The 72,089-nt window shown below is 37.9% G+C and overlaps 5 protein-coding genes across 6 annotated transcripts in view; 2 read left to right on the plus strand and 3 right to left on the minus strand.

Annotated features, from left to right (window-relative positions):
* The window catches only part of LOC126593163 (alanine--glyoxylate aminotransferase 2 homolog 2, mitochondrial-like), a 5,086-nt gene extending 3,459 nt beyond the window's left edge, over nt 1-1,627 (minus strand). Inside the window, exons 1-3 of the mRNA XM_050259076.1 lie at nt 1,196-1,627; nt 874-1,104; nt 80-250 (exon numbers count right to left, since the gene is read on the minus strand). Coding sequence (XP_050115033.1) covers nt 80-250; nt 874-1,104; nt 1,196-1,444 — 651 coding nt within the window. The 5' untranslated portion in view covers nt 1,445-1,627. The remainder of the gene's footprint in view (nt 1-79; nt 251-873; nt 1,105-1,195) is intronic.
* Nucleotides 1,628-23,869: 22,242 nt separating this feature from the next.
* LOC126594369 (uncharacterized) lies at nt 23,870-27,357 on the minus strand. The gene is made up of 4 exons (XM_050260670.1): nt 26,881-27,357; nt 25,277-25,972; nt 24,612-24,956; nt 23,870-24,366 (listed from the first exon to the last, which is right to left on the minus strand). Exons 1-4 carry the CDS (start codon nt 27,079-27,081, stop codon nt 24,091-24,093), a joined length of 1,518 nt encoding a protein of 505 aa, XP_050116627.1. The 5' UTR covers nt 27,082-27,357; the 3' UTR covers nt 23,870-24,090.
* Nucleotides 27,358-27,655: 298 nt separating this feature from the next.
* Nucleotides 27,656-30,056, plus strand: LOC126592461 (G-type lectin S-receptor-like serine/threonine-protein kinase SD2-5). Its single transcript, XM_050258135.1, has 2 exons — nt 27,656-28,356; nt 28,758-30,056. Exons 1-2 carry the CDS (start codon nt 27,979-27,981, stop codon nt 29,775-29,777), a joined length of 1,398 nt encoding a protein of 465 aa, XP_050114092.1. The 5' UTR covers nt 27,656-27,978; the 3' UTR covers nt 29,778-30,056.
* An 8,390-nt stretch (nt 30,057-38,446) lies between these two features.
* On the plus strand, nt 38,447-40,308 carry LOC126592536 (transcription factor SCREAM2-like). 2 transcript variants are annotated; one of them, XM_050258238.1, is made up of 4 exons: nt 38,447-38,677; nt 38,824-38,949; nt 39,066-39,233; nt 40,076-40,308. In XM_050258238.1, exons 1-4 carry the CDS (start codon nt 38,600-38,602, stop codon nt 40,163-40,165), a joined length of 462 nt encoding a protein of 153 aa, XP_050114195.1. In that variant the 5' UTR covers nt 38,447-38,599; the 3' UTR covers nt 40,166-40,308. The 2 variants fall into 2 exon arrangements, with proteins under 2 accessions (XP_050114195.1, XP_050114194.1); XM_050258237.1 differs by having other exon boundaries at nt 38,450-38,677; nt 39,063-39,233.
* A 4,629-nt stretch (nt 40,309-44,937) lies between these two features.
* On the minus strand, nt 44,938-45,766 carry LOC126594427 (uncharacterized). Its single transcript, XM_050260730.1, has 3 exons — nt 45,449-45,766; nt 45,140-45,323; nt 44,938-44,966 (listed from the first exon to the last, which is right to left on the minus strand). Exons 1-3 carry the CDS (start codon nt 45,764-45,766, stop codon nt 44,938-44,940), a joined length of 531 nt encoding a protein of 176 aa, XP_050116687.1.
* Between the last annotated feature and the right edge of the window lie 26,323 nt (nt 45,767-72,089).

Below are 72,089 nucleotides of genomic sequence, written 5' to 3' on the forward strand. Positions count from 1 at the left end.
TATATATCAGAAGTACTCGATATTCTGAAGCATCTAAAATTTTTTGAAGTAAAAAGTAGAAAATAGTAGAGAAAATGACCTGGATGACGTTGAATTTCCAGTTGCCCTGGGCGGTGGCACCCATGGTACCAGCAGCATTGCCATGATATGCGTTCCTTAGCGAGATTATGTCGTGACATCCAGTGTACAACCGCGCTATCAACATCGCCAACTCGTTTGCCTCCGTCCCCGAGTTTGTAAAAAACACCACCTACCAACAAATTTACCACAAATGAATAAGAAATACACATAAAATCCCAAAGATTACGAATGGGTTTTTTGTCATTTTAATAACTAGGAGAACAATATCATGATGAACTAGGCATTGATTCTATTATGGGTGTGATTGTGACTCCTACCAACAAAAATTATCACAATCACTCGTCGTCGGTGATAATAATGACAATTATTCACAGAAAAAACAGACACAGTCAGATCAATTATGCTTGATTAATTATATAATTAAATTTTGTGACGATATCTCAACTCAATATCACTATACAAATACGTTGAAGTGAAATTGAGATATTGCAACGATATCCCAACTTAGTATCACTCCATTAATACGTTGAGATAAATATGTTGAGATGAGTAAATATTATCTCATAGGTAAGTTTTTTCACTAAAAATTGTGACAGTTGAATATACTAAGATGAATTAATTGTCACAGTATAATTCTTGATGCAAGTAAGTTTATTTATAAAAAAATGTAGACCGTCAAATTACTCATGATAAATTAATTATGTAATAGTGACTGTATTTCAATTTAATAAAAATGCATCACCAGTTGAGATATCGTCACCGTGATATTAAAGTTTATTTCGTCCAACCAACCTTGAGATTGCCGGGCAACTTGTTAGCGAGCGCCTGAGCATAGTCGCCGATGGCGTGGTTGAGGTAGAGGATGGTGGAGTGTTGTATGCGTTTGGTCTGGTTGACTATGGCCTCCACCACGTCCGGGTGGCAGTGCCCGCAGCTCACCGTCGCAATCCCCCCGAATCCGTCCAAATACCTCCGCCCGTTCTCGTCGAACAAGTACTGCCTCTTCCCGTCCACTATGTTCAGCTGCACAAAACAAAGAAAATAAATCATACATATGAAACACGTGATTAGATAGGGAGGGAAAGGAGGAGGAATCGGGTGCGGCGGGGCTCACGGGTTTGTTGTAAAAGTAGAACATGGAGGGGCTGAGATACTCCTTGCGCTGGGCGAGGATCTCGTCAGCGGTAGGGCCGGTGTACGGCGGAGGGGAGTAGTCGAACGGGGGCATTTTGGGAACATCGACGCCATTGTCTTGGAGAAGGGCTTCCTCCCTCTGAGCCACCTGAGAGAAGCAGCGTTGTTGTTGCCACCGCAGGGATTTTGCAGTTCTCGATAAAACCCTTCTCCCTATTAATCCCTGCATCTTTTTTTTTTTTTTTCTTTTCTGTTTTTTTCCTCAAACTTTCTTCCCTTCGCTGCCTCTCTCCGAAAATACAGGAGTTTTTGGTTTCGTTTTGTGGTTACGTGAGAGAGTATAAATGGAGAGAGAGAGGAGAGAGAGAGGAGAGAGGAGAGAGAGCGGTGGAGGGAGGTGGAGATAATGGAGGGGAAGGCGGAGAGGGAAAATATATAGGGAGATTTTGAAGACGTGTTGGATTTTTGTTGTTAATTAGCTTTTAATTGGTTAGTTTTTTAAGCAGGATTAATTAGCTTAATTGGTTTGTGGTAAGCAGGATTAATTAGCTTAATCTGTCTGTATTTGGTTATTGATGGTAAAGATGAATCTATCCGGTGAAATGCAAAATATGGGGGATTTGATTTCCCTCTCGATCTGATTGCAATGGCTTAAATTCATGATCTATTCGCATTGAATGTCAAATGTCTTTCGTCTAGTTCAACACGAGGCGTTGTCAAATTGTTAGTTTTAAGTGGTGGTAGAGTCTTACTAACAAAAATATAAGTGTGAGTAGAGTTTACGTGTCTTAAAAAACATGTCTAGAAAAATAATAGAACAAGTGTAAGGGTTACATGGGTGACGATAGTAAAATAACTCGTACTTAGTCACTAGTTTGATTTGTAATTCGACAACATAACATATTAAGCTACAACGATACCAATTTGTTTCACAAAGCTTGTCTTTAAAAGATGTGTGTGCACCACAGGCTTGTTAAAACTGAAAGTCTAAAAGAGCAATTGAATAATGGTATGGCAAGTTGCCACATTTTTCATCAACAAAACGTGGTGAACCATGTGATAAATGTTGACTGAAAAAACTATTTGTCCTTTTTTATATTTAGCTTATTAGTCGAAATATTCTGAAACTCCATCCAATCTCAATTTACTCATTGAAACTGATTTTGTCTTACTTTACTTTTTGAAACTGACATTTCAACTCTTTTATCTCATTTTACCCGCTTCCATTAATGGACGGTTAAATTTAAAGGTATTTTAGACATTTCAGGTTTTACACATTTATTTACCTTTAACCTACACACTAAACAAGTCTCAATTTTATTTCTGACAACTCTAATCCAAATGCATAGATTTTAGGCATTTTTTTAAAATAAATTATTCAATCAATAGAAAATTTTCGAGCAACCAAATTATTATATCAACCAAAATAACAGTTACATTTGGTTGTATAGTCATTTCACTTGCAAGACATCCATATATTTGCTCGAAACATTGCAATTGAAAAATATTCGTGACAACAAAATCATTATACCATTAAACTACCCTATCCAAAATACTTCTCAAACCAAAAAAATCATTTAAAGCAAATGTGCATAATTTGAACAAGCTTATGCCTAGTGGAATCAGTACTCAACAATGCGAAATTTTTTGTTTCAAAATGTGCACGTTTGCTTTAAATGTTTTTTTTGGTTTGGGAAGTATTTTGGATAGGATAGCTTAATGGTATAATGATTTTGTTGTAATGAATATTTTTCAGCTGCAAAGTTTTGACCCAATACATGGATGTCTTGCAAGTGAAATGACTATACGGGCAAATTTAACCTTTATTTTGGTTGATACAATAATTTAGTTGCTCGGATTTTTTGTGACGATCCGTCCCAAATTATATATATATTTATCCCTGAGAGTGTAAAGTGAGGATAATGCCCTTGAGGCTTAGTGACGTGGATATACGTATATAGTTTTAAATTATTTTTCTCGTTGACGTAATTAAATTGTACGCGTCGTGTTGACGCGAGTTAGGGCCGAATCGGGTTCGTAATGGAAACGTTACAAATGAATAAGTGGAATTGGGGTTGGTTTTATTTCCATTTGGACTCAATTTCTTAAGCCCTAAATTCTATAGCCCAATTAGGGCCTGAGATCTGTTCTTCTTTTGGCCAACCCGTGACCACACACACACACACACACACACACACATGCAACCCTCATCTCTCATTCCTTCTTGAACTCTTTTTCTCGTTCGTACGACCCGAGCCCACCAATCTTCAAACACCATCAAAACCTCACAGATCGAACTTCTAAGGACCACATTCGAGTTCCTTGCAAGCCTGCCAGCCTAACCATACCCTTTGTTTGAAGAAAAGACATCGGAATCGTGAAGAACCATAAGCTTCGGTGAGGTACTCGGTTACTCCGATGTGATCGTGGACATTTCACGAGATTTTAAGGCTAAAAAAGGGTCCTAATTGACTCTATAAGGATCCTAGGCTAGTTTTGGAGTGATTTGAACATCGTATACTCAGGTTTGTCGAGTTCCAATTTTGGCCGGTTGTGTTGAGCTATTTTCCGACCAGTTCCTGAAGGTTTTAGGTCCCCAAATAGGTAAGATTATGTTCTCCTTGTTGAGAGCTTCAAATCTATATAAGATTTGTGAAATTTGGTTGAAAAACGAAGTAGAAACTAATGTTTTAAGATTTTCCATAATCTGGCGGTCGGCGGCTGCTCCGACGAAACTACCGGAGAAGACAGAGAATATTCCGTCAACTTTGAAGAAATATACTGACGACGTTAGGTAACTCCGTTAGTTTATAAACAGAATATTCTCTAACGCCGTTAAGGATTTCATTAGTGTGCCAGGCACGTACCTGCGTGTGGCCGTGCCTTAGCAGGCGCGTGAGGGCGCGCGAGACATCAGAATTTTTTTCTAAAAATATGGGGATACTTGCAGTGTTGAGTAGGCCACGATGGTATATTCGAACACCCAAATTGAGCAATGTATGAAAAGTTATTACACGGTTTTGGTTATGTGTTTAAAATTAACGTTAAATTAGTTGTTTCGCATATATGTGAGATGTTTCCAGAGGACGAGCGTAACCAGGCGAGACTCAGAGGTTACGACCCTGTTACATACCAATGAGTCGGCTTTTGGTTTTCTATATATACGTATATGTGTTTTCCATTTTCCCAGAAATTGTTTTAAATGGATTTACGTTTTTAAATGCCCTGTCAATTGTATTACATTTTAGTATATGCATTAGTATAGATATGCCTATTATTGCATGACGTTGCGGTCGCCCATGTATGCTTTAGGTGAGTGCATATTGATGATAGTGATTGCAGTGTGTATGGTTATGTTTTGATGCATTTAGTGCTTATTATCTTGCACCCCGGTGTTAGTGCTCCGCCCGAGGCCAGGGCCTAGCCTTCACGTGATCATTCACCTCCCACACCACACACTCACCTTAAATCCAAGACAGGTGCCAGTCTGTCGTACAGACCACATTAGGTGGTTCCGACTCGAAGGTGACTTGCGATACTTCGTACAGCCTTCACGTGATCGTAGCACTTGAGCGTATTTATTTACACACAACCTGTCATACAAACCACATTAGGTGGTTCCGACTCGTGTACAAGAATTGGTAGATGAGCTATAGGCTCAACCGTACATGTCACGTTAGATGACTCTAGCTAACAAATCAGTTTACATTGATTTATTTCACCTGGCTTACTCATTTCATTGTTAAGATACTTGACATGGCATATACTTGGTTTTCACTACTCTCGAGCATAATTTCTACATACGTATGCATTACTATTTTTTGGGAAATTATACGGGTTTAACGGTGAGGGGTTATTATTTTTGGAAAGAGAAATGGTTTTAAAAAGCTTTGTTTTTGCCCACTCACGTTTTTTGTTTTGCGCCACTCCAAGTTCTAATTAGATGTTCGTGTTGGTGGCTTACGAGGACTCTACGGTGGTTCTGACAATCTTCAATTAATGTAGGAATTTCTTTCATGTCTTGTATAATTAACACTTAGCCTGCTGGACTGCATCTAGGTTACCTATACTCTGAATATGTGTATCTACACCTTAAGTACCTCCACTCGCACTTATATATATTTATCTAGTGTAAGTTAGCTAGTTGGTTTTTATTTACTCACATTTTCATATCACTATCACTTTCACTATGCGCTCATGGTTACGTCACCCTCACGTGACGGCCAGCATGCGTCGATTCTGGTCAGGGTGTGTCAGTTGGGTATCAGAGCCTAGGTTTGGCAGTCCTGTATATTTTGTGAGTATTCTAATCATTTTGGATGTCTTATGTCAGAACCATGCTTCCTCGTACAGAGCCACGTACTTCTTCTGAGTCTAATTTTCCAGATATTGCCCAACTTGGTGAAGCCATTGCTAATGCCATTCAGTCATCACTTCGCCATTCCCAGAGAACTCCCTTGGAGACTGTATATAACTTAAAGTTGAATAATTTTGTTGGTACTGAGGGGCCTGAAAAAGCTGAGCGTTGGCTCAATCATGTTGAGAAAACCTATCAAGTGATGTAACGACATGAGAATTTCCCTGAGGATAGATGGGTTAAGACGACTACTTGGTTTTTGGGTGAGGAGGCTGCATCCGGGTGGAGGCAAGAATCTTTTCAGTTGTCACCGAAAAAAGCTGCAAATTTGGAAGTCTTTAAGCATCTATTCTAGAAGAGATTTTTACCTCCAGAGTATTTGGATCGTAAGAAGGAAGATTTCTCACATTTGAAATAGGGGGAAATGTCAGCTAATGAGTACTATAGAAAGTTTAGTGATTTGTCCCAATATTGTCCAGAGATTGCTGAAAATCCTGCTGAAATGCTTTGACGATTTAAATGGGGTACTCGAAAGAAGTGGTGTTCTGTGGCGACTACGACTCCCTGCTCTACATATCAAGAGTTTTATGAATTTCTACTTCGGGTTGAGGATTTTGAGAATGCTCCATATGACAGTGAAGAGGAAGAAGAAAAAGATAATAACCAGAAGAAAAATAATAAAAAAGATAAAGGCCAGTCATCATAGGGACTTCGCAAGACGCAGAGTTTTAAAAGAAGTGGTACTAGTTCTGGTTCTTCTAGTGGGGGCTCAAGTTCCATTGCGCTGCAGAGGGGCGGCCGTTTAAAAGGTTCTCACTTTCAGAAACAGAGAGATTTTAGTGGTTATGGTGGTCCATTTTACCCTAGATGTAATAGTCGACAGTTTGGGGAATGTAGACAGGGTAGCACAGGATGTTTTGTTTGTGGTCAGATAGGACACTGGGCTAATCAATGCCCACAAAGCCAGCAGAAACCTCAGCCACCTACCTTGCCACCACCAGTTCCTATTCAGCAAGTCCTATGGCCTAGTGGTTATCCCCCGACAGGTTATGGGGGTGAATATCATTATCAGAGAGATATAGCTCCATATTCTGGAGAATCGTATCAGTACCCACATGATCCGTATCATCAGAGTGGTTACGCCCAGTACCCAGGAGGTTACACGCCATATCCACCATATCCAGGCGGTGGATCACAGTGGTATCCTGGAGGGCAGTCCCAGAATGTTGAGGTTGCTTCTAGCAGTGCCGGATCATCGAGGCAGCCTAATCAACCTGGTTAGGGACATGGTTTGCAGGGACGTGGAAACCAAGGTAACAAGGGTCATGGAGGACGGCAGCAGCCACATGGCCGTGTTCATCACATTACTCCGCAGGATACTCAGAGTAATTCTGATCTTATTATGGGTATGTTGAATATTCTTGGCCATTTTGCTAGAGTATTAATTGATTTTAGTGCCACACACTCTGTTATTTCTTATACATTTTCTCAGAAGACACAACCATATCCTACACCTTTTGGTTATGAATTAGAATTTTCTATGCCTAGGGGTGAAACATGTTATGTTAGCTGGGCATATTAAGGATGTCATATTCTGGTGAAAGACATCGTTATGCCAGCTAATCTTGTTCCATTAGATATTGTTGATTTCGATATTATTCTAGGCATGGATTGGTTACTTTCCATCGGCCGGGCTTGCCTGTGGTTACCTTTGTGGGTGTGCGTAGTGGACTGAAACACAGCGTTGCCGTGAGGGCTAAACGGCTACTGAGGAAAGGTTGTTAGGGTTATTTGGTTCACGTGGTATTAAATGAAGATACTTCTATCCGTGTGGAGGATGTACAAGTAGTTAGGCACTTCCCTGATGTTTTCCTTGACAATTTACCTGGATTACCACCAGATAGAGAAATAGAGTTCACTATTGATTTACTTCCAGGTATAGATCCTATTTCTTTAACTCCTTATCGAATGGCTCCTGCTGAGTTGAAGGAATTGAAAACCCAGTTGTAGGAATTGGTTGATAAGGGTTTCATTTAGCCTAGTACTTCACCTTGGGGAGCTCTAGTTTTATTTGTACGGAAGAAAGACGGAACTTTGAGGCTGTGTATCAATTATCGACAGTTGAATCGGGTAACGATTAGAAACCGTTATCCGTTGCCACATATAGATGATTTATTTGACCAGCTTCAAGGTGCCTGCGTGTTCTCCAAGATTGATTTGAGATATGGGAATTATCAGTTGAAGATCAGGCGTAAGGATGTCCTGAAGATAGCGTTTCGAACTCGTTATGGTCATTATGAGTTCCTCGTGATGCCATTCGGGTTAACGAATACTCCAGCAGCCTTTATGGATTTGATGAATCGAGTATTTTGACCGTATCTCAATAGGTTCATGATTGTTTTCATTGATGATATTTTGGTATATTCTAAATCTAAGGCAAAGCATACTAGACATCTCATTCTGGTTTTGAAGAAATTGAGGGAGCATCAGTTGCATGCTAAGTTTAGTAAATGTCAATTTTGGCTGAATCAAAGGGTATTCTTGTGGATCCTCATAAGGTAGTTGCAGTAGAGAATTGGGAGCAGTCATGAATTGTCATCGAGGTACGGAGTTTTCTCGGCTTGGCAGGTTATTACCGACAGTTTGTTAAAGATTTTTCAACCATAGCTTTACCATTGATGAGGTTAACTAGAAAATATGTTAAATTTGAGTGGGATGATGATTGTGAGCGGAGCTTCCACCAACTAAAGTATTGCCTCACTTAGTGGTAATTTTGAGATTTACAGTGATGCTTCCTTAAATGGCTTAGGTTGCGTATTAATGCAGCATGGTAAAGTGATTGCTTATGCTTCGCGACAATTGAAGCCTCACGAGATGAATTATCCTACGCATGACCTTGAATTAGCGGTCATTATTTTTGCTTTGAAGATTTGGAGGCATTATCTTTATGGGGGGAAAGTGTAAGATTTACAAGGATCATAAAAGCCTCAAATATTTTTTCACCCAGAAAGATCTTAACCTTCGACAGTGGAGGTGGATATAATTGCTCAGCGACTATGATTACACGGTTGAGTTTCATCCTGGATGTGCGAACGCAGTGGCAGACACACTTAGTAAGAAATCACATGGCCGACTTAATGCTCTACATGCTTGCCGTATCCCTCTTCTCACATAATTGAGATCTACTAGAGTTGATTTGGGAGTGATATATCTAGAAGAAGCCTTACTTGCAAGTTTTCAGGTCAGTCCAATCTTGATAGATCGTGTGCTCGAGGCTCAAATGAACGATGAGGAATCTCAAGAGGTAATTTAGGCAGTTTCAGAGGGGAAAAAGAAAGATCTTGGGATTAGGGAATCTGATGGCATGCTTATGCAGGGAAGTCGGATGTACGTGCCGAATATTACAGAATTAAAGAAAGATATACTCGATGAGGCGCATATAGCGGCCTATGCGATGCATCATGGGAATACCAAGATGTATCGCATTATTTAACCTTTCTACTACTGGCCTGGCATGAAAAGAGAGATTGATGAATATGTGAGTCGATGTGCCATTTGTCAGCAAGTCAAAGCTGAGAAGAAGAAGCCTTTTGGATTAATGCAGTCACTTCCTATTCCCCAGTGGAAATGGGAAAATATTACCATGAATTTCGTGTACAAGCTTCCTCGTACGCGAAATTGTTACGATTGCATCCAGGTGATAATGGATCGGCTTACTAAGTCAACACACTTTATACCAGTTCAAGAGAACTATTCTTTAAGCCGATTAGCTGAGCTATTTATATCAAAGATCGTTAAATACCACGGGGTTCCGGTTAGTATTATTTCTAATAGAGATCCTAGGTTCACTTCTAAGTTTTGGGTGGCTTTCCAGGAAATTCTTGGTTCGAGATTACTTTATAGTACGGCGTATCATCCATAGACAGACGGGCAATCTGAGAGAACTATCCAGACACTAGAAGATATGCTGAGATCTTTGGTACTGTAGTTTGGCGACGTTTGGCATAAGCGTTTAGATTTGATGGAGTTTGCCTACAATAACAGCTGCCATTCTAGTATCAGTATATCACATTTCGAGGTACTTTATGGTAAGTCTTGTTGTACTCCTCTATGTTGGTCAAAAGTTGGTGAGAGGGTGTTAGTAGGCCCTAAGATTGTTAATGAGACTACCCAAAATATTCAGGTAATTAAGGCTAACCTAAAAGCGGCCCAAGATCAACAGAAGAGCCTTGTCGATAAACACGCCACTGATAGAGTGTAGAAAGTTGGAGATTGGGTATTTCTGAAGCTATCTCTGTGGAAGGGCGTAGTACGGTTTGGTAAGAAAGGTAAGTTAAGTCCTGGATACATTGGACCGTATCAAATCACCGAGCGAATCGGTTAAGTTGCCTATAGGCTTGAGTTACCCCCAGAACTATCAAAGGTGCATGATGCCCCAGAACTATCAAAGGTGCATGATGTTTTTCATGTGCTTATGATATGTCATTATGTCTCTGATCCATCGCATGTGACCCCTCCTTAGCCATTAGAAATTAATCCAGACTTGACATATGACGAGGAGCCAGTGACGATCTTAGATTGGAAGGATAAGGTTCTTAGGAACAAAATTGTGCGCATGGTTAAAGTTTTGTGGAGCAACCATTCAATGGAGGAGGCTACTTAGGAGACAGAGGATTGTATGCGAGAATTATATCCACGTATGTTTTATGATTATTAATATGTTTTGTGCTAGTGCACAGAAACTTCAGGGAGGAAATTTTCTTAAGAGGGTAAGTTGTGACGACCCGTCCCAAATTATATATATATTTATCCTCGAGAGTGTAAGTTGATGATAATGCCCTCAAGGCTTAATGATGTGGATGTACGTATATAGTTTTAAATTATTTTTCTCGTTGACGTAATAAAATTGTACGCGTTGTCACAAGTGTGTTGACACGAGTTAGGGTCGAATCGGGTTCATAACGGAAATGTTACGAATGAATAAGTGGAATTGGGGTTGGTTTTATTTCCATTTGGACTCAATTTCTTAAGCCCTAAATTTTATAACCCAATTAGGGCCTGAGATTTGTTCTTCTTTTGGCAAACCCGTGACCATACACACACACACACACATGCAACCCTCATCTCTCCTTCCTTCTTGAACTCTCTTTCTCGTCCATATGACCCGAGCCCACCAATATTTAAACACCATCAAAATCTCACAGATCGAACTTCTTGCAAGCTTGCAAGCCTAACCATACCCTTTGTTCGAAGAAAGGACGTCGGAATCGTGAATAACCATAAGCTTCGGTGAGGTACTCTGTTACTCCAACGTGACCGTAGACATTTCACGAGATTTTAAGGCATAAAAGGGTCCTAATCGACTCTATAAGGATCTTAGGCTAGTTTTGGAATGGTTCGAATGTCAGTACACTTAGGTTTGTCGAGTTCCAATTTTGGCCGGTTGTGTTGAGCTATTTTTCGACCAGTTCCTGAAGGTTTTAGGTCCCCAAATGGGTAAGATTATGTTCTCCTTGTTGAGAGCTTCAAATCTATATAAGATTTGTGAAATTTGGTTGAAAAATGAAGTAGAAACTAAGGTTTTAAGATTTTCTAGAATCCAGCATTGTAGATGGCGGCCGGTGGTGGCTCCAGCAAAACCATCGGAAAAGACAGAGAATATTCCGTCAACTTTGACAGAATATATTGATGGCGTTAGGTAACTACGTTAGTTTTTAAACGGAATATTCCCTAACGCTGTTAGGGATTTTGTCAGTGTGCTAGGCACGTGCCTGTGCGTGGCGGATGCATATGGCCTTGCCTTGGCTGGCGCGTTAGGGCGCATGAGACATCAGAAATTTTTTCTAAAAATATGGGGATGCTCGTGGTGTTGAGTAGGCCACAATGGTATATTTAAACACCCAAATTGAGCAACATATGAAAAGTTATTATACAGTTTTGGTTATGTGCTTAAACTTAACGTTAAATTAGTTGTTTCACATATATGTGAGATGTTTCCGGAGGACGAGCGTAACTAGGCAAGACGCAGGGGTTATGACCCTGGTACATACCAGTGAGTGGGCTTTTGGTTTTCTTTATATATGTATATGTGTTTTCCATTTTCCCAGAAATTGTTTTAAATGGATTTACGTTTTTAAATGCCATGTCAATTGCATTACATTTTAGTATATGCATTAGTATAGATATGCCTATTATTGCATGACGTTGCGGACGCCCAAGTAAGCTTCAGGTGAGTACATATTGATGATAGTGATTGCAGTGTTTATGGTTATGTTTAGATGCATTTAGTGCTTATTATCTTGCACCTCGGTGTTAGTGCTCCGCCCGAGGCCAAGGCCTAGCCTTCGCGTGATCGTTCATCTCCCACACCACACGCTCACCTTGGATCCAAGACAGGTGCCAGTCTATCGTACAGACCACATTAAGTGGTTCCGACTCGTAGGTGACTTGCGATACTTCGCATAGCCTTCACGTGATCGTAGCACTTGAGCATATTTATTTGCACACAGCCTGTCGCACAGACCATATTAGGTGGTTCCGACTCGTGTGCAGGAATTGGTAGATGAGTTATAGGCTCAGCCGTACAGGTCACGTTAGGTGACTCTGGCTGACATATCAGTTTACATTGATTTATTTCACCTGGCTTACTCATTTCATTGCTGAGATACTTGACATGGCATATAGTTGTTTTCACTACTCTTGAGCATGATTTCTACATATGTATGTATTACTATTTTCTGGGAAATTATACAGGTTTTACGGTGAAGGGTTATTATTTTTGGAAAGAGAAATGGTTTTAAAAAGCTTTGCTTTTACCCACTCACGTTTTTTTGTTTTGCGCCCCTCCAGGTTCTAGTTAGATGTTCGTGTTGGTGGGACTTTACGGCGGTTCTAATAGACTTCAATTAATGTAGGAATTTCTTTCATGTCTTGTATAATTCATACTTAGCTTGTTGGACTGCATCTAGGTTACCTATGCTCTGAATATGTGTATCTACACCTTAAGTACCTCCACTTGCACTTATATATATTTACCTAGTGTAAGTTAGCTAGTTGGTTTTTATTTACTCACATTTTCATATCACTATCACTTCCGCTCTGCGTTCATGGTTATGTCACCCTCACGTGACCGCCAGCATGCCTTGATTCCGGTCGGGGTGTGTCAATTTTTCTATTGATTGAATAATTTGATTTTAAAAATGCCCAAAATTTATGCGTTTGAATTAGAGTTGTCAAAAATAAAATCAAGACTTGTTTAGTTTGGGGGTTAGAGGTAAATAAATATGCAAAAACTGAAATATCTAAAATACCCTTGAATTTAACAATCCATTAACGGAAGTGGGTAAAGTGTGATAAAAGAGTTAAAAATGTCAGTTTCGGGGGGGGGGGGGGGAAAGTGAAACAAAACTAGTTTTAGGGGGTAAACAAACTCAATGACAGTTTCAATGGGCATTTCGACTAATAAGCCTTTATATTTTGTGCCTATTACTTATCATTATCCCCATAAGAGCCTTGTCAGATTTATTTTAATTATTTATTGATATCCATTGAAGTATGAATCCCATCTCGAAGAAAGAAGAGATATTGCATGTGCTTGGAAGTAATTGGATAATTTCCCATATTATCCATTTGTTTTATGGTGGAACCTCAACTTTCTTCATGGTATTAGGTTGTCTTGCATGTGAGGTCCAAGGGTCACTCACGCTCCACGTCACCCGATTTTGTATTGTCCACGTGTTAGGCCTGAAATTCGCCACACGTGATGTGCGTGTTGAGATTATGAATCACACATCAGGGAAAGAAGGGAACTTGCATGTGATGAATCTCACATTGGAGAAAGAAGTGACATTGCGTGTGCTTATACGTAATTGAATAACTCTCTATGCTAATTGGTTTTATGGTGAAACCTCAACTTTCTCAATAGTATAATAGTTTATTTATGCTAAAACAATTTAAACTAATCTAAATTGTGAAAAACAAGATTTGAACTCGAGCACAAAAAAAACCATATTCGTTCTAATTAATGCAACTACGCTTAAGTCTATTGTTGCGATACTTGGTCATAAATACTTTCTTGTGATGATCTCACCGATTCTATTATATTTTGGCTGGGGTAAGGGGTACATGTAATATGGGAGTGGTTCTTTCAAATTTCGACAATGATGGGAAATATAAAAACAGACATTGGAAAGTTGTTTGTCCAAAACATATTAGTGAATGAAATCATGAAAATGTGGTAAACCATCTTCGGGGAGTTGCGCACCCACCAAGTAGGCCCTTATTAGCTATAGAAAAGGAATCTTTTTCTAGGTGCTTCCTTAGTAGTACTATATAATTAGTAGGTCCATGTGTTTATCATTGTACTCGACCCATACCATGTTAAAATTCATGTTAAGAACCTAAAAGATGTGAGTCTGCCACTGTTACATTATTTTGTTGTATAACCATGGAAGAAAATGCCGATAATATCGGCGATATATCGCCGATATTATCGGTTTTTCACCGGACCGATATTTTAATAGGTATCCAAAGGATTTTCGTCAAAATATCGATAATATCTTAGGAATCGACGGTGAGCGTGCCGCAGCTAACGCCGAAAAGCAGCGAAACGACGACGCTGGGATGTCCTCGGTGCGATCGCGCAGGCTTCTGAGCGGGGCGGAGCCGACTGATTTCGGTGACGAAGCCGGAGGGGGGAAGAGGAGGAGGGGAGACGGCGGAGGGAGAAGGAGTAGGAGGAAACGAAGAGGGTTTTGCGGGGCCTTGATGCGGTGGCGGAGATGGCGAAGAGGGAGAAGGTGAGGAGAGCGATGAGGTGGTGTCGCCGTTGATGTGGAAGTGAGGGTGTGGGTTGGTTCACGGGGAGAAGGAGAGAGTGCAGAGAGAGAGAGCACGGGTAGAGATGAGAGAGTGAGGGAAAAGAGAGATCGCCTTCGTTGATGTGGTGTGGAAGTAAGGGTGTAGGTTGATTCACGGGGAGAAGGAGAGAGTGCAGAGAGTGCAGAGAGAGAAAGCACGGGTAGAGATGAGAGAGTTAGGGAAAAGAGAGAACTGAGAGAAAAGAGAGACCGGGGACACAAAAGCAAGGTGGGCCCCCTGGGCACACCTATTAAGATCCAAAAATAATTTTAAAAGTAAGATAAACTCAAACTTAGTGAAAATACAATTTAAATTGGGGGTGGGTGTAACAATCTACCCCTCTTAAAAGAATTTTGTCTCTGAAATTTAAAATCACTTACTAAACTGAAATACTTGAAAATAGGAAGAATAATATATGTATAAAGAGAAATCAAGTCCAAATAATTACATCATATTAAAGTTTGATTAATTTTTTTTCAGTTACATATATTATATATGATAAATTTCTATTTTAAATCAGTCCAAATAATTACATCATATTAAAATTTGATTATTTTTTTTTCAGTTACATATATTATATATGATAAATTTGTATTTTAAATCAAGTCCAAATAATTACATCATATTGAAATTTGATTAATTTGGAAGAAGAATATATGTATAAAGAGAAATCAAGTCCAAATAATTACATCATATTAAAATTTGATTAATTTTTTTTCAGTTACATATATTATATATGATAAATTTCTATTTTAAATCAAGTCCAAATAATTACATCATATTAAAATTTGATTAATTTCTTTTCAAGTATCTACTTTTGAACTACTCACCACGTTCACTCTATGTGATACTAAGTCACTCATGTATCTTACCATACAATGTATAAAGTGTAAAATATTGTACTAATTCATTATATATAAATGATTATGGTGTGTTTAAACTTCTTTCATTAATTACTACATATTTTCTACACTCACAATGTTTGTCAGCTCGCTATATAATCAACTTAAATCAGTTAAATCCATCATGCAATGCATTTCCTTCCAATTTTTTGTGATAAACTAATAGATAATTGACTAAATAAACATCCTGCAAAGTTTCATTAAAAATTTCCAAGTTTTTCTTACAATTTCCGTGGTTTCCATGTAATTTTTATCGATATCGATATTATCCCAATATTTCCATCGATATTTCCGTGTTTTCGGACTACCGATATTTCCGATATTACCGATATTTTCTTCCTTGTGTATAACTACTGTTATTTGTGCCTGAAAACGCATTTAAAATGCATAACTCAACCTAAGAATCGATTGCCTAACGAGCATGTGAAGCAAACACTATACGCATAATAAACTCAAATGGCATTTGGAATACCGAATACCACGCAACAAAAGTCAAGAAAAAGAACCATGGATTATGATGCAAAGGAAAGTTAGACATCCCTATTCATAATAATATAATCAAATAGACAACTGAGGTGAAGGTGAAAGTCATTTTCAAAGATGTTTCAATTCCAAGGACTCTGATATAAGTCCAAACCTACGTCTACTTCATTGGTATTTGTTAGGCCCTAAAACACGTTAAAATTTCAATAGGTCAATCTGATTCCGTGGTTGGTTAGACACTCTTTTAGAGAAGGGGACTTCCTGCATTGAGGATTGCACCCATGCTGGGCCCAACAATACACAAATACAAAATAACCGTTACTTTATAAGAATAACTTGATTAATCACATGATTAGATTGTCCTATTACCTCCTTAAAAAAAAACCTAATGTTTATATAGTTTTATGAATCGCGTACTCAAAGCCATAAACAGGTGTTTACTTTAGCAATGTCTCCCAACAAAACATCCATAACTTAAGTTGACCTAGGCCAGAAGCAGGCCTATATCACGATAACCCTTCTTGCCCCCTTAAAACAACTATTGTTTATGTAATTTTGTGAATCACGCACTCAAAACCATAAATGTGTGTTTGCTTGAGCAGTGCATCCCAACAAAGCATCCATAAACCTAACCTCAATGGAGTATGCAAAAAAACGGATCCATGTCTATCAAGCAAAAATGCACTTAGACCGTATGATAAGGATTGTTAAGCAAAGTACTAACATGCGTCTCTATACCATTTCCAAAGAAGTGGTTAGCCAAGTCACGCCCCGATCCCGACATACGTCTAGGATCGACACGTGATGTCACCAAGTATCTGTATATCCAACAGTCCTTGGCTCCGGGATATGTACAAAGCATAATTCAATATTCGAATTGCTTAGTAATTTCCGTATACTTTATGAATGCATCTAACCTCCTCGTTAAACTACCTACGTACCCTAAATAGAGATCAAGTCATTCGTAGTTCACCATTCACTACACTTCGACATTTATCACAGTACGTTCAAGCAGAAAAGCATAGCATTCCTCAATCATTTATTAGAACTTGCCAAGCATGAAATTACTAGGTCCAGAGCTACATAACAAACCCACTTGATATTCAAGATTTTCATTCCATCCATCATATAAATCACTATGTTTTCATCATGATACCTCAATCCACAACATGTAACATATCAAAGAACCAACAAAGCACAATATTATTCTCAAGCCACACTGATCTACTGATCTATTCATAGTAATAACAATCATATCCAACAACACTCCACAATCACGTCAATTAATCAAATCCATGAATCAAAGATGCATGATATTAACATCTAACTATGTTAATCAATCAATGAAATAATATATCATTTGATGATTTTTATTAAAGAACTCTACATAAATCGTCACTTGGATTATAAGTAATAACATGGTGAATTTCATTTATATTCACAAGGTCTACTGTGGTTACTCCCCATTCACTCGAATCTAGGGTCGAACTAACCTTATGAAAATGAGTAAGAGCAAGGATTCCGGACCACTCAACAGAATCCAACTAAAATATGGCACCTATCGAAATGTTCCAAGTACAACCAATCCTCATCACCCCTAGTATGTGTATGGTCCCCCATATATACCAAGCAAAACCATATGCATAATCTAAGTGTGCAAACAATGATCACCTATCGCAGATATACCAAGCATGATCACCTCTGAAATACGTATGGTCCCCCTATCGTGGATATACCATGCAGGACCACATCCTAACTCTAGATAGTGATCAGCCATAGCGGATATACCAAGCATGATCATTCCTAGAATGCGTATGGTCCCCCATCGTGAATATACCAAGCAGAACCATATGCATAGTCTAATAACGTAGGCAGTGATCGCCCATCGTGGATATACCAAGCATGATCACCCCTAATGTCTCTCATCATGGATATACCAAGTAGGACTGTATCCTATAGCTCTAGGTAGTGATCACCCATCGTAGATAAACCAAGCATGATCACCCCTAATGTCTCTCATCACGGATATACCAAGTAGGACTGTATCATATAGCTCTAGGTAGTGATCACCCATCGCAAATAAACTAAGCATGATCACTCCTAGAATGCGTATGGTCCCCCATCGCGGATATACCAAGCAGAACCATATGCATAGTCTAATAACGTAGACAGCGATCACCCATCGCAGATATACCAAGCATGATCACCCCTAACAGTCCCCCATCGCGGATATACCAAGTAGTGATCACCCATCGTGGATATACCAAGCATGATCACTCCTAAAATGAGTATAGTCCCTCATCGCGAATATACCAAGCAGAACCATAAGCAAAGTCTAATCGTGCATGCGGTGATCACCCATCATGGATATACCAAGCATGATTACCCTTGAAATACGTATGGTCCTCCATTGCAGAAATACCAAGCAGGACCATCCATGTACCACTGCTACATGATGCAGTAAATTCAACACACAACCTACCTATATCTCAACCCCTATGTGTTACAACGTAGTCACCTGCACCGTTAACTTCTCATGGCCACCAACTAATATGTCAACAAGCATATAAGTTCTACCGAATACATCTAATAGGATTATAGGATCACATTGTCATAACATTTATCATACTTATCATTCACATTATTAAGAAGATAACTAAACACACACACACACACACACACACACACACACACACACACACACACACACACACACACACACACACACACACACACACACACACACACACACATATATATATCACAATATGACATCCCATACACACACACACACACATATATATATATATATATATATATATCACAATATGACGTCCCATACACGTAAACCGATGTATATATTGTCTGGGGTAACTCACTAACCAATATAGGCCCACTAAACCCTACATAGTCTCTAGTAATGCTGATTTTAATATTTAAGATCAATTCGTAGCATATTGACCAAAAGTCAAGCCTCTCTCAAAGGTGGGGTCCACAAACCTATACAAGTCAATCTAGAACATCTGCCCATGGATTTCTGATCCATAACTTCCTAAGGATCTCATTTATCTTCTAGAACAATATTATAAAATTTCGGAACGATCCAACGGTTGGATTTCCGCCAATTACTAGAATTATGTTGCTATCAACGTTTGGTTTTACAAATTTAGAAATTCAAATCCGTCAATTCCTATGGTCCTCAAATATTATGTACTATAATGTGTTAAGGTTTGGTGACGATCTAACGGTTTGATCGTTAATTCATAAAATGATCAAGTGGCGTAGTATTTTATACTATGGTCAAACTATCGAACTATATCAAACAATTAACAAATTTGAAATCAGAACATCAAATTTAACTTAAAAAGGCAGCGTCAGCCCATTGAGCACGCACCGCTACGGGTGGCGGTTTCCGACGAACGGAAACCCCAAATTCTGACCCACACTAAAATTCACCAAAATTTGCAGAAATGTACAACACAAGGAGATGAACATTTTTCATACCTGGGCCGAAGATTAGTTCGGTCAAGAAGTGGCTGGAAAATCCCTCGAAGCGTCGGAAACCCTAAAAAGGGTGAGCTTCGATTCGTCACCAAAACAAACTCCAACGCCTTATCCAATACTTAGGCCTTGCTCCTGGGGTTGAGAGGAGTCGATTGATGGTGGTGGTCAATGGTGATATTTGTAGAAATGGCGAATCACCGTTGTGCACCCATTAATGCAGACGAGTTCCGTTCTTCATGAAATTAGGGCCAAACTTCTTCGATTATGGGTGCAAATGGGAGAGGGAAGATCAAGGAAGGTTTTCCAGGTGGTTGCTCGAAGAATTCATCGAAAATTTGACTGAAAACCATCGTAAAATTACATTATTCCCCTCCTAGCTTTCTCATCTCATTGGTCCGCCTTTTCTCTCGATTGGGCAGTTCTACACCCCTTTCTCTTCTCTTCTCTCCATCACAGCCACACACGTGGCTTCATCCCAGCCATTCCTGCTCCAACAAATTTGGAGCCTTCCAAATTTAATAATTATATGGCCATTTTGCCCTTGACTTTGTTAGTTAATAACTCCAAATTACATTCCGTTTGCGCCCACGCGTTCGTATCAATACGTACTATCCAAATATGTAAAGAAATCTGAAAAATTATGAAAGGATCAAATATGTCCACAAAGAATCTTGTTTAACACAACAGGGGCAATTTCATCTTTTTACTTATCGAATAAAAATTGTATACGCCGTAAATATGAACGCGTCGAAACTACGAATATGAATACGAAATGTGAGATACGTAATTTTAAATAGTGAAATCCAAGAATGAGATTTCACATGAGCCCAAAATAGGATTAATTAGTAAACCATCCTCCGATGAACATAGTCGAAAATCAAAGCCAAAGGAGAGCTAATTACGTACATTACGTAATATCGGTTTATCTAAGGGGAGTCACGACACCATGGATATCTTGAATACAATCACTAATAAGGTGGGAAGTTTATGTAAGTTCTAAGTTTGGAGATTAGTGCTAATCATATTCAAGAACTATTAAACAACGTACATGTTAAAATTTAATAAAAGAAGGTTTGAAGTTGTGGCTGTGGTTTGAGTATTTGGAGGGCAATAATGCAATTTAAACTGTTAAACTATGAAGATTCAATTAAATAATTATTAACACAATGACCCAAGTGCAAACGAAATCTTCATCTCTATTAATTAATGAAATTCTTTTTATCAACCAAAAGAGGGTGAAAAGACAACTTAGTCTTCTATCACAAAAAAAAAAAATGATGGGCAATAATGTAATTTTACAAGTTCAAATTTTACTGTTTTTATTGAAGCATCACCTATAGGTGATGTTAAAATATCTCTAATATTTAAAATTAAAAAAAAAAAAAAAAACCTCTCACTCCCCTCACGTTCTTTCTCTCTCTCTCTCTCTCTCTCTCTCTCTCTCTCTCTCTCCTTCTCATTTTCTAAAAAAATGTGTTCATACACACAAAGTGTGTAGGCAAATGCTAATTACAAGTTACAAGTAACAAAATGGATTTTGACATGCAAGTTGATTAGATGCCACCATTACGTGTTTTCTGCGTAGGATTTCCACATCCATATCAGTAAAGGGGGAGTTGAGGGGGAACGAAAGATGTGGTCACGCAGGGCTCCAAATTTATAAGAACTCTAAAAAATTTTGTCATCTAATATTATGTAATAATGTTTTATATTAAAAAAAAAACAATTGCTTTTGTTAGTACTTCAAAATCTCTTTGTGCACCTCTTATAAGAGTAATTATTTCCTTTCTAATATAAAAATTTGGAGTACAATGAGATATTTTGTGTGCCAGTAATAACACTCAAAAAATGATATATATAATAATATTATATGTTCAAGTGAAACTTCAAAGTTAAAAGTTTTGAAGTTTTTTGTTTTTCATGTTTGGTTATTTAAGAATGAACTGCTTTTGATTATTTAGTGAAGGTTATGTCTGTAACTCTTTTTACTTATAATTAATGACATTTGTAATCTTGCATTCAGTGAGTATTAAAATTTGTTTTGATTTAAGTGACTTTTTTCTAGCATCAGTACATTTAAAAAATAAAAATAAAAAAATAAAAAACTATCTTAAGGAAGGGCCCTCTTTCAAATTTCGCACATGGCCTCCGAAATCTCAAAGACATCCCTGCCTATCATTGTTATTTTATATGTCACCGTTGTTGCTTTGATTCCAAACATCTTTCCTCAATAAACAATTCGTTAAAAAAAAAGCGGTAAGTTAATAATTTATGTTGTCAGACCGTTAATTTGAATTTTAAATGCGTATTTTGAACAAAATACATATATGTAAATTTTTTAAATTGACAGTTTAGTAATATAACATGCATGCCTAACAACAAAATACATATCACATTAACTTGATACAATCATCTATTGTTATCAAGGATGGAATAGCATAATTGATGCCCAAGCTAATTGACGGGAGAATCTTTAATTGGGGAGCCTGAGCAACTTACAAATTAAGATTGGGACGTGTCCATCTAGAATTGTACCTACGTAAGGTTAGATGGTACCTTAATATAATGCATAGTGTGAAGAAAGTTCAAGCTCCACAAATAAAATGAATTGTCAATAAGAATCAACTCAACTAACTATATTTTTTTTTTAACAAACGATATATCTACACTAAGGGAGTGGGGTAGTGAGCTAATCCTCACACTAGGTTAGCAAAAATGTGATTCAAATTCTCATTTGGAGAAAATCGAACCTAAAACTTCTCACTTACAAGTGAAGAAAAATACCACTAGACCATAGTACTAAGTGATAGCTCAACTAACTATAAATAGATGCAAGGTTCATCCCTTCCTTATGTGGGATTCGATCCTTAACACATCCCCTCACGTGTCGCAAATTCTCAAGTTTAACATGGGAACACACAAAAAGGATGACAAGGAACGCCTGTGGCTGTTGGGCTTCACACGTTTAGCCTAACACATGAACAACACAAATAGGATGATGTGGAACGCATATAGCCGTTGAGCTTCACATGTGGAACAAGTTGCTCTGGGATAATGAGCTAATCCTCACACTGGGCTACCAAAAATGTGATTCAAATTCACTTTTGGCGAAAATTGAACCTAAAACCTCTTACTTACAAGTGAAGAGAAATATCACTAGACCATAATACTAAGTGACAGCTCAACTAACTATAAACAGATGCAAGGTTCATCCTTTCCTTTATGTGGGATTCGATCCTTAACACATCCCTTCACGTGTTGCAAATTCTCAAGTCTAACATGAGAACAACACAAAAATGGTGATGAGGAACATCTGTGGCTGTTGGGCTTCACACGTTTTGGCCAACACATGAACAACACAAATAGGATGATGTGAAGTGCACATAGCCGTTGAGCTTTACACATGGAACAAGTTGCTCTGGGATAGTGAGCTAAGCCTCACACTAGGCTAGCAACAATGTGATTCAAATTCTCCTTTGACGAAAATCGAACCTAAAATCTCTCACTTACAAGTGAAGAAAAATACCACTAGACCATAGTACTAAGTGACAGCTCAACTAACTATAAATAGATGCAAGGTTCATCCTTTCCTTTATGTGGGATTCGATCCTTAACACATCCTCCCCTCGTGTGTCGCGAATTCTCAAGTCTAACATGCGAACAACACTAAAAGGGTGACGGGGAACGATTGTGGCTGTTGGGCTTCACATGTTTTGCCTAACACATAAACAATACGAATATGATGATATGGAGCGCATATAGCTGTTGAGCTTCACATGTGGAACAAGTTGTTCTAATACTACAAAAAAAGTTGAGATCCCGTCATAAAACAAATTAATACTATAGGGCGTAGCTTAACTAACTATAAGCACAAGCAAAGTTCATTATTTTCTATAACTGTGATGTACAATGAACAAACACGATTTACGAATCTTCAAAATCCTCATAAAAAAGATCCGGAGAGAACCTGTTATCCTGTTGAATTTTTGGGAGAGTGTCTAACCATTAAGTTAGTTGCGTCAGATCAAAGCCACATATTTATGTGAAAGTGTCTAACCATCATTCCTTATTTTTATCGATCAACAAAAGACAAGGGCCGACGTCAGATCAAAGCCAAATGTTGTGTCCTTGAGGCAAATATCTTATCTTGACAACTCCAATTAGATTCCTTGCACAAGTAGCATAATATTTTTATTGATAAGCCCACAGATTAACACAGATTTTTGACAAGTTCAAGAATATAAAAATCATAAGATAATTGCATCATCTAACAGGACAGTGATGATGCAGTGCACGCATCAAAAGCAGCGGCTGAGAAGTAGAATGTTGCTAATTCTATCACTTAACTCATAATTAAATAATGAGCCACTGGATCAACATCACATTATGTTTAATTGGAATATTAAGCTCATAACTAAACCAATCAAACAGCCTCACAGCCAAAAATGACCTTCTAGGTGTACACATCAAACCTAATATACAAACAGGGAACTAATAAATAGGCTTCATAAGCATTTAGTTAATCGATTTATGTTCGAATGTTACGCGATTGAATGAAGCCTCGAATCTTGATATCTCGAAGAAGCTTAATACCATACAAAATTTGAATATGTTTATAGCAGCAATTGTTTTTAGATCAGTGAATGCACCAAGTTGCAGTCACAGCGTAAATCGCATAGTCGATTAATTGTATTGGGGGATAATGACGAAAACTAAACAAGGTGTGTAAGTAGAATGCCAGACCTGTGGTAACATATGAAAGGTGTTTAATTAATACTGTCTGAAGGTAAGATTGAGACGTCCAGGACGAAGGCTGGTTGCTTCCAACAAACTCCTTGGGGCTGAGTCCGGTAGGATGGATGTCACGCTATGAAAAATATGCCTCGAAGGTCCTCCAAATATCAGCACGTCACCTGATTCCAAAACAACATTCTCTGCCTTTGCAATATCTCTCTGATCTCCATAGAGGAAGTCTGCTGAATCACCTATAGAGATGGAGACCACAGGCAATCCGTCATGGAGAGACTTTGTGCTTTCATCGCGATCCTGCAAATCAATGCTTGTCTGATCACCAAAAAAGTATAAAAAAATAATTGTTGCTTTCAGGAACAATTGGGGCTCGTGGAAAGTGACACAAATTTAAGAATAAGATTAACCAAATTAACAGCATTGAAGAGTAATCTTGATGTGTAAATGTAAATTTATAATTCTACTTACATCGATTCAAGATCCTGCAATGCATATATACGTTTGGTTTTATTGAAAGTGTATTTGAGACTTTGAGTAAATACCTGATGAAGACCAAGTCGGCCAGTTGTTGTATAAAAGTTGGCAATGCATATATCAGGAGTCATTGAAGGGAGTATTTCTTCAGCTCTGCTAACTCTGAGTTCCTCCTTAATGTGGGCATGTGCCTCATGAATCGCTCTTTTTACCAGCAAACTAAATTCCTTAGGAATACCAGGAGGCCGAGTACCATCTACTGTTCGCCTATCTCCGTACTTTCTTGTCTGAGGATCCCAGTCCCAGCCAAGGCACATCATCTGTAGACGAAGTTTTGCTCCATCATGGTAACCTGGCTGATAAAAGCCTCCAGGACTTAAACCGAGCTCCCGGCATTTTTTCACTATTTCAACCTATAAATTTAAGTGTTACCAAGGTATCAGTAACAAGTTTGCAGTGTACAAAATCTAAAACAATCAATTTTCAAAAAACTGTAAAATGTGTCACCACAGACCAGAATCATCAGAAGATCTTGAACTGTTAACTAAGGATTCAGTTAATGGCACTAATATCCAAAACCTAATTATCAGTAATGATTTTGGAAACCAAAATACACTACTAATACTATACCGCTGATCAAATGCTCATCATGACTGGAAATTGATGCTATATGAGACTACTTCTCCGGTTTAGAATTGCTAATCTATGATCTAGAAGGGAAAGAACGCAAAACCTGTTCACTGAGGGTGACAAAATGTTTCAACAATACCATCCCAGACCTCAGTAGTACTATTGAACTTGTGAGTTCCGTGTGTGCTGGATTTTCGAATTCCACCATGTCCTCCTCTTCATTCAGGTTTTCTATCTTTCTTGCATGCCAAGAATCTTTAGGTGCAGAACTTCTGGTCAGAGACATGCATATATCAAACGGTTCCTGCGAACCCTTAGACCAATATGAGTTCTTGCTAACAGGTACATATTTCATATTTCTTGGTGCGGACTGAGATTTTTCTGGGAGGCCATGCTTTCTTTTTTTCCCAAATTCTGTAGGTAAAGATGAATATATATCGTTATCTCTTTGACAATCTGACATATTTGAGCTTTCATGTGGAAGTTTACTTATATTCTTAGAGCTTGAACTTGTAGCAGCATCTTCCATATTAACTAGCTTTGATCTTAAATCGATTCGATACTTCCTTTTATTGAAATGAATAAACGAACTGAGAGAGTAGCAGTGTGCCTTATCAGTAGGATCTAATGCAGACTTGGGAACAAGTTGCGTTGATCTAATACCAGATGGGACATCAAAAATCTTGTAATCAATTGAAAAACTTCCAACCCTTATCATCTGCCAGTTTTCGTTTGAGTTTCCGACATTTCCACTCACAAAACCATCGTAAGTATTTGAAGAAGAGCCACAACTGGTCACCTGTGAGTTTAAAGAACAGGAAACAGAACTTAATTAAGAAAATGATATCCAAATACGTAATAATTAAAAGAATCCAATGATTGGGCTGCTATTAATCTGATAGATAAAAGTTTAATGTAGTACTAACTACCAAACCTTAAATCTGTACATTTACAACAAGAAGCAGCTACAGCACAACACGAACACATGTTAGGCTTAAAAATTGATTAGTAACTTGATCAGTAAATTTGGTACAAATAAAATCTCGCAAAAACTCTAAACCAAAATGTGTTCCATTGGTTTCATTTTTACAAGAGATAGTCCCCTTTTTTTAGTTTTGCTTAAAATTCAAAAGAAGTAAGGGGTGGCGGGAATAAACTAAATACTGCGAATTCAAAAAACCACCTCTGGAAATTTGAACAACATTTTAGTGAACTTCTTAGCTTACTTCTAGTATCAAACACTTTCTTAAATAGGGTTCTTCCCAATTTGAAAAACCTTAGAAGCACCATTTTCGCTATGTGCGTTTTTTTTATTCTTTCTAAAGTTTTGTTCTTGGAGTGTTTTTAAATAACATTAACAACAATTTAGGGAGACACAAGAAGCACAAGGAAATGAAAAGAACATCAAAGATAACATATACCATACACATATATAATTTGAATACCAAACAAAATTTCTAAACTCTAATTTTTCAACGTGTCGAGAACACAGCCTGTATATCGAGTTTCATAACACAAATGGCCGGAGACTTAAAAAATATGCTATGACAGTTGGTGTTCCCGGCGTACTGAACAACTTATCCTCTATGGAAAGTAAAGTAATAATGTAGTAAATAAATTCTTTAATTTTATAGCGCACATTCAGCGGTAAATTTATACAGAGTCTATTTTTCTGAAAATAGAAAAACAGAATTACGAAAAACTCACGGAATCAGATCGAATTACGGAATTGCCACCGGGAGTGACGGGAGAACCCGGCGCTTCAGAGCTCGTCGTACGACCGTCGTTCCTCCAATTCTTCATCCACTTCCGCGGCGGAAGAACTTGGCGGAGAAGGAACAGCGGCGATAGTGAACGATGAAGAGGCGGTGAGGAATTAGAGGTCGTACGCTGGAAGAAGAGCCGCATATCCGATCTCCATTAATATCCCGAAACGACGAAGCCGGACCGACACCGAAATATACGAACCGTCGGCTGCAAGAATTCAGATGAACCTGGATTTGTCTCGGGTCGGGTCGCTCAATGAAGCCCAAAATCGCCCAATTGGTTCGGTCCTTTGGGAACCCTACACGTCAATGTGGCGCGAGAACTATGTCAGCATGGAAATGTGGAGGACATAATGATCGTACACGTGGCAGGAGGCTCCATGCTTTTTCATCATGCAACTTGGCCTGCTGCCCCCACTACGAGGACTGGCACTCATTTGACACCAAACGCATTATAAAAGAATCATAGATGGGCGGTCTTAGTAACCGAGAAATTTTCAGTGTGTTTGAAATACGATATTAAATAGTATACATTTTTATTTAATTCGAAGGACATTTAAATAATTTTTTTTAATCATATAATAATATATGTTGTTTCGTTCCGTATTTTAGATACTTCAAAATTCTCATCACATCACTCTCATTCTATGGGCTCCACACTAGCTTTAAAAGGCACTAACACACCTCAGAGTGAACAAAAACTTGGAGAATGTTATGATGTTATTGGTATTCCTCGTGACCAAAAACGACCTCACGTGGACACCCAGTAGAGAATCATCACCTTATATTTATTTACTTTTTAAAACCCTAACAAGAATATTCACACTCACAAGCCATTCCAGCGTGCGAATGAGCAACCCCACTACATCCCCCGCATTTGTATACATTTAACGCAGCTAAAAAACAAAGCAAAATGAAAGCACAAACCCTTTTTGCAAAAGCTCCACAATTCGTGCCTACCTTCCCCCCACTCTGTCTCTCATCAAATTCCTGCCATAAAAAGGCCTTCATGCTTGAAACTTGAGCCTGCGATTCACTCATGCAGCTATACTTCTTCATCTCCCTCACCATTTGCTTCACTTACGGCTACTCGAAAACTGATGCTCCTCTCGGATACCAATTCAGGTTGCCAGTGCCTTTTGAGAACAGTGTGGGATCCAGCGCTTTTTTGATTGAGAACAATGAAACCAAACCAAGTTTTAAAGTTGGAATGAGTGTGGAACCTGTGAGTGCGAAGTACTCATGCTCCTTGCAAGTCTTTCTTGGAGATGTCAAGGTGTGGTGTTCTGGCCATTACTCAAAGTTTTATACTTCAAAAATATGTGTTCTTGAGCTCTCCCGTGACGGAGATTTGAGATTGAAGGGCCCAAAAGGTAGAGTGGGATGGAGAAGTGGGACTTCTGGACAAGGTGTGCAGGTAAATTTATACCGATAAAGTTATTTTAACGCTCATCCTTTAGCCTCTACACTCCATTTGTAAGTGTGCATATGGTTAAAGTGTAAAGTGGTACCGTAAAAATGGTTATTTTTCTGCAAATGATAATTTTAACGCTCATCTTTTATCCTCATGCACTTTCACACTCTATTTTTCTCCCCTGCACTTCTCTTTTATCTTTTTAGCAGTTGTATTGATAAATCAAACGAGAATTAAGGAAAAGAAAAAGAAAATGAGAATTGGAGTAGAAAAAAGGAATTAGAAAACCATTTCTCAAAAATCGTATTATTCAATTTGGAGTGCAGATGGTTAACATTGGAGTGTGAAAATCGCTACCTTTATATTCCTTTTTTTTAATTTTTAGTCTTGTCAATTTGGTGCAGAAATTACAGATATTGAGGACAGGCAATCTAGTTCTAGTTGATGCATTAGGCAGAATAAAGTGGCAGAGTTTTAATTTTCCAACTGATGTAATGCTTTGGGGACAGAGACTAAGCGTGGCTTCTAGGTTGACTTCATTCCCAAGCAACTCCACTTCATACTATTCTCTCGAAATTGAACCCAGCAGGATTGCTCTCTACTTGAATTCTGGTAAGTGGAACTATTCCTATTGGGAATTCAAGCCCACCGAGAACAGAAACATTGCTTATATTCAATTGGGTCCAAAGGGGTTAGAGTTATTCAGTTATAATCAAAAGAAAATTGCACAGATTCATCCATCTGATGAAAATTTTCAGTTTCAGCCTATGAGGTTTTTAGCATTGGGGAACCAAACAGGAAATTTGAGGCTCTATTTTTACTCACCTGGTATGTCGAAATTTGATGCTTCTTTTCAAGCGCTCAACGCCACATGTGATCTTCCATTGGCGTGTAAGCCCTACGGAGTTTGTACATTGTCCGGAGCTTGTTCATGCATTCCACTCTTGCCCACCGAAAATGAGACGGGTACTGGTACTAGTACTACTGCTTCTGACTGCGGACGAGGAATTTCATCAGGAGGGTTTTGCAAAAAAGGGAAGAAAACGAAGGTGGAGATGCGTGAATTGAAGGGTGTTACTAGTGTTTTGAGAGGAGGTGCTAAGATTGTTAATGTGAGCAAAGAAGAATGTGGTAATTTGTGCTTCGAGGACTGTAATTGTACAGCAGCATTGTATTCTTCTGCAAAAGAGTGCTTTACATATGGAATGGTAGTTGGTGTTAAACAGGTTGAGAATAGGGGAAGTGGATTATTGAGTTATATGGTGAAGGTTCCAAAGGGAGGTCATGGGGGTCATGGGAAGTCAAATTTGAAGAAATGGGTTTTGATCTTGGTAGGAGTGGTTGATGGGTTGATTATTCTTCTTGTTTTTGGAGGGCTTGGATATTACTTGGTAAGGAAGAGAAGAAGACACTCATTTGCCTAATGGCCATAGCAACTGACTGCATTGTTTTTTTGGCTTCGATTTCGATTTATAAAGGAAAAGGAAACAGAATTTTTGGTTGTTTTTGACACGTTCATAAGAGAAGAAGCAATGTGATTAAGTTCAAAGAGTACATTTACAAAGCAACAGCTGAATCGAATCCAATTGTTTGTTTGTTTTTTCAGTATTTGGGTTAGGCAATTTTTTAAATATTATTCTTTAAATGGGTTAACTTTGTTAAGAGACCACATTGCTTATGCTAAGCTAAATTCAGTTTTTCAATGGTTTATGAGCAACTATGCAACTATGTGTTGAACTGATCACAAATATATAACTTCATCGCTACCATGCGAGTTAAAATCTGATACATTCTCCAATCAAATGAATACAAATACTATCAGACTAAAGACTAGGTCGTTATGGGACACACATTTTAATTACGGTTACTTTTTTTTTTTTTTTGAGCAAGTGATATTATCTACACTAAGTGGGGTGGCGAATTGGACTAAATCTTACAATAGGTTAGCAATAATAGTAAAGAGAAATACCGCTAGACAGTAGTTTAAGTGGCTTTTATTATGGTTCCTTGATCATGTAACAAATGATGAAATTAGAGTGATGGGTGATCTGCTAATTCTACTGTCCCTTTACTTAGAGGTGAATGTGACTTCGGGGAAGCCCACTTATAAAGGACCACAATCCCGACTCATACACGAGACCAGCAGTTAGTAGTTTCATATGAAGCCCAACTATCCAAGCTAGGGTCCAATGGTCAAACCTAGATGTCCACCCCAATCATACAAGTACTGTTTGTTGTTCACTGGGTTGATTACCATTCTCCCATTTGAGGATGGGATTTAGGGCGGGGCCCCCAATTCCAAGATTGACAACCACCAAGAACCTTACTATTTGATCCAAAAAACAAAGAACCCTAATACGCAAAACCATGAACCCTAATACGCTTCCACATTCAAGTCAAGAACTAGACAGAACTCATGCGGCGTCTGGGCGCTGGTTTTGACACTTTGCTCCCTCACATTGCTTAAGGATAAATCTCCCTCCCTCTCTCTCTCTCTCTCTCTCTCTCTCTCTCTCTCTCTCTCTCTCTCTCTCTCTCTACATATACATACGTCTGATTTGATTGTGTTGCATTACAAGAAAATTGAGAACAATCCTAAACATTATAGAAGAGAAACAAAGTATCGTACATGAGGGATTTGGATCCTCTCCTGAGCCCAAGGAGGGATTTGGATCCTCTCTTGAGCCCAAGGAGAGGATCCTCTTGATCAAGAAGTGTGGGCCGTTAGATTTTTATCCAACAGCTATAATTATTATAACTTTAAATGGACCCCCCTGTTTATAGTCGTTGGATGAAAATCCAGCGGTCCACACTCCTTGGTCAGGAGGGTCCTCTATTTGGGCTCAGGAGAGGATCCAAATCCGTACAGGAGCTCACCCTCTAGAAGAGAACAAACAGTGATCATCCTCTCGTTCTTGTAAATTGGAAACATTCAATTATTTTGGGCAAACACTCAATTAATTGATAATTGTTAGGTTATGTAACTTTTGTATGGGTATAGGTACAACTTTCAATGGCCAAATCTTGTAAACCACTTGGGGTTTAAAGATATGTGAAGGATAATCTAATCCACTCACTATCTAGGGTTTGTATGAAAAATATAGGATAACTGACATGAATGGGGTCCCTTGGTCTAGATCAGGAGAACAACTAATTAATTATATGGTACGGGTGCACCACCATGTATTGACACAAGAAGTCACCGTAACTGCGTACCCACTCCATGGAAGTTCTTCTCCGAGATCAGCTAGGTACGTAGGTTTTGTTGGGCTTCAGCCCTTCCTTCCTTGTACCGATATATATGATTGATGGGAACAGAGGACCCTTTTCAACAACACACCTTATCCTCAAATCTTAGGGTCAAGAACCATCATTAAGTTTTGATAAGAATTGTACCTTATACATTTCTGATCAAGATGACCATTAATGTTCATGCATATGATTTCTGAAACCATAAGCTCATAGAATAACCCCAAATTAGAAGTTCCAAATTGCTGCCAATATGTTTGGAGTTGGTGGCCTCTCGTCTCACCTAGCTAATATTAATTTGATAAACTATTAATCATACACTGCGATGAATGTCTCGAAGGAGTTGCTGTCACTTTTTCTTTAATAATAAATTAGAAAAAGTACTCCAATAATTATAGCTTTTAGATTGCACATTTAGCTCAATTAGAAAAGAAGAAAATCTCTCATCTATCAACTTGTATATGTTCTAATTGACTGAAATGGTTTTCCAATTATCAAGGCAGTTAGGTTTTTGTTTGAAATGGTGTTTTGTATGAAATGGTGCTTTGTTTTCCTTAAAAGGTATATTAATGTTGTCAAAGTCTTGTTGAAGAGACATTGGTATTGGCTGGGCTCCTATTTTATGGGGATCAAACAATATCATAGCTGTCCACGGCCCCAAGTCAAGAATTTATCTTTCAAAAGTCTGAAGATGTTTTATCGATCGTTGTGCTATCATATGCATTTGGTTTGTTCTCTGATATGTTGCAGGCTATCCCACACGTGAGGAAAAGGGACAAAAAATGCCTAATTAGTACTAGATTATATTTATTCCATGAGTTCTAAAATTCAATGGAGATGGAAATTATATTTTAAAGCTTTTTTGTCCCTTTTTATAGATATTAGTTGTCCCAACCTACCAAATTTTCTTTATCTAGCTAGGGACATATCTAGTTTTATGACATGATATATTAAATTTATGTTAATCTTTTTTCCTGACTAGAACCTTGCCCGTGAACTCAAATGTCCCCCGAGTTGTTCATCACACAGATTCACAATAGAAATGCAAGTCAGTGTTTCCGAGTTCTACTTGGAAGCAGCCTCAAACCAATTTTGATGTGGAACAAAAATTGTGGCTGTCCTAAATTAAAGGGCGTTTTAGTCTTTAATTTAATATTTATGGTTTTAATCTTTTGATTTCCTACTTATAGGGATTAACATTCTTTCTAGTTTGATTATGAGGGTTAGATTTAGTTTTCTATTCTATTTTGAATAAGGATTTCGTTCTTGTAATAAGTTTACTTTTCTGTGCGTTCATTAGGTTTAAGGTTTCATAATTCATTAGGTTTAAGGCTTTATAAACATCCCTTGTAATTCATATAAACAAATGGTGAAGAGTTAATAAATAGAAAAGCGTTGTTTTTAAGAGATTGGAATTTTAATCCTGCGATGGGATGATTCTGGTGAGCTGCCAAAATTCTTGTTGAGATGCCAACAAGGGGTGTGATGCCCTGGAGTGATCCTAGTTATCCTTTATTATTGTTTAACTTAAACTTTCTGTGTTTTCGCAACTGCTAAATTATCTAATGTCCGTTGCCATACTTTGTCCTACAATAAATTCTTCTTGTGATCTTATGATTATATAGCCTTAATAATGATTTGGTTTTGTGAAAGTTTTGCATGACTGGATTAATAAAATTTTGATCCCTAGACCTTTAGATATATATAGTTCTTAATTATTTTCTAATGCTTTACATGTACATGTTTATATAATATGATCTCTGAAACCGCATGAATATTTCGTTGTTATTTTTTTTGGCCATTTTAAGATCCCATTATGATCGGTAGTATGCAGACATAATTTAGTTTACGAACTCGAAAATCTATTTGATCACTTATAGAGCCAGCTAGCTATGTTTTTTCTTCCGTTAATTTTCTAAGGGTTTTTTTTTTTTTGAATAAACAATATTATTTAAACTAAGAAGAGTATGTGAGTTTAGTCTCACAATAAGCCAATAATAATGTGGTTCAAATTCATCTTTGACGATAATTGTATCTAAGACTTCTCTCACTTACAAGTGAAGAGAAATATTACTATATTGTGGTATAGTGACTAATTTTCCAAGGTATTGAAATCTCAATTTGCAAGAAAATTATATCCAGAAAGAAATAGGGTTTGTCACGAGATACATTTCCAAATTTTGCATTATTTGTATTAATATCTGTATTGTCTGATTGGACATCCAATCATGCTTCTTAAAAAGTACTCTTCCCACGGTTCATGTAAAACTTAAAATTAGTTCACAGTTAAAATGCACCTCACAATCTGCTGGCGTGCACACACACAGACCGCGAGAGATATAAATCGATCCTGTTAGCTTTGTTGTAATAATATTGTAAATATGCTACAGCTAATCATTTCACAGTTCCATCCTTCTTGCATTTAAATATGTGGTTTGAAACAATCAATTCTGCTGTTTAACAAACCCATGCAGCACCAGTACATGTGGCTGAAAATTAAGTTCCACTAATACAAAAAGTTTGCAAGTTAGCAATTTGATTTATTTTTATGTTAGGGTAGAGTATTTTATTAGGTCTTTATAAATATATTTTTTGTAACTTCGTAATATATATATTATAATTTAATAAGAAAATGAAGGTTAATTGGCTGACAACTTTGTAATTACATGCATGATTGTTGGGACAATTGAAACGAGATTGAAGACCGCTGTTGAATTTCCAAGACCAATAATGATGTCCAATTATGTGTCACTTTATCTAGTTTGTAGCAGTTTAGATTGGAATTTCTGTGTAGAAAACAACAAATAGCATGTCATTACATAAGTCAAGGTAGTAGAGCATGTGCAGCATGCTGATTATCCTTGAAACAAAGTTCTTTTGCATAATGTATTGATGCAATATATGATGGGACCATCTCCTTGGATCCGCAACAAGGATTTATATATGTTTTTGACTAAAATTAGTGCGTAGCACGTATATTGTGTTTACAGAGTATTTATACTATAATATACACTGGTATGTTTGATTGAGATAATATTGTATATATACTAAATAATGAACTCTAGATCAAAATATATGTAAAGCAGTTAGATCCAAGTTCAAAATTTCAAGTTTGTTTTTTAGATTTAATGTTCATCTAATTATTCAAAAAGTCTCCTACAATTTATTGAAAAATAAAATGCACAATGAAATTTATCTATTTTCTATCTAAGTGAGAGTCGAGACCTAAGCGGATCTAAGTGACTAAGCAAGTCTAAGCGTCATTTCTTAATTTTCAAACGCTTAGAGATTAATCAGGTCGGTGGTCAGCCGCCTAGCGCTTAGACGGGAATTTTTAGAACAATGTATGATATAGGTATATAAAATAAATAAATAAATGAAATTGTGATATAGGAGTCGAAAGAATTTAATTCTAAGTATTAATCTAAGATTAAACTCCCGTTTGACCCACTAAACTGTTACTCCAGTTGAAATTGACCCCCCGAACTATTTGAAATTAGTCAATTAACCCTTCACTGTCAGATTCAATGAAATTTCATCCACTCTACTGTTAAATACTAGCACGTAACCAACACGTGATTCACTCTTGAGGGGTCAAGTCGTACCAGTATCTGACGGCAAAGTTGATGAAATTTCATCGAATCTGACGGTGAGGGGTTGATTAGCTAATTTCAAATAGTTCAGAATGTTAATTTACCAAAAAAATAATTCGGGGGTCAATGTCAATTGAAATAACAGTTAAAGGTTTCAAATGTCAGTTTTCCTGTTAATCTTATAGTTTAGCATTCTTTAAAATTTTCAGTTTTATCACAAACTTAACAAAAAGATAATTAAAAAAAAAAAGGATTATTCCTAATAATAGCTCACAAAATTAAATTTATATTTGAATTTTTTCCGAATGTGAGACAATCGGTCCACTGGTGTCAACCAGCTATCTCGCCCAAAATGGGATCTTACAGTCCGATCGTCTGACCTCCATATCTTGTACTTAAAGGATACAATTTAAGAAAAAAATTCATATATATATATATATATATATATATATATATATATACACACACATACACGTATGTATAATGACTACAGAGCATGATAGATCCTTAAAGCCCGTCCTAAGAAATACAGAAACTGAAAGTAGGCAAAGAGACAAGGTCGGAGCTGCTATGTGTTCTTTGTACATTGTTGTGTTGTGATGATTAAAGAGGCACACATGTGAATAGGGGTACTTGCTTATTTGTTTGTGTGCAAGACAATTCTGAAGCAATATATTTGAGATATCCAAATCCATTTTTATCCCAGTAACAAAATATTCAATCGCTTTTACTAATTAACTAGCTATATATGATTATCAAACTTAGAGAATTTTTATTTCATTTTCATATCTTAGTAATAGGTTTTCATGCTTTATTGTTCCTTAATTAATGTTCAGTTGAAGCAAAGGAGTAGTATACATGCAGCAAACTGTTAGTTGTGATTTGCATGTTCTTGAAAAACATTTAGAACATTCATGCCGTCGAAATTGTTAACTGTAGTACTGCAGTTTGATTCTTGAATGATTGAATCTTTTAAAAAAAACCACAAACGAAGGGCAAGTGCAAAAGAGATTTTCAGACGGTAATATTCCATACTTAAGGTGAATAAGTAAGGGGAGATACTATCAAACTTTTTCAGTCCGACTTTTTCCTTCTACTTTCTCGGTTCTCGTTTTCATCTTGCAATGTTGCACGATGATTAGAACCGTCTGCTTTCTAGTTCACACTTCAAATATGAAATATCTGCAAAAAAAAAAAAAAAAAAAAAAACAAACTGAAAATTGTTTAACTGTTTGATTAACAATGTAAAAAATTTAGTGCTTAAGTTTATAACAAGGTTCGTCTATTTATTGAATTAATTTTAGATGATTAAGATATTTGAATTTGGTTGGTTTTTTACGGAGTTGAAATTAGACAGTTCGGATATAAAGAGTCGTAAAAAAAAAATATTTAAATGAGAAAGTTATCAACATTTTCAGTCAGTCATTCTCGTTCTACTTTCTCGGTTCTCCTTTTAGTGTTTAAGTTAATAACAAGGTTTGTCTATTTATTGAATTACTATTAGATGATTAAGAAATTTTAGAATTGGTTGGTTATTGACAGAGTTGATCTTTAGAAAGTGGCATAGAAATTAAACGATCTGGATATAAGGCGAGTACTAAAAAAAAACAAAAATATTCAAATGAAAAAGTTACTAATTCGTTAAGTAATACATCGGAAGAGAATCTACGCATGATCAGAAGAGAGATGAGGAGGGAGGACGAGAGTGAGTGAGGCATCCAAAAGGTGCAAAGGACGCGTCAAATGTTGTTTAGCTGTCAATCCTTCCAAAACTCTTCACTCACGGGACTCACTCTCTTCACTTCTCTCTCCCGCACGTACGTACTTATTCTCTCTCGATTGCCGTCGTCCCTTTGTCCTTAGCTCTCACTTGCCCAACATCACTCCATTTTCTTTAGTTTAAATCACTGTCGTTTGAGCCACATAGTACAACGCTATAGTGATATTCCTCTTCACTTATAAGTGAGAGGTCTTAGGTTCGATTCTTGCCAAAAGCGAATTTGAACCACATTATTGCTGGCTCATTGTGAGGCTTAGCTTTCTCCCCTACCCCTTTAGTGTAGATAACATCGTTGGATCAAAAAACAAAATCAATGTCGTTTGATAATGAAATGCCACCATTGCCGCTGCCACTGGATTACTGGTTCATTCAAACTAATTTATGGTAGATCTATCCCGAAGTCCACAGCTTACAATTCCTCGGGGAAAAGCTATAGTTCCCTATGAAGCCCCATTACAAATGAGAAACGGTATTGTTAAGGCAGTGCCGGTGGCCCCAATAAAAATATCCATAGGAGTTCGAACTTGGTTTGAAGTTTCAAACCTTAACTGACTTTCCACTAGACTAAGCCCTATGTTAGAAGAAATTGATTTGAGAAAGAACCGATGATCATTAAAGATACTAGTTTTCTAACCATCAGATGTTATTTAAATGAGGGGGCATGTGGAGAAGAAAATTAAAGGAGACCCTAGCATTCAAACAGAGGATTCAAATCCATATTAACACTCTTACAAAGCTAAAGTTATATTACTGTAGTGTAGACTGTAAGCCATTTGGTGTAGTGACCATATAATTGGCTATAGAATCCACCTTTGTTGGAGGTAGTCTTCAAATCTCAGAGAAGAAAATTATTCTGTAATAAAAAATTAAAAAGATATACATGTGTATTTAATTTTTACAAGAAATGAGCTTTTGATAATTTTTTTTTCAAAGAGTAATGTTAGATAGACTAAATTTTTAGACCAAATTTGCAAATTGTGTGATGTATCACCGATAAGAAATAAGCACGTTAATCAACACATAATAATCTAATCTAACAAACACGTCAATTTGTTTATAAACTTTAATCCAAATAAGTGGTCTCTCTAACATGGGCTGAATCAAAATCTTCCTCCTCACGCTTTCTACTAGGTTTACATCTTCTACCTATAGGACCGTCTTTGCGTTTAAGTACCCTTTTTTCAAAATGCTAATTACAGCTCATGCATATATATGACTCTTATTTTCCTCATACGACCAACATAGATACTACAATAATCCAGTCCAACATATATATCATTATATATTCTCTTCCCACTTCAATCTCTATCACATGATTTTGTTTTACCCCCCATCACACACAACGCATGCATGATTTGTAACTACTTGATACTGTTGCCTAAAATATGATCACCAACAGTACATGCGCTGCCAACCAAAAACGCCCGGTTTTTGCTTGTAAAAACAAAATATGTGCCCTGTTATATGTCAAAATAATTGAATTGTTCACTAGAAAGGTCAATTAAGTCAATATACTAGAGAAAAATCTAGGGAATATTGAGGCCAGAGTATGCAACATCCCTGTTCTCTTTAAAAGCCCTCAAATCAATCATAAGATCAAGAAAGACTGCAGGGGTGAAGAAGCATGAGTTCTAAGGAACGAAAGAAAGCAGCTCTGTATCAGAAATTGCTGCAACTTCGTGCTGCCACCAATTCCAGTGATGTAATTAACTTAAAATAAGCTATTACTTACTTTAGCCAGAATTAGTTACTATATATGTATATCCAAATTTTATTGGTGATATAAAGTATTCCAATATATTTCGTCCAAATTTTCATAATTTGTTGCTGCTTTCTGTGATTTGGCAGCTGAACAAAACTTCAATTATTGTTGATGCATCAAAATATATCAAGGAGTTGAAGTGCAAAGTGGACATGCTGAGCCAAGGCGTTGGAACTTCCCAGAATTCGATTGCCCGAAATCCATTACCCGCGGTGCATATTTGCTCAAATAAACTACTGAAGATTGTTTTATTTTCTTTGGGACACCTTATCATAACATAGTTCTTGTTCATTTGATTAATTGTCCTTCCTGTTATAATTTCCAGCAGGTAACAGTTCAAGCCCTGGAAAAGGGTTTCCAAATTCATGTGTTGTCGGAAAAGAAATGCCCGGGTTTGCTGGTCTCCATTCTCGAAGCCTTTGAGGAACTGGGCCTCGATGTGCTGGATGCTAGGGTTTCTTGTTCAGACACTTTCCAACTAGAAGCTGTTGGAGAAGTAAGAAATTATATTATCAAATTTAATTTCTCAAAAATTCTACAATGCAATAAAGTATGAGATGTATCAGTGTAGTGGACAACAGGATTTGCATGGCTGAATTTCAACCGTCATAACCTAGCTATCCAAAAAGCGGTGCATACACCAATGTACTATAGAAAGGAACCGTCTTCTCTGCCCTCCCACTTCCCATACACTCCCATCCCCTCCTATTTTGTGCGGTCACGGTTAAGTCACGTCAATATTTTATATTGATTTTTTTATAGAGATAATAAGACAAGGCAATAGTAATATAAAATATTGACATAGCTTAATCGTGACTGCACAAATAGGAGGGGATTTGAGTGTATGAGAAGTGGGAGGGCAGAGAAGCCAGGTCCCTATAGAAAAACCCTTAGTCTCGTTCACATTAGCCCCATTGTACTTAACCCTTCACTTGGCCCCTTTATTTTTTTTATTTTTTTTAATGTGTATATTATGCCAGCATACATATATGTATATATGGGTCATGCACTCTAACTTTGTACGTATATTATTGTACAAATTAACATCACGCGCGTGAGTTGTACAAACATGGTCTTAACTACACCTTCTGTATTCCTTATTGCGACTACGCTAGCTCTGACGCAATTATTGTGGCATGACTTGGCTTCATAATTTAGTATCTTAATATCTTAAATCAAATTTTGTATTTGCATGGTTTAAAATTCAATCAGCGAGTTAGAACTCAGTTTTTTAACTTTGTCGAAACGAGGGCACTCGAGGTATGTATATTGCTTGAGATCATCTAGAATTTATACAAATTCTTTTTACTTATGTTGCATTTCCATTGCACTGAACAGGGGGCTGATAGCATAGATGCTCAGGCGGTGGAACAAGCAGTCTTGCAAGCTATTCAAACTTGGAGCACAAGCAGTGAGCAAGATTACTGACCTATATTTCATACGTATTGTATCTTTCGCTGCACTTTCTACCCCTTTGTTTCTTTGTCCTATCCCCTAGCTATATTCCCCTCTTCCGCTGGGGCCAATGAACTGTTCAAGTAATCATATAGTTACAAATGTTAGCTTAATTATATTAGATAATGTCGGATAATCAATGCGCTCAAATAGGCCTTTGTAAAAACAAAATATCATTTGTGAAACTTATTACATCATTAATCATGCACTACAGAAAAAAAAACTAGTAAGAATCATGCACTACAGAAAAAAATAGTAAGTTTAGTGGTATTTCTTTATTTGTAAGTGAGAAGTTTTAGGTTCAACTCATATATATAGATAGCAAGAACATTTTACATATGTGTTTAGTTCGACACCTAATTAGTGGCTAGCCCATTATGCGGCCTACTTCAATCCACCCTCTCCTTAGAGTGTAAAATTCTCCACCCTTAAAATAGTATGTTATTTATATCAGAAAAAATATCATGCAATACAAAAGGAAAAAAAAAACAATTTGAAAATGTTCAAATTCAAGCTGAAGCATATAGATTCTGGATAGAATTTTTCTAGGTACATATATGATAGTAGAAAGATCCAATAAGAAAGATGATTCTAACCGCCAAAATTTTCCCACATGTGTATGGCAAGTGGGTAATGGATCACTTGTTGGTAGCTCATGTTGCATTCAATGAGTGGAAAGAATCAAAGACAATTTGCTACATTACACATATAATTTACACACAAACACACACATATATATTTAGCGATCAAAGTCTATTTTTTAGGTCTTCTCTTAAAGATTGTTATTACCAATATTATATTATAGAAATTCGTATTTATTATATGACTGTTAGATTAAATGGTAGACATTATTAGCGTTTTTTGGAAAAACTACATTCGTATATTTTCTTCATTACAATTAGATGTCAGATTTTGGATTTATTAATTTTTCAAAGACGATGTATTAATGATAAATCAAATATAAATGATTCGGATCGTTGAAAAAAAGTTACACAATAGGCACCAAACGTTGTCCCTCAGGAAGATGACGGTGTGTGTATGTATATTCAATTACGATGGGGTGTTTTGTTTTCATGTCTGTGAGGCATGTTTGTCCTTATGCCCATATGATAAATTTGTGGGTGGATCGATGCAGCAATGTCATGCAGGTGAGAATAATAGGTTTAAAAACTTGGAGGATTTAGATACTAACTAATTAACAATATGGGAAAACTAATAAAATGTTAGGGCGTAATGATTGTAAATTTGGAAGACTGGCCTTGTACGTGGGGGAACATCTCAAAGGGAATATGAGAGTAGTTGTTAGATTCTGTAAACTTGTTTACTAATTCACTTTGGATGTAGTCTAAATATATGATCATAATGTGCGTGCCCTTAAACACTAGAAAAAAAAAAAAAAAACAGTGGCTTTCTCGGCAAAATTATGCCGGCAAAATTCTGCATTTGTCCTTTAAGAAATACAGTGAAACTGAAGTTAAGGTGCAAAAACTATGTTGACGAAATCACAACCTTAGCCAGTAAGTGATTGGCAGGCACAAATATATTTTTCTCCTCAAATTGTCAACTCGCGGGTATAACTTTAGACGACAAATATTTATGCTTTTCCGGCGATGTTTTTGCCGTGGAAGTTTTTTATTTTCTTGTCTAATATTGAATACGCCAGGATAGAAATTAAAATTATACGCCTTTGTTAATACAGAAAATGAAGAGATCAAGAGAGAAGAACAGAGCTTCAAGAACTAGAAAGGGAAAGATTTAGAGAGAGAGAAAACTATCGAATCTTTATTATTTCTGTTTTGCTTAATCTCAAATCTATTACAATGATGTATTTATAGAGAGAACACATTCTCTAACAACTTAACTAACTAAGAATTATAATCCTGTGACAGATGGCACAATCCTAGTCAATGTCTATATCTATATCCTTACATGCCCCCCTCAAACTCATGATTGGATGATCCAAGCATGAGGTTGAAACAATGACACCGAAAGAGAGGTGCCTCTTAGCGACCCTTTCACGCACAAAGTGCACATCAATCGCAATATGTTTCGTGCGTTGGTGTTGAACGGGATTAAAGGACAACGCTATGGCAGAAAGATTGTCACAGAAGAGAACAGGAGTAGTAGAAAACTTGACATGCATAAATTCCAGCACCTGTTGAATCCAATCTAGCTCGGTAGATGTAGTAGACATAACTCTGTATTCTGCTTCTGTGGAAGAAAGAGAAACAGTGTTTTGTTTCTTGGAGGACCAAGAAATAGGATTGTTGCCCAAGAATATAACCAAACCAGTAGTGGACCTCCGATCATTGGGATCACTAGCCTAATCTGCATCACTGAATGCTTTCAGTGTCAAATCTCCCCGAGTATAGGCCATGCCGACAGATAATGTCCCCTTGAGATACCTCAAAATCCGCTTAACAGCTGTAAAATGTGACACCATTGGAGATTGCATAAATTGACAAACTTGATGAACTGAGAATGCAATATCTGGGCGAGTAAACGTGAGGTACTGTAAGGCACCAACAATACTGCGATAAACTGTGGGATTGTTGTAAGGAGTACCATCATCCTTAAGTAACCTATTATTAGGTAAGCAAGGAGTATCACAAGCTTTAGAATCCATCATCTCAACTTTCTGCAACAAATCCTGAATAAATTTAGACTGGGAAAGAAATAACCCCTGAGCAATTTTGGTAACCTGAATTCCCAGAAAATAATGAAGCGCACCCAAGTCCTTGATATCAAATTCAGCGGTTAAAGAATGAATCACCTGTTGAATAAGTGGAGTAGAACTACCAGTGATAATGATATCATCAACGTAGAGTAAAAGCACCACAATATCACTACCAACTGTCTTAACAAATAGAGAAGAATCTGAATAAGTGGATTGAAACCCAAGAGAGGGAAGAAAGCTTGTAAATCTGTCATTCCAGGCTCGAGGAGCCTGTTTCAACCCATACAGTGACTTGTGAAGTTTACAAACTAATTCAGGATGGGCAGCATCTCCAAAACCAGGGGGTTGGGCCATATACACTTCTTCATTTAAAAATCCATGTAAAAACGCATTCTTGACATCCAATTGTCGAAGATTCCAATTAAAATGAGCTGCCAAAGCTAGAACTAACCTCACAATGGTTGGTTTAACCACTGGACTAAAGGTTTCACCATAATCCAAGCCAGGCTTTTGACTAAACCCCTTTGCAACAAGTCGAGCTTTATGCCGAGCCACTGTTCTATTTGAATTCTTTTTTAGTTTGAAAACCCATTTCCAGCCAACAAGATTCTTATTATGAGGCAAATGTACAAGACTCCAAGTGTGTTGATGATGCAATGCATCAATTTCTTCCTGCATAGCTTGAAACCAAACTGGTACTTTCATTGCAGATTTGTATGTTGCAGGTTCTACCAAAGTTAAATCAACATTGCTAGAACCAGCAACATGACTAAAAAACACTTTCTTCTTGATGAGGCCATTCTTACTTCTGGTTTGCATAGGATGCAAATTAAGGGGAGCAATTGGTAACACCACTTGATGTAAATCAGGACTAAAATTAGAGTCTACAGGGAGCTGAGGAGCACCACTTGTAGTAGCAGTAATCGACTGAGAAGAAACTGAGGGTGAAGATATTATCTCAGTAGATAAATAGGCTGATGGTGGAGATGGAACTAAGAGATTATCCAAAGTTGTGAATGGAAGAGATGATAATGACTGAGAGAAAGAAGATGGTACAGGGTTGTGCTTAGGTAATAAAGACAAATGAGGGTAGGGAAATCTAGATTCATCAAACACTACATGCCTAGAAATGTAGAACCTACCCTTTAGCACATCAAAGCAAATAAAACCTTTGTATTTGGATGCATACCCAAGGAAGACACACTTTGTGGTTTTAGCTTGTAACTTGGATTGAATATAAGGTCTCAATAAAGGAAAGCAAGAACATCCAAACACCTTAAGATGTGTTAAAAGAGGAGGAGTCCCAAAAAGCATTTCAAACGGTGAGCAATAGTTCAAAACTGGGGTAGGCATTCGATTTATAAGATAGACAGCAACTTGGCAAGCAAAAGTCCAGAAAGAAGAAGGTAATTTGGCAGATTGTAACAAGGTGACAGTAGTTTCAACAATATGTCTATGTTTTCTCTCAACCAAGCCATTTTGTTCTGGAGTATGTGGACAAGACTTATGGTGAAGTATCCCTTTACTGTGAAGAAAGTTGTTAAGTTTATTGTTGCTATATTCCCTACCACCATCAGTTTGTAAAATCTTAATAGAAGCAGAGAATTAAGTGTGTACAAAGGAGTAGAAGACAACAAAAGTCTCAAAGAAGTCTGATTTATTAACAAGAGGGAACAACCAACAATACCTAGTGCACTCATTAATAAGAGTCACATAGTACTTGTATCCATCAATGGAATTACACGGAGAAGGACCCCAAAGGTCACTGTGTACAATTTCAAATGGAATTACAGATTTGTGTTCACTAGACTGAAAAGGCAATTTAGTGAACTTGCCCTCTAAACAACTATGACAGAGTATAGGAGCAGAATCTTTGGTACAATATATGTGAGACCTACTAAGCATAAGAGAAGCAACATTATTTGACGGGTGTCCTAACCTATTGTGCCTGAGATTAGAGCTAACAAGTTGTCCAAGCAATGCAAAGTCTTTAGAATTGCCGTGAGAAGGAAGAGAATGATGATTGACAAGAGAAGGAATAGGATAGAGTCCATTACTACATTGTCCTTTATATAATATCCTCCTTGTGGCTTTGTCCTGGATCCAGAAACAAAAAGCATCAAACACTAACCAACAATTGTTATCAAGACAAATGCGATGAACTGATAACAAATTGTGAGATAGTTTAGGCACATAGAGAATTGAGTTCAATTTGAGGGGCTGCACAGGTGTTTGATTAATAGAACTACCAATATGAGATATTTCCAAACCTTGACCATTAGCAGTTTGCACTGTCTCATTAGAAGGATAAGAAGAGGCCAATGACAAATTACTGAGATCTGTAGTCATATGATTTGTGGCCCCCGAGTCAGTGAGCCAAATTTGTGGTTGATGATGAGGTGTGGTAGCTGAAGATGACTGAGAAAAGACTGTATGCAGAGCCTGAAGATTAGACTGAAGAGAGAAAGTAGGCGCGGAAGGAGCATAAGCATTGCTTGACATATGAGGATAGTGTGGACCACCAAAATTGGGACCTTTGTCATTGAAGAAGCAATACCAGGTACTATGATTCATCTTACCACAGATTTGACAGCCCTGTCATTCCAACGGTTTTGAATGACAAAACGGAGCAATGTGACCAAGTTGATTACACAATTGACAAGGAACTTGCTGTGTAGAGGAATGGCCAAGATACTGTGACGGAGAAGGTCCAAGAACCACAGGGAATACAGGTGTAGGATGAGATCCATGAGCTGGAAACTGCTGTCTTGGATTAGGATGAAGATACCTATATCCCTGATTAGATCTTCCTTTACCCTTTTTATTATTGTAGAAATAGCGATATCCACCAGAGGAACCAGAATTATGTCCTGAAGCACCAGGAGGAAGACCCCCATATTGATGTTGAGATGCAGAGAATTTAGGACCACCAGAGTCATTTGCCACCATGGCAGACATAAACTGAGATGGCACATTACTGTTAACAATCAATTCTTCAGCAAGAAGTTGCACCCTGAATTCTTGGAGAGAAATAACACTCTCACGACCCCTAATAACACTTCGAAAAGTATTAAACTCAGGAGGTAGACCATTGAGTGCTAAAATAACAATATCCTCATCTGCAAAGATCACTCCAGCAGTAGAAAGGTAATCCTGAGCTTCCTTAATTCTTTGGAGATATCGAGACACTGAATCAGCCCCTTTCTTAATGGTTTGAAGATTCGACTTGAGCTGAAATATACTAGTTTTAGATACAGCAGAGAATTGTTCATTTAACCGGGTCCAAAGATCACAGGCACTTGTGCTTCCAATAGCACATGAGATCGCAACAGGAGACAAAGTTGCAGTAATCAATTGCATAAGAGCACGATGGAGTGGAGGATGTTTAAGCACCAACACCAGAAGCATTAGACAAACCAGTAAGATAGCGAGGTGGACAAGGAATGGAGCCATCAACAAAACCCATAATACCGTGCCCCTCAAGCAATAATTGCATTTGAAATTGCCAATTCAAGTAATTAGAATCATCAAGCTTAACATTCACAGATGTAGAAATCGTAGAGATAAGACCAGTAATAGGTGATTGAAGGAGTTGTAATTGAGAAACAGTAACCATCGTTGTAGACTTGAGATGAAAAATCAACAGAGGAAATATCACAAACACCTGGTGTGCACAATCTTGAATTCGCAGGAAAAAAAGAGATCAAGAAAACCAGAAACCCTAGAAATCACAGAATAAAAGAATACCAGAAGTCAACCAAGACGCAGCAATGTACCGTTGTCGAGAAACATAAAGGATGATAAATCAAGAAATCAAGCGGAAGCAGCCGAAGAATCGAAGAAAATAGCGTGAGCAACAGTGGCGATTGATACCATGTTAATACAGAAAATGAAGAGATCAAGAGAGAAGAACAAAGCTTCAAGAAATAAAGAGGGAAAGATTTAGAGAGAGAGAAAACTATCGAATCTTTATTATTTCTGTTTTGCTTAATCTCAAATCTATTACAATGATGTATTTATAGAGAGAACACATTCTCTAACAACTTAACTAACTAAGAATTATAATCTTGTGACAGATGGCACAATCTTAGCCACTGTCTATATCTATATCCTCACAGCCTTAACTATCATATCTCTATTCTCTCTTGATGTCGTTTCTCTTTGCCTCTCGCTCTTTCCTTCTCTCACAGTTGCCACTTTCTCTCACCAGATTTTTGCTATTGAGTTTGATTAATTACTCAGTTCTCTCTCTCTCCCCCCATCCATCACTCCCCTACTCACATCGTTCTAAGTCTATTGAGATCGATCAATTCCTCAGTCATGGCTCTCTCTTACAGTACTTTTATTTTTTGGTGTATTGTTTGTTTTCTGTCAATGAAAGTTCATTTCCAACAGGCGAATCCCTTATGAATAAAATATTCATTCCTCTCATGGAGGGAATTAGGCTTGGCAAACGGATTGTGTTCTTATCATTTTCGTGTAACACCTGTTATCTTAACGGGTTGTGTCGTGTCACACCCATTATCTTAACAGGTCCTTAACAGGTGTAAAGTGATCCGATCCGTTATGACCCGTTAAGAAAAATATATTTTTTTTCTTAAATTTGCATATACCACACATTGCCACGTAAATATTACTTCAAAACATTAAAACACATTTTTCGTTTAAGTACACTATATCTACACTCGAAAATAAGAGCCTAATAAACAAACATCTGTACACTACTAGTCTATTACAAAATATTAAATGTGCAAGGATATGCAAAATGAAAGAGTTTTTGTTTTCAAGGTTGTGAATCATTTCTCAAAAGTTTAAACCTTGCCAATGGAACTCAAAGCTTGCATGTTATTCCTTTTACAAAATCCTTAATTTTCATCTATCATTATGACATAAGATTTTGTGGTATCCACTAGTGTAAATATTTTAAATTGAAGATTGAATTCATTCATTATATTCATGTAGGGATAAGGAGTGTAGATGTAAAAAAATCATCAAAATCGGAGTCAAAATAACCGTTAAATCGTGATTTTTCGTTGATAGCCGTTGAAAAGTTTTGTCCCTTAACTTGATCTCTGAATGTTTGTTTTTTGCAATTTTTGGCGTATGTGATCTTGAAGCATATACAAACAAGTTTGACGGTTGGATCATTGAAAACAGTTTCGTAGAATGCGTATCACATCAAAACGATAGATTTACTAACACTTAAAGTTTATTTATACTTTCATTAGGTATAACATAAGATTTTGTGGTATCTACTAGTGTAAATATTTTAAATTGAATATCGAATTCAGTCATTGTATTCATATAGTGTCAAGGAATGTAGCCGTAAAAAATCATTAAAATCGGAGTTAAAATCACCGTTAAATCATGATTTTTCATTGATAACCGCTGAAAAGTTTTGTTCCGTTACTTGATCTCTGAACGTTTTTTTTAACATAAGATTTTGTGGTATCCACTAGTGTAAATATTTTAAATTGAAGATCGAGTTCATTCATTGTACTCATATAGGGTCAAGGAGTGTAGTTGTAAAAAATTATCAAAATCAGAGTTAAAATAACTGTTAAATCGTGATTTTTCGTTGATAACCGTCGAAAAGTTTTGTCCCGTTACTTGATATCTGAATGTTTGTTTTTTGCACTTTTTAGCGTATGTGATCTCGAAGCATATACAAACAAGTTTGACGGTTGGATTGTTGAACCTAGCTTCGTAGAAGGCGTATCTCATCAAAACAATAGATTCACTAATACTTAAGAGTTTATTCATACTTTCATTAAGTATAACATAAGATTTTGTGATATCCACTAGTGTAAATATTTTAAATTGAAGATCGAGTTCATTCATTGTATTCGTATAGAGTCAAGGAGTGTAGCTATAAAAAATCATCAAAATCAAAGTTAAAATAACCATTCAATCGTGATTTTTCATTGATAACCATCAAAAAGTTTTGTCCCGTTACTTGTTCTCTGAATATTTTTTTTTTTACGATTTTTGGCGTATGCAATCTTGATGCATATACAAACAAGTTTGACGGTTGGATCGTTGAAATTAGTTTCGTAGAATGCATATCCAAGCAAAACGATACATTCACTAACGCTTAAAAGTTTATTCATATTTTCATTAAGCATAACATAAGATTTTGTGGTTTCAACTAGTGTAAATATTTTAAATTGAAGATCGAATTCATTCATTGTATTCATATAGGGTCAAGGAGTGTAGCTGTAAAAAATTATCAAAATCGGAGTTAAAATAGCCGTTAAATCGTGATTTTTCATTGATAACCGTCGAAAAGTTTTGTCCCGTTACTTGATCTTTGAATGTTTGTTTTTTACGATTTTTGGCGTATGCATTCTTGAAGCATATACGAACAAGTTTGACGGTTAGATCGTTGAAATTAGTTTCGTAGAATGCGTATCCCATCAAAACGATAGATTCACTAACACTTAGGGTTTGTTTGTTTGGGCTCACAAACTTTCATTGGACTGGACTGGACTAATTGTTAGTCTGGTCCCATGTTTGTTAGGCAGCGGGATTAAGTTAAGTGGGATTCAATCGGACTCGCTCCGACTATCTTCTTCGCTAAGAGTTCTTAGCGAGCATCCTCAAATATGACGGGATTGCTAAGACCGTCTTCGAAAGAGTTTGCTCGTCCTGCTTCTCGTCTTCATCTTGCAGGTCCCGCTCCCTCATCCTAGTCTTGCTCTCTCATCCTCGTCCTGCTCGTCCTCATCCTGCTCCTCTCCAATTTGGTTTTGCAGATCTGAAATTACCGATTTGGTTTTGCAGATTTGAAATTATTATTGGTTTTTTTTTTTATCGATTTTGTTGTTTTGGGTTCCAAGTCTCTGAAATTTTTGAATTTTTATCACAAAAATTGGGTGCGATTGTGTTCTGTGATTGGGTGTGTTTTTTAATTGATTGCTACCCATTTGCTTTCAATTTTTCTGCTATTTTTCTTGACAATTTGATGATCCTTACAGATGGGAAATCTGTCCATCTCTCACTAGACGAACGAACAGGTTTGTAATCATTTCCCTTTTGGGTTTCTGTCTTGAGAATCATGTGAAAGGGTTTTTATTTTTTGGTTTCTGGGTTTTTGAATTGGTGGCATATTATGGGTCTTTTGATCTTGAAGTTGTTGTCTTTGTTTGGTTTTTGGTGGCTATGTATATTTGCAGGGTCTGGATTTGTTTCTCAAGACCTCTATCAGCATGGGATTTTTAGTGCTTCCATTAAGCTGCCTGCTGATTACACTTCTGGAGTTGTTGCGTTTTATGCGAGTTCATTCTGTTTTTCTATTTGATTAAGGTTTTTAATTTGTTTCCCTCTTTGTTTGTTGTATGATTATATCCAAGGTTGTATTATTTTATTGTCAACAAAATAATATGACCCAGATTTTTACTTCTCAATTTTACAGTAGTAAAGATTCAATCTTTATGGTTAGCTGATTAATCTGAAATTTTTTTGTTTTAAACTTGGTGGTGTGGAACCCAGAAATTTTATGGAGATCTATCAATATCCCAAGTAGAAACTCGTTTTCTCAAACTTGGTGGTGTGAACAGTACTATTTTTATTATCCCGCTTCTTAATCTGGTACTACACCAAATGCTTCATTAAGTTAGTCCAGCTTAATCTAGTCTAAGCCAGTCCAGCTTAGTCTTTGAAGCTAGTCCAGTCCGAGACAGTCTGGTGCAACAAACGCACCCTTAGAGTTTATTTATATACTTTCATTATGTATAACATAAGATTTTGTGGTATCCACTAGTGTAAATATTTTAAATTGAAGATCGAATTCATTCATTGTATTCAAATAGGGTCAAGGAGTGTAGTTGTAAAAAATCATCAAAATCGGAGTTAAAATGACCGTTAAATTGTGATTTTTCGTTGATAACCGTCGAAAAATTTTGTCCCGTTACTTGATTTTTTAATATTTGTTTTTTTTGCAATTTTTGGCATATGCAATCTTGAATTATATACAAACATGTTTAACGGTTGGATCGTTGAAACTAGTTTCGTAGAATGCGTATCCCATAAAAAAAAATATATTCACTAACACTTAAGAGTTAATTCATACTTTCATTAAGTATAACATAAGATTTTGTGGTATCCACTAGTGTAAATATTTTAAATTGACGATCGAATTCATTCATTGTATTCATATAGGGTCAAGGAGTGTAGATGTAAAAAATCATCAAAATTGGAGTTAAAATAACCGTTAAATAGTGATTTGTAGATGATAACCGTCGAAACGTTTTGTCCCGTTACTTGATTTCTGAATGTTTGTTTTTTGCGATTGTTTGCTGATGCGATCTCAAAGCATATACAAACAAGTTTGACGGTTGGATCGTTGAAATTAGTTTCGTAGAATTCGTATCTTATCAAGTTTAATGGTATATATTTATTAAGCAGATTTAAATTTATTTATTTTGTACATATAACACTTAAGAAATTGAATGAGATGTATATTTAAGCCGATCCGATGGTCACCAATTTTTAATATTTAATTTAATATATATATATATATATGTGTGTATATATTATAGTTTTTAGGGGTATAAAATTGTTAAATTAATATATATAATTATTATAGTATTTTTTTAGGGTTATAAAATTATAAAATTATTGTGTATCGTGTTACCCACGTGTATACCCGAACCAACCTGTTATCTTAACAGGTGCTTATCGGGTTACCCGATAACGACCCGATTCGTTATCGTGTCGACCCGAACACCTGTTAATTTTGTGTCGTGTCGTGTCGGGTTATCGAATTGTGTCAGGAATTGCAAGGCCTAGATGGAATGCACATATCTAACACCTTGCAAATAAAGTATCTTCACTGTGGAGACATAAAATAATCACATCTAATAAGAGAATGACATGTGGACTATATACTCAATATGATAGTTTTACCTTCGACGTCGTGAGTAGACCACAAAATTACCCTAAGGGAATAAGACGTTGTCTGCCTTAAGGTAATTTAGCTTTTATGCCACTAACGGACCATGGGCTCTCCATGCTGCCCATGATGCAAGTCATGGGCTCTCTAGGTTGCCTAGTGTGGGTCATGGGTTCTTTGGGTCTCCCATGACACATATTATGGCTTTTTGGGCCGCATAATGCATCTTTCCATTGGCCCATACCAGTCCAATTGTGGTAGGGCAACGCCTTTCTAGAGTCTCCCCTTGGATGTCTGGTGCACTTGCGCTCTTACCAACAAGGACCTTCAAGACTACTAGCTCGAAGAACTGCGGAGATTGGCCTCATCATCAAGAACTGCCTAGTATGCTTTACAGCCTCTTTTCGCAGCTGCTTGTCAAGGTTTCTTCCTTATAAATAACCAAGTCAATAAGAGAAAAACTAATCACCTCGTATTACTCAGAACACTCTCAAGTTTTATTTTTCTCTTTATTACGTTTCTGACTTAAGCATCGAGGGCTTTGGTGGACACCCTTCCCCATTTTTCTTTTTGTTCGTCAATTAGGCTAACAATGTGTATTCTCTTGTAGGTGGAATTTTGTCAAATCAGTGAGCAAAAACAAAAACGGTCACTCCTTGCAATCTGGGATTGCCACTTTGAGGCATCATAATGTGAATCCAGAGTTTTCGTTGATCACAACCCCTGCACCTTTTATTCAAGGATTAGAGCCATTTTAGCTGTGGAACAAGATTGCTGCAACTTTGTCGAGGCTCCAAATCGCCACCATGGTTGCTTCCGCAACCATTGCCGTGCCACTACCGCACGCCGTTATTATAGTCATTGAGCCACAGCAACAGTTGCCGCTGGCACAGCCCCAGCAGGTTCGGCCACTCTCTGCCAAACAACCATTGTCAGTTAAACAGGTTCCTACCCAGCCTCAACCACCGGCTTGGCTGATTCCGACAGATCCGTACCAGCCCGCACAGACAATCTCAGTCGAATAGACCCTGCGAACCAAGCCCATTGATTAAGAAGCCCTAGCTCCCATATGCTTTTTTGGCGTATCAATGCAGCCTGTAGCGGCCCTACCCGCATTGCATCATACGTCTGTTAGCAGACCCTCGCCAGAGAAAACCACTGATCTACCTATATGATTACTCTTTCTTTCCAGGTTGCATACCTCAATCATCATGCGAGGATGCACACTCAACTTCTTACTCATCATAATCTCGATAGAGATTTTGATCTTGGCTTGCCAAATCAAAGGGAATTTGAGCATGCATCACCATTATGCAGAAGGCCAGGAAAAGAAGTTGCAAACGACATAGTTCCCATTATCAGAAGCAGAGGCATGAGCTTGGACACCATCCAGTAGACAAGGAAGGAGACCGTAGATTATGATGAGTAATTCTAGGGGCGTGCCCTAGGAATCAGATCAGCGCACCATCTGGGAAGATGAGAGCAGCAGCATGATTGTTTGTCTGAAGCAGGTTCCACCAATTCTTCAGTCTAGCAGTTGCAGGAAGTAGAACCCAGACCACCCCCGGAATCGTAGAGCAGCGAAGCCACATGCTGGAAGACAACCTATCTAATTCGAAAAAATACGATGGTTACTCGATGAGTGACTTAGAGACTTCAAGCCAAAAGAAAACTTGAAGGGCGTGCTCGCAAGCAGGCAGACATCGTGAATGTTTCACCATTCATATACGAGATCAAGCAGGCACGACCTTCCAAGAGATTCTCTCCACTATTCAAGAGAGATTCAGACCCCCGTCGTCACCTGAAGCACTATCGGAGTGTTTTGACATTTCAGAAGTAGGACGAAGCCATGATGTGCAAAGTCTTAGCCGTGACGTTGTAGGGAGCAACACAGGATCGGTTCCACACTTTGAAACCACATTCTATCAAACGTTTCAAGGAACGTACCTTCATTTGCACAAAGGAATACTCAAGCCAAGATTGTCAGTTGCAAAGAAATAATCATGTGGAAAACTTTCAAGTGAGGATTGCCAGTAGATCATCTACTCCGCATAGATATTACCATGACCCTCTAGCAAACCTTAGTTGAGACTTTTGACTTAGCAGAATGTGACGCACTTTGGAACGACGAGAAGCTAGCAACAAAGGCACCAGATTCTACTAAGAAGCATGGACACTCCAAGAAAGAGTTCGATGAGAAGAGCTCCAACAAGGTAGACCGCGAAAAAAGCCGAAAGCAACGTTCTACAGTTGACGATGATTCTTCCAAACAGATTAGGCTGTAAACTTGAATACCAGAAGGTCAATAATTTGTTATGTGGTATACTTTGGCAGCAATCCCATATCATGGCAATCCAAGAAACAAAATTCTGTTTCTAGAAGCTCAACATAGGTAGAGTATAAAGCATTAGCACATATTACAATAAATGTTGCTTGGGTGAGGTTAATTTTGAAAATTTTGGAGTTTTTTTTTTTTTTTCAAGTCTTCCCATCATTTACTATGATTAAATGTCAGCTATTGCACTAAGTGCCAATTCGGTGTACCATTCAGGAATTAAACATCTTGATATTGATTTCCACTTTGTGAGAGAAAGGGTTCGCCAAGGAGATTTTCATATTAAATATCTATCTACTGATGATCAAATTGCTGATGTGTTGACAAAAAGACTCCATAGTCCTACATTTGTAAGACATTGTTTCAATCTCAAGCTAAATTACCCTAGTTGAGATTGAGGGGGTTATTTTGACTTATGTTGACTTATAAGTCAGTAATGAGGTGTCAAGGCTTCCAAGTCAGCTATAGTTTGTTTTTTTTAGGGGAAAAGATATATTTCATTCCAAATAAAATACAATCCAAGACGTACATGAAGATGACGGGGCACGCCCAAAGAAAAGACCTCTGGAAAAACCTCCCCAGATAAAACCACATAGAAAAAATAGAAAACTTCATTTTAATCCTTGGCAAAGACGACTTTTTGATTAAAACCATGAGTAAGATCAAAATCTAATTTTAGTCCCTTGATACATTAATAACCTTATTTATTAATTATATTTTGATTTATTAATTATTTATCTTTTTCTTTCTAATTTTTAATGTATTAATTTTATTTCATTATAATTTTTATTTTCATTTCATTCATCGTGATATATTTTGTTGTGAACATTTAGATAAACTAATTTTTGTTATACAATATATTTTGATGTACTTTATCTTCTTCATTTAGGTATATTAAATTCATTATAATACATTTCGGTGCATATATTTAGGTACACATATTTCGGTATATACATTTAGGTACATTAATTCAATATAATACATTTTCGGTACTAACATTTCAGTGCATACATTTCGGTACATACATTTAGGTACATTAATTTAATATTAATACATTTCGGTGCATATATTTAGGTACATACATTTCGGTACTAACATTTAAATATATTAGTTCAATATAATATATTTCGGTACTAACATTTAGGTACATTAATTGAGTCTTTCAAGTTTGAAGAATGTTAAATAAAATTAATAAATTAAAAAACTCTTTTTTGGTCAAAAAATAAATTAAAATTTGTGTATTAATAAATTTAAATATTTAATGGGAGACATTAAATAAAATGCACATTAATTATTTTGAATTAAGGGCACATTAAGAACTAAAATCAATATTTAATCTAACACCAAGTTTTTTTTTAAATTTTAATCTTCTTGAGGGATTAAAGTTCAAAAACCCCTAGAAAAAACTCCGAGAAATGAAAAAAGGGCCGGGCATGCCAACATAAACCAAGAATCAAACCTCAAACTACTACGATTTCAGTATTGATACAATCCATTAGCCACGGTGGCCCCACATCCATCTAAATGATAGCCCTTGCTTGCGAACAGTAAACCTGATGAGCAACTCCATTAACACCCCTTGGAATTGAATGCAACACCAAATTAATGACAACGATGTATAATTTGCAGCACCTCCTCCACATAATTTCCTGTCCCCGTCAAACACTCATCTTCCTGTAAAATCAACTGGACAACCAGGGGAAGCAGGTTGGCGATTGTGGTTTGCATCAATCGCCAACTCTAACCCCAACTTCAACGCATATAATTCGATTGCCACAACAGACAAGACTTGAACCAGGCATTGCCACAACCCCCTTTTAATTCACCGCGACGATTAAGATAATAACATAAGTTTAGTTTTCTCTTTATTTTTCCTCTCTCTCTCTCTCTCTCTCTCATCTTCATTTTTGTATGTTTCCTTCTTTCTTGTTCTTTTAGATTTTTGCATAATTTCATTTCTGCAGAATGGTTGATTTCGTAGTAATTAATTCCAATACTTATTCTTGTTCAAACTTTGATTATTCTTTACCGACTTTGTGAAAATCTTTAATTATGTTTTAATATATAAGATTTGATTTGTCAAACCATTGTCATTACCGGACCCTAATCACCTTTCGACTTGACAACAATTATGATTATTTTCCAACACATGTGCTCATGAACCGACAAAAAGCTAGCGCCTAGCAAGACTTGAAAAGCAAGTCAACCAGCCAAAGTAGTAAAACAATATACCGTAGTATCTAGGTTTTTTTTTTTTAATTAATTAATTTTTTTTTTAAATGGGGACAACTGATGGCAAGCTATGGTTATCCATCCCTTTCAGGGGCCGGGAAAACTCACAGAGGCATTTCAGCCTCCTTCTGGCCACAAGTCTGACTTCCACACACCAACAGCAAGTTTCGAACTCAAGACCTCCAGTTTTTACATAGGAAATTCAAATATCAAACGTTGCTGCGATTGTATACTCCAACTTTCCAAAATTCTATGGGATCTTAATTACCAAAATTATATTATAATTAACAATTATGGTTAGGCAAGCTTAACACGTATATGATCTCCATTACCATGTATGCATGCAACATAATCATGGATCTTAGAGAAAATCTTTTATTGTTGAAAAATGTAAAAAAATTGGAACTTTACGCTTAATCAAAATCGAGTGCTTAATTAGTGGGACATGTATAATTAATAATTAGCATGCATGGTGTTCAAATTCTAAATAGAAAACGATTAGCGTGTGGGGTCGTCCAAGGTGCGGATCTTTCAAAACGACGAATAGACGCACACTCGTGTTTATTCTTTCCTCGCTTATTTGGTATCAAAATTGAGAAAATGTCAAATGGGCGCACTAAAAAAAGCAAAGGCTAAGCACATACTCTTTCTAGGAAAAGAAACAAGAATTAAAAAAAGAAAAGAAAAAAAAAGCAAAATAATACCTTGAGAAAACGAAACATGCATGCGACTTGACTGGACCTGGAAGAGGTGATCAAACTATGCATGAGACATTTGAAAACTAATTAATTAAAGAGATTCAGATAACTCTTCAAATTAGTGTAGTAATAGGGTAGGTGATGAGTGGTGAAGCTAGGGCAGCAAAAGCTTGTTGCCTGCATGCCTTTTTCTTTACACAAAGAGTCTATAGAGGAAGTGTTAATTAATTAGGTCATGGAGGAATAGTTTTGATACATGTCATACATATGTCAAACAATCGAAAACCAAATAAAAAGTTGTAATGCAACATGAAATGTTCTTTTTTCTTCTTTTGGGAAGGGAAAATACTCAACAAGACATTGAAATTCAATATTTTGATATTTTTATGTCTTACAAAATTAGCATGCACGCACCAAAAAGTAGGAGAACATTTTTGCTCACTATCATAACTATAGTGTATGCTCATCATATACCTAATTATTTGTCACGTATCCTTTCAACTAATTATAGTTAATTAACTTTTACATTAAATGTTACTTTCTCAATTTTGTAAAAAATTAACCAAGGTTAAGCGAAAGAACACATAACAAATGATTAGGTTTATGGTGAGCATACATCAAAATTTATGGTCGTGAGCAAAAATGCTCCCAAAAAATAGTCAAGGCAAAATCTACATTATATTAATATCAAATTAAGTTAAATCATTCATAATTTTAATTAAAACACTATTTCAAAATATCTCCTGTTGCCTTAGCTATAAAAACTCATATACCACTATATTATTTTCACAAAACAACAATGTTCACTACCCAAAAAATAAAAAAATAAAAAATAAAAATTTCCATACGAAAATATTTTGTCAGACCAAATACCGCCTCGTCATCTCCAATTTCGCTCAACAAAAATTTTTTAGGTAAAATTCGTCGCTTAGATGTTTGCCTGACGAAATAAAAGCATTCGCCGGTTAAAAATTCATCGAATTTGATGACCAGGTCAATTCACTATGTAGTTTTACTCTCAAGCTCTCAATTACTGTCCTTAAAAAAAAAGATCAAAATCAAGGGTCTTATAGCTGTTAAATCATGGTGATATGTTTGTAAACGTCAAAGAATTTCGTCCCATTACTTAATCCCCGAAAGTTTGTTTTTGATGATTTTTGGCGTATGCGATATTGGAGTATATATACAAACAAGTTTGACGGTTGATTGTTGAAACTAGTTTCGTAGAATGCATATCCAGTTAAAACAATTGATTCAACAAACAGGTAGAGCTTATCCTATACTTCCATTAAGTAGAACGTTAGATTTTGTGATATTCACTAGTGTATTCTTCAAGGGTCGAGGAGTGTAGTTTAAAAAATCATCAAAATCAGAGCTAAAATAACCGTTAAATTGTGATTTTTTGTTTGTAACCTTCAAAGGATTCCATCCCACTACGTAATCCCCTAGTTTTTCTGTGTGACTTTTGGTGTATGCGATCTTGGAGTATAGACAAACAAGTTTGTTGATTGGATTGTTGAAATTAGTTTTGCAGACTATGAAAATCATCGAAGGAATTAAATATTGCCAATAATGTCCCTCACCTTTACTTGATGAAATGTCGTAGTTTGCCCCACAAAATATAAACCCTAAAATACACTTTTGCGTTACAAAACCTAATAGTTTGTTGTGCAAAGAATGCCATAATAAATGCCAAATGTTTTTCTTGGCATGAAAACGTTACCCGACGAAGTACACTATGTGACTGTTGACCCTAAAAACTACTAAGCCTACATGACACGCATGCCGAGTAATTAATAAGCTAACTACGTCATTCGGTTGTGTGCGGGGCATGCCAACTCGTCGGTTGAGCTCGGCCGGGAAGTAAAATGTGTTGATGTCGCGTTGAGCGCGCTGCTGACTTCTTGATCTTACAACTGCAGCCGAGGAAGAAATACGTCTCAGCCTTCGGGTTCTAGAGCCTGAAGACAAGGCTGCTAGTTTTGTGAAGTTCAATATCAGATTTGAATTTCAATGTGCCGAATGTAGTAACCTGATAACACCTCACTTCGTCGAGAAGGCTGATGAGATGACCTCTACCAACAAGAACTTGAAAATCCCTGTTGACCGAAACTTGGATAGGTAATCAATCGGCCGAGAAGCAGTGTTGTTTATCCAAACTGAATGTGCTCCTTGATCAGCTGATTCTACGGCTCCAGTGCTGTTTATTCAAACTGAAGATGTCACTGGTTGCCTTCACAGTGCTGTTTATCCAAACTGAAGATGTGTCGGCGAGAAAAAGAAAATAAAAATCTCAAGGTTGTTGAGAGGTTTCGCGTAAAGTGAGAGTTTGCGTAAGGCAATTTGTGTGTTGAATTGGAAGGGCCTTGAATGATGCACTCCCTCATCTATTTATAGCAGTAAACCTACTCCTAGCCGAACTAGAGATGTACTCATACTAGAACTCATTATCCTAATCTGATTATGATTCGGCCAATCCTAGTTCCAATAGTTTCCTAAACTAGGCTCTATGATAAACCAGATTCATTTCCTGATTCTCAGCGCCTTCAACTTTAAGATCTATTGTTGTATCAGGATTCAACCTCTTCGCCTTTATCCAAATCAATCATTATCACAATAGGACCCGGCTAACTTGATTGGGTGGCCTATGGCGGCTGGACGGCCCATAATACTTCTGGAAAAGTATTGGGCCGAGAACAAACCTAGGCTCGGCCCAATAATTTTATTTTGGGCTCAAACATTGCCCTCTCGCTTCTGAGGTCTTCGGCCTGCGAATCTGGGCTAAGCTCTGACCTTGAATAAGTGAAATCGTCCCATAGCATATTATTAAAAGGCACCGAGAAACCTCGAATATCCCAACCACTTAAACGTATTTATGAGGCACGACTGCACGATCTCACCTTTATCAAACTCCATGCCACGTGGTGTCTTCTTGGTATATTTGTCCTTTAATGATGACATTTGACACTAAAACGTCCCCTCAATTTTAAATTCACCGTCACACATCATCATGCAGCCTTAACCCACGAGTTTTTCAGTCTTTTTGAGACATGCGAACACTAAAACGTCCATTCCCTCTTAAATTCGCCGTCACACACCATCATGCAACCTTGATTTGCGAGTTCTTCGACCTCTTCACCTGGATTCATTGAATATTCGTCATGATCAAGGTTATAAAAAACGCTAGGTGCTAGTCGGGAGGCGAGCTAGCTCTTAGCGCCTAGGTGGATTTAGGTAAATTTCTTCTATATCTTGTAAATAAGTGCATATTAACACATATAAAATTATACTTATATGAAATCTATGGATAAAATAATAAAATAATGATAAAATACAAAAATAGTATCCAACAAGTTCAAAATTTTACATTAAGCAAATATACCATATAATTTAAGACATTTTGAATGATTAGTAAGGTAAATTAATTAAATTCAGAGAAATAAAATATAATTCAAGATATTTTAAATAATTAATATTTATTTTTTAAACAATAAATATTTAAAAAACCTAGTTCATAAACATTTAAAAATCAAAACGTGTGAGGTTTGACATCTCACCTACACCCCACTTCCTCACGTCAGCTTAGGATTCCAAAAGCTGGAGCCTTTTTTACACCTTGGAAAGCGGGTCCATTATTTTTTTTTTTGGGTTTTCTTTTCCTCTTATTCCTTGGAAAGAGGAAAGCCGTTTTGAATGTTTTTCCTTTTCTTCTTCTTCTTCTTCTTCTTCTTCTTCTCCGATTACTCTGTTTTTCCATTTCCTCTTCTTCTATTGCTCTGTAAATTTCCACAGAAGCCTCTTTCTTGCTTCTTCTCCAAGCTCTTTCTTGTTTTCAAGGCGCCCTCTCTCTCTTTTTTTTCTAGCCGCCAAATAGCCCAACGTCCGCACAGATCTTGCCTATTTAAGAAACGATTTTGAGTTAATCGCAGTGGAGCACTGCCGCCTAGCGCCTAGGCGTAGCTTAGGTGGCCGTCTCAACTATTTTTTAGAACATTGGTCATGATTACAAATCACTATGGTCGAAACTACTTTTTATTCTTTAAACATAAAAACCATTGGCCCTCTTCCCCAAATGCCTATAAATACCCAACTTCCTTCATTCAGACTTTTACGTTTTCAAAACTCTCAAATCTCATTGCCACTTGCTCTCAAACCCAAAAAACCAACCTTACTTTGAAACCTAGAAAACCTTCATCTTCTTCAATGGCCGCCAATACTTTTGTTTTTACCATACTTAAGGCCTCATATTTAGACCTCGTATAAATACTCAGGGGACTCAAATGTAATTATGTAATAAATAGAGGGGCAAATATGTAATAAATGAGGAACCCTTATTCTATAAAATGACCTCCTCACCCTCACGAACCTCAAGTCTCATATCCCCAAAGAGAGGCTCTCATCCTCACATACAAGCTCTCTCTCCCTCACAATCCTATCACAAATAGAGAAATACAATATCAATGTGGACGTAGCCTAAACATTGGGGTGAACCACGATACATCTTGTGTTCTTTACTTTCTTGCAGATTCACGGTCGGATTTACATTATTCCAAGACCCCTCCGGTTTTGTGCATCAACATTTGGCGCCGTCTATGGGAATCGATACGAAAAGTTGTGTCGGTTCTCTTTCATTTTTTCACCTCCGCCGTGAATCTGCAAAATCATAATAACCCAAGAAACCAGTCCCATCTCTCCCTCTCTCTCTCACTCCCTCCACTACCAAACAACAAAACAACCAAACAACCAAACAACCAAACATACAAAGAAGAAATAAACTTTCTTGCTTTCCCATTTTCATTCCATTTCTCTTTCACAGCTAGATCCGCTCATTTGTGTGTTTCTGGTGAGAAATTGGTTGTGGGGTCCATGAAGATTTCTAGGTCGTCGTTGGTTTCCGCTCCAATGGCGTTTCTGCGACGATCAGATTGTTTCTTTGTGATATATGTTGGTTTTCTGCAACTAGGTATTTGCTCTAAAGTTTGAAGCTTTAGTGGGTTCTGTGATACAATGCAATCGGATGGGTTCTTTACATTGAGCCCGACAACCCAACGGCTGCAGTCTTTGTCAGCCACCGATACTAGAGGGAAGCACATGATACATGCGGAGTTGAAGCGACTCGAGCCCAGAAGGTAAAAACCGAAGAACCATCACACACTTTCAAACCCCAAGCCCACAATTCTTCTATTTCTACGAGTAGTGATCGGAAGCAGAGCACTATGGTACGACACCTCGCTGTCGAAGAAGATCAATCGTCCTCTGCCATGGATGCTCACAACAATTCCATCTCTACCTCGCCAGCTTCCGCCCACGCCAATTCTGTCTTCGCTCACGTCGTTTGCGCTCCCGAGGATCCAATCCTTGGGCTTTCTAGAAAGTGGGTTGAAATTCAGGGTTTTGAACGTCAGCTCGATCTACGCATAAGGAGAGCAGCGATGGAATTTCACCTTCACTCATGCTTCAGAATAACTAATTTGAATCAGGAAGCTTCCAAAAGCTGAGCGCGAAAAGTAGAAGACGAAGAAGAAGGCTGGGGTTGGTCGGACGTCCCAGATCTCGAGAACCCAGAAAACCACACTAACTCAACACTCCATCCCACGACTTCCCAAATCTCAGGACTTTCAGGGACTCTCTGGAGGAAGATGAGGACCCTCGAACCCGTTATCCGTCGAAGCCAATCGAGCTACCGTTTCTATTATCTCTCATCGAATTCAATCGAACAGAGAGAGTTTGAGCGGTTGGGGATAGATCCACCATCCAAGCCCAGATCTTTCTTTACGACGGCACCGGTTCAAATGGAGGAGAATGGTGGGTCGCCAGGTAGGGTTCGATCGTTAGATGATCTGGTGGGTATAGTCAATGAGGTTGGGTCGAACGGGAGAGTCCCCTTGGTGGCTTCGTGGTCCCCCACACACGCTGGGGATACTGGGAATGGCGTAGAGGATTGTTTGTGCTCATTTGTCAGCATTTGCAAGTGGATTTACAGTCACTGCTCACCCATGCTGTAAACCTGCAAAGTAGAAAGCAAAAGTGGAATAAAAGAAAAAGGAAAGAGCTGGAGAGTAACGTGCAATCCGTTGTCAAATGGGCTTGCTGGATAAAGGAACATAATAGAAAAAGAAAAAGATCATGATGTTGTTGAGAGAATGTTTCAGAAAAAGAAAAAGAGGAAGAGTGGGAAACAAAAGCAGAAAAGCAGAAAGAAAAGCGGAAAGCAAAAGCAGAAAGCAAAAGAAGATAAAAAGAAGCAGACATAATTTCGGTGGCGATGGTATGCAGAAAAGGGAATTATGGGCGTGACCCATTAAGCAGAGGGTCAGATTTATTTTTGAATGATGTGATTTATTTATCTTTCGGAGACTTCTGTATAACCCCATCAGAGGGTAATAAAATAATAATAATAATAATAATAATAATAATAATAATAATAATAATAATAATAATAATGGGCTGGAATGTTATGTGGAGGGCGAAGACTCATATGCCCAAAAGAGCCAGACCCTCTATTATCACCAACCAGGTGATCAAAAGTACGCCCAGTACTCTAAAATTATTCGGCACCCTGCCGCTATTATCACTAACCAGGTGATCAAAAGTACGCCCAGTACTCCAAAATTATTCGGCAGCCTGCCACTATTATCACCAACCACGTGATCAAAAGTACGCCCAGTACTCCAAAATTATTCGGCAGCCTGCCGCTATTATCACCAACCAGGTGATCAAAAGTACGTCCAGTATTCCAAAATTATACATGAGCATCACTCATGTCAATCATACATAAACATTCATGAGCATCAGTCATATCAATCATACATAAACATTCATGAGCATCACTCATGTCAACATCCATGACCATCACTCATGTCAATCAGTTTCGAAAGCTTCATTTATAGAGTTCCAACTTCAAAAGCTTCATTTACAAAAGCTTTTAGCTTCAAAGCTTCACATGCAACGCTTCACCTACAAAGCTTCAGTGCAGGGTATACAAATACCGCCTCCAAACAACTGCCACTTCGGCCCATATATGGATTCAATTTGAAGTCTCCAACCAACAGGCTCTATTGACTGAAGACTTGGGGGACTACATTATGTACCATATATTGGGCTTCCACAACTGGGCCTCATGAAAAATACTTGGGGGACTTAGCCCATTACTTGGGGGACTTACCATATATCACTCATATCAATCATACATAAACATTCATGAGCATCACTCATGTCAACATTCATGAGCATCACTCATGTCAACATCCATGAGCATCACTCATGTCAACATCCATGAGCATCACTCATGTCAATCAACATAAACAATCATGAGCATCACTCATGTCAATCAGCTTCAAAAGCTTCATTTACTGAGCTTTAGCTCCAAAAGCTTCATTTACAAGAGCTTTAGCTTCAAAAGCTTCATTTACAGAGCTCTAGCTTTGAAAGCTTCATTTACAAAAACTCTAGCTTCGAAAGCTTCATTTACAAAAGCTCTAACTTCAAAAGCTTCATTACAGAACTCTAGCTTTAAAAGCTTCATTTACAAAAGCTCTAGCTTCAAAAGCTTCATTTACAAAGCTTTAGCTTCGAAAGCTTCATTTACAAAAGCTCTAGCTTCAAAAGCTTCATTTACATAGCTCTAGCTTCAAAAGCTTCATTTACAGAGCTCCAGCTTCAAAAGCTTCATTTACAAAAGCTTCAACTTCAAAGCTTCACTTACAACGCTTCACCTACAAAACTTCAGTGCAAGGTATACAAATACCGCCTCCAAACAACTGCCACTTCGGCCCATATATGGATTCAATTTGAAGTCTCCAACCAATATACTCTATTGATTGAAAACTTAGGGGACTACACTATGTACCATATATTGGGCTTCCACAACTAGGCCTCATGAAAAATACTTTTGGGACTTAGCCCATTATTTATGTATTGAGGAGTGAACCCTTATTTTATAAAATGGACTCCCTCACCTTCATTAGAGATAGACTCTTAGCCCATCACTTATGTATTGAGGAGCGAGCCCTTATTCTATAAAAGGGACTCCCTCACCATCATTAGAGAGCATCGCTGCCAGCTGAGCAACCGCCTCGCCGCAAGCATTACTCCTAACCCATAATTTATGTATTGAGGAGCGAGCCCTTATATTATAAAAGGGACTCTCTCACCTTCATTAGAGAGTATCGCCGCTAGCTGAGCATCCACCTCGCCGCCATCATCACTCATAACCCATCATTTATGTATTGAGGAGCGAGCCTTTATTCTATAAAAGGGACTCCTTCACCATCATCAGAAAGTATCGCCGCCTGCTGAGCAACCGCCTGCCGCGAACATAAACTCAAGCCCATCATTTATGTATTGAAGAGCGAACCCTTATTCTATAAAAGGGACTCCCTCACCTTCAACGCTACAAGCCGAGCCAACCAAGGCAACATAAGCCACAAGCCGAGCAGCCTCGCAACATGTGCTACTTCTAGTTAAGCATCATTTCACATTGAGCACCGCCTCATATCGAGTATTCAGTTCTAGACGACATCTAGTTACTTCGGCCCACACATGGACTGAATTTCAAGTCTCCAGCCAAAAGACTCTCTTGACTGAAGACTTGGGGGACTACTGTTTGTACCATACTAAGGGCCTCTATATTTAAACCTCGTATAAATACTCGGGGGACTCAAATGTAATTATGTAATAAATAGAGGGGCAAATATGTAATAAGTGAGGCCTCCTCACCCTCACAAACCTCAAGTCTCATATCCCCAAAGAGAGGCTCTTATCTTCACATACAAGTTCTTTCTCCCTCACAATCCTCTCACAAACAGAGAAATACAATATCAGTGTGGACATAGCACAAACATTGGGGTGAATCACGATACATCTTGTGTTCTTTACTTTCTTGCAAATTCACTGTCGGATTTACGTTGTTCCAAGACCCCTCCGGTTTTGTGCATCAACAACTTTCATCACCAAGTTGGTCGAGGAATGCAATAAATGTGAAAGCATCACTGATCGAAACACTATCAAAACCATCTTATTTGAGGATGAGCCAAACGTTTCTCACCAAACCATCGGCCTATTGTTCAAAGACGATGTTCCAGAAGTGATCACCGAAAAACTTAAGGACCATTGCTTAAAACCCTTATTCTAAGATTATGATTGGTCGAAATGGGAATCAGCCAAGCCTCAAGGCATTTGGCCTTCGACTACTTTGGCCTGGCCTGACTGGGTCGACTGGGTCACTTGGATGGAGCCACATTTCAACGACGAATGGAATGCTCTCGGCATTTTTAATGCCATCAAACTCTCGACCATCGAGATGAGCTTGGATCAAGAGCTTATGATGGCTGCTCTGAGCTTCTGGTGCTCGGCCACCAATACGATGGTCCTTCCTCTCGGCCCTTTTGGCCCAACAGTGATTGACATCACAGCCATACTTGGTACTTCTCCTACTGGCCTCCCAATCGACAATTCTCTCTCCAGGTATCAATTCGAGCTGGACTTGAAGACCATTTTCGAGGATCATGTCGTCAAAGCCCTGACAAAGGGAAACCAAAAGTCGCTGAAGGAAGAAGCGCAAAAACTACATAAAAACTTCTTCAACTATAACACCTTGATCACTCACTTTGCCGACTCGGAAAGGGAAGATCTTCAGAAGGGTGAGCACGGGGCCTTCTTATTCTACTGGTATAACAAATACATATTTTGTGCCAAGTCGAATAAATGTCTGGCCGAGAATATGCCTATCGCTAAAGCCCTGGCCAGCTGTCATGTCCTGGCCCTTAGTCCGGCCGTTCTTGCCAACCTCACCAGGTGCTTGGCCAAGACTACAGTGAAGAGAATCGATCCCCACCAAAACGGCATGCTCTGGGTTTTTCAGCTCTGGTTGCAAGTCTATTTCTCAATGCTACGACTAGACCTCGCAAGTTTCAACTCTTCTGAAGCCATGGGTCTTAAGCTGGCCTTAAGACCAATTCCTTCCCACTTAGCCGAAGAGATCTTCAAATATTTCTTCAGCTTAAAAGACTTGTCAGATGACGAATTCCAGAATTGCTATTGCTGAACATACCCTTCTTCCATCATCATTTCAAAATCAGCATGGGAAGAGGCCAAATAAGCTAATCTCCAAAATTCATGGAGGTCATTCATCATCACTCGCAACTTGCCCTATGGTTGCGAGGCTCGACAAGGAAGCTGGGAATTCTATCACCCAACTTCCTGGCTCATCAACTGGGCTATCTTCAAGGATGCTTTATGCCATACCTTACTTCTCTATCTCTCTCTCTCTCTCTCTCTCTCTCTCTCTCTCTCTCTCTCTCTCTCTCTCTCTCTCTCTCTCTTTTAAGCCAATAGCGATTCTCCAATTCTTTAGAAAGGGAATGTGAAGTGGCTGAGAAGGAATTCAAGAAGCGGTGCGCCAAATTCCGTCTTCAGCCGAAAAATCCAGAATCCCGATGTGCTAGTATCTTCACCGATTGGTGGGATACCTATACCAAGGATTTCTTCAGAACTTCGGCTGAGGAAATCTCACAAAAGCTTTTTAGGTACCGCCTCAGAAAGACTGTTGCCCCAAAATCCAAAGAAACGGCCCAAGTTATATACTTTTTACTTTCCTTGTTTATCTATTTTCTTCGAGTTTCATTTTGACTTGAGCTCAGTGTTTCTAAGTGGTCGTACCATAAAACGGGTCAACATGGTAGCGATGGCCGCAGCCAAGAAAAAAATTGCCCCTCCCTTGAAGAAAACTGCAGCTGTTATGCCTACCTCGCCGAGTAAACGATCTGGCCCAGATGTCGAGACGACATGTGATGCACCCCGGCCGAGAAAATGTGTCAAGAAATTGGCAAAGAAAGAGGAACGAGATATCTATGTTATCTCCAGCAAAACCACAGGAACGACTACCCCCAATGTTCTTCTCCCTTCCTCTGCCGTTAGGATCTTAGCCGCGATATAGCGAAACTCGATGACTGAGCCGATTACTAATCCAGCTGTCGAGAAGCTTGCAACTTCAGCACCGGTTGTTGTTCATACCGAAGTTAGCCTGGCAGTTGCCAGCCTAGAGAATGCGACTCCTGCGGCCGAGAAGAAACTCCCCTTAATCTAAAGAAAGCTCCAATAGTCGTCCTGTACAAATAGGTATAAAATTTAATAATGTTCTTCTATCTCGAACTCCTTGCCTAACGATTAATCTTTTTTGTCTATGTGGACGAAAGTGAAGGGCCCCTGCTTGTAAAACATCATTGACCAGCCGAACTGCCAACTATCAATCCTCAACCAGCGGTCGAGGAGGCAGATTGAGCCGAAGCAGGTTCGTGACGTGAAACGGCACTTCCTGTTTAGCCAGAAGTGACAGCAGAAACGCCAGTTCATCCAGGACTAGAATCCCAACATCCCTTATCAGGATGTTACTTCAACCTTTGAGCAACGGAATCGTCACTCGCATGTCTTTTACCCTGGACCGAACCCGAGAATATTTTGAAATCTTCGAGAGAGCTCTTCGGGCAGAAAACATCTTCAAGGCTACAACGGTGGCTCAAGAAACTCTTCGCCCAGAGGTCGAGGTAATAAAGATGAAAAAAAAACAACTGGCCGACCTGGACCATCAAATTGTCGAACTCCAACATAGGAGGTCGGCCATCGCCTATGATCTTGCAAAGGACATTGAGTCAAGCAAACCTCGTTTGGCTGAATATGCGGCTGGTGCAAAGCGAATCGAGCAGCTAAAAATGGACAAGAGAACACGTCAAGCCGGAGTCACAATGGGCAAAGTGAGGTGGTTAGAGTTGAAAGCCGTCCTCAAAGCTTTCCTTCCTTTGTCCCCTTAGAACTTTGTCTTTAGTTATAAATTGATCAGTTCTGCTTGTACACTTTTTTTACAAAAATTAATGAAATGAACTTTTATTCTCGCATCTCCCAAATGACCAGATAATATTTTTTTTTTAAATTTATGAACTAAACCGGTTCGATCCTTGAGGTGGTATGCCTCATTGCCTAAAACTTTGTGGACGATGAATGGTCATTCCCAATTCGACGACCATTTCCCGAATCTAGGATCTTTAATTCCTACCAGCAACACAATTTGCCAAACTAGCTCACCTTCGCCAAACGTCTTTTGTCTAACTCGTCAATTATAAGCTCGCTCGGCGATCTTTTTCTGTGCCACCAACAAATTATAGGCATCAAGCCGAACTTGCTCCAAGTCCTCTAACTCATGCCTCATAACCTGATTATACTCGGTACTAAACAAACTACTTTGTTTGATTACTCGTAACGAATTTATATTTAGCTCGACTAGTAACATCGCGTCGTGCCTGTAAATCAACACATATGGGGATGTCCTTGTTGATGATCGGAGTGAAGTTTGATACGCCCATAATGCCTCATTTAACTTCAAATGCCACATCCCAGGCTTCTCTTGAATCATTCTTTCGAGGATACCAATTAAGACTTTATTACTTGCTTCGGCCTATCCGTTTTCCTGTGGGTAATAAGGCGTGGATTGTTCTAGCTAAAATTTTAAACTTACCGTGTATTCTTTAAACCGGTCAGCAGTGAAAATTGTGCCATTGTCTTTTATAATCGTTTATGGTATGCCGAATCTTGTGACAATATTTTCCTCCCTGAAACTATAAACCTCTTTTGAGGTTAACTCGGCGTATGACTTTGCCTCTACTTATTTAGTGAAATAATCAATTGCTACGAGTATCCATGCATGTTTTGCTGATCTGGAAGATGGCGTGATCTTGTTGATTACATCTATGGCCCATCATCTGAACGACCATGGTTTGGTAACTGAGTGAAGCAATTCGGCCGGGACTTTCTGTACAAGTCCATGGATCTAACATTGTACACACCATTGTTCGTATTCAATGGAATCTTTTAACATACTCGGCCAAAAATAACCATGTCGATGAAGTAAACAATGCGTTTTTCGTTTGGAATGATGCGCTCCGCATATTCCTTCGTGTCGGCCAAAAATAGCTTGCGTTGCTTCTTTTGGGCCAAGGCATAATAATAACAGGCCGTCTTCACCCTTTCAGTACAACTCATTTTGATATATTACATAATTTGTGGCATGTACCCTTATTTTGCGGTCGTGTTTGCTCGTGGGATTATGAAGGAATTGCATAATTGACTTTCTCCAATCGTCTGGTAATGTCTCGACAGCGCAAACATCTACATGACCCTTTTGTTCAAACAATGAAGGTAGAGACATGACTCGCGTACGGATCATGTGATCGTGTTTGAGAACTTGATGATTAACTAGGGCGGGGTGTGGTCAATGTACTACTGGCATTACTCGGCCTAGTTTGCCCCCAGAAGTTGTGCTCCGAATGCTAGTTGTGCCAATTCATTTGCGTCAGTGTTTCGAACGCAGGAGATGTGCATGATTCAAAGAACTTACCACAAAACAATAGCCTTTTTGGCTAAAAATCATCTCCAATCCAAATCAAACAACTGAATAAGCTTAAACCGTTTTCAATGTGCCGAATGTAGTGACCTGGTAACACCTCACTTCGCCGAGAAGGCTAATGAGATGACATTTACCAACAAGGACTCGAAAATTTTTGTCGACCGAGACTTGGATAGGTAATCAGTCGGCTGAGAAGCAGTGTTGTTTATCCAAACTGAAGGTGCTCCTTGATCGACTGATTCTACGGCTCCAGTGCTATTAATCCAAATTGAAGATGTCGTCGGTTGCCTTCACAGTGCTATTTATCCAACCTGAAGATGTGTCGGCGGGAAAAAGAAAATAAAAATCTCAAGGTTGTTGAGAGGTTTTATGTAGAGCGAGAGTTTGCACAGGGTAGTTTGTGTGTTGAATTGAATAGGCCTTGAATGATGCCCTCCCTCCTCTATTTATAGCAGTGAAACTACTCTTAGCCGAACCAGAGATGTGCTTAGACTAGAACTCCTTATCCCAATCTGATTATGATTCGGCCAATCCTAGTTCCAATAGTTTTCTGAACTAGGCTCTATAATAAACCAGATTCATTTCCTGATTCTCAGCGCCTTCAGCTTTAAGACCCATTGTTGTATTAGGATTCAACCTCTTCGCCTTTATCCAAATCAATCCTTCTCATAATAGGACTCGGCCAAGAAGCAGTGTTGTTTATCCAAACTGAATGTGCTCCTTGATCGGCTGATTCTACAGCTCCAGTGCTATTTATCCAAACTGAAGATGTCGTCGGTTGCCTTCACAGTGCTATTTATCCAAACTAAAGATGTGTCGGCGGGAAAAAGAAAATAAAAATCTCAAGGTTATTGAGAGGTTTTGCGTAGAGCGAGAGTTTGCGCATGGTAGTTTGTGTGTTGAATTTGATGGGCCTTGAATGATGCCCTCCCTCCTCTATTTATAGCAGTGAACCTACTCCTAGCCGAACCAGAGATGTGCTCAGACTAGAACTCTTTATCCCAATCTGATTATGATTCGGCCAATCCTAGTTCCAATAGTTTTCTGAACTAGGCTTTATAATAAACCAGATTCATTTCCTGATTCTCAGCGCCTTCAGCTTTAAGACCCATTGTTGTATTAGGATTCAACCTCTTCGCCTTTATCCAAATCAATCCTTCTCACAATAGGACTCGGCCAACCTGATTGGGTGGCCTATGGCGGCTGAACGGCCCATAATACTTATGGAGAAGTACTGGACCGAGAACAAACCTAGGCTCGGTCAATAATTTTATTTTGGTCTCAAACAGTGACAAAAACATTGACCGGTTTTACCTGACAAACATTTAAATTCCGTCGGATAAAGAATATTTGCCTGACGAAATGTTGTTCGTCCGAAAAAATATCGTCGGTCGAATAATAGTTTCTGGCAGTGATTATAGCTTGTGGAAATGATCACAAAAATCCAAAGGACTAAGATTTTCTAGATGTCTAAAGTGCGAGTTAACCAGAAGATGGGATATGTGGTTTATATGTCTTTGGCCTTATCCAGAAAGCCAATGTGCTACTGCTTTTGTCTGTAAATAATTGACTTTGGTGTACATAATGCCCCTGGTCATGACTCCCTCATAAACCTTTGAATAAAAATTAAAAAAATTAAAACGAGCCAAACCACGCGTATACAAAA

The sequence above is a fragment of the Malus sylvestris genome, chromosome 12 (assembly GCF_916048215.2).
Source record: "Malus sylvestris chromosome 12, drMalSylv7.2, whole genome shotgun sequence".
Taxonomy (NCBI): Eukaryota; Viridiplantae; Streptophyta; class Magnoliopsida; order Rosales; family Rosaceae; genus Malus; species Malus sylvestris.

Bases quoted from the DNA above. Each gene is read 5' to 3' on its own strand.
- LOC126592536 (XM_050258237.1), top strand. From the start codon at position 38,600: ATGAGTTCTAAGGAACGAAAGAAAGCAGCTCTGTATCAGAAATTGCTG. The intron at 38,678-38,823 runs GTAATTAACTTA...GTGATTTGGCAG, and splicing joins CTGCCACCAATTCCAGTGAT to CTGAACAAAACTTCAATTAT. The intron at 38,950-39,062 runs GTGCATATTTGC...TATAATTTCCAG, and splicing joins CCCGAAATCCATTACCCGCG to CAGGTAACAGTTCAAGCCCT.
- LOC126594427 (XM_050260730.1), bottom strand. From the start codon at position 45,766: ATGGGGGTCTTCCTCCTGGTGCTTCAGGACATAATTCTGGTTCCTCTG. The intron at 45,324-45,448 runs GTAAGATGAATC...TTCTCTCTTCAG, and splicing joins ACAGGGCTGTCAAATCTGTG to TCTAATCTTCAGGCTCTGCA. The intron at 44,967-45,139 runs GTTTGGAAATAT...TTCTGGATCCAG, and splicing joins GCAAACTGCTAATGGTCAAG to GACAAAGCCACAAGGAGGAT.
- LOC126592461 (XM_050258135.1), top strand. From the start codon at position 27,979: ATGCAGCTATACTTCTTCATCTCCCTCACCATTTGCTTCACTTACGGC. The intron at 28,357-28,757 runs GTAAATTTATAC...AATTTGGTGCAG, and splicing joins CTTCTGGACAAGGTGTGCAG to AAATTACAGATATTGAGGAC.
- LOC126594369 (XM_050260670.1), bottom strand. From the start codon at position 27,081: ATGCGGCTCTTCTTCCAGCGTACGACCTCTAATTCCTCACCGCCTCTT. The intron at 25,973-26,880 runs GTGAGTTTTTCG...TTAAACTCACAG, and splicing joins CCGTAATTCGATCTGATTCC to GTGACCAGTTGTGGCTCTTC. The intron at 24,957-25,276 runs GTTTTGCGTTCT...TTAAATTTATAG, and splicing joins TTGTCACCCTCAGTGAACAG to GTTGAAATAGTGAAAAAATG.